Source organism: Rosa rugosa, chromosome 4 (genome assembly GCF_958449725.1).
Source record: "Rosa rugosa chromosome 4, drRosRugo1.1, whole genome shotgun sequence".
Classification (NCBI taxonomy): domain Eukaryota; kingdom Viridiplantae; phylum Streptophyta; class Magnoliopsida; order Rosales; family Rosaceae; genus Rosa; species Rosa rugosa.
This window is the reverse complement of record NC_084823.1, coordinates 15,872,286-15,943,079: the sequence shown is the minus strand read 5'-3', so window position 1 is coordinate 15,943,079 and position 70,794 is coordinate 15,872,286. Positions and strand designations below refer to the sequence as shown.

At 38.3% G+C, this 70,794-nt stretch overlaps 5 protein-coding genes, 2 long non-coding RNA genes and 1 pseudogene across 15 annotated transcripts in view; 3 read left to right on the top strand and 5 right to left on the bottom strand.

Moving 5' to 3' along the window:
- Positions 1-7,042: 7,042 nt before the first annotated feature.
- On the top strand, positions 7,043-10,471 carry LOC133744420 (sirohydrochlorin ferrochelatase, chloroplastic-like; annotated as a pseudogene).
- Positions 10,472-15,995: 5,524 nt separating this feature from the next.
- On the top strand, positions 15,996-24,445 carry LOC133707148 (disease resistance protein RUN1-like). 5 transcript variants are annotated; one of them, XM_062132694.1, is made up of 7 exons: positions 15,996-16,801; positions 17,048-18,161; positions 18,333-18,620; positions 20,727-21,476; positions 21,575-22,633; positions 23,054-23,124; positions 24,159-24,445. In XM_062132694.1, the coding sequence occupies exons 1-5, from the start codon at positions 16,299-16,301 to the stop codon at positions 22,418-22,420; spliced, it is 3,501 nt and encodes a 1,166-aa protein (XP_061988678.1). In that variant the 5' UTR covers positions 15,996-16,298; the 3' UTR covers positions 22,421-22,633; positions 23,054-23,124; positions 24,159-24,445. The 5 variants fall into 5 exon arrangements, with proteins under 5 accessions (XP_061988678.1, XP_061988679.1, XP_061988680.1 ...); XM_062132695.1 differs by lacking the exon at positions 24,159-24,445 and having other exon boundaries at positions 20,727-21,308; positions 21,405-21,476; positions 23,054-23,154; XM_062132696.1 differs by lacking the exon at positions 24,159-24,445 and having other exon boundaries at positions 21,575-21,593; positions 21,996-22,633; positions 23,054-23,154.
- A 955-nt stretch (positions 24,446-25,400) lies between these two features.
- On the bottom strand, positions 25,401-27,073 carry LOC133744419 (pentatricopeptide repeat-containing protein At1g26900, mitochondrial-like). Its single transcript, XM_062172530.1, has 2 exons — positions 26,572-27,073; positions 25,401-25,528 (listed from the first exon to the last, which is right to left on the bottom strand). Exons 1-2 carry the CDS (start codon positions 27,071-27,073, stop codon positions 25,401-25,403), a joined length of 630 nt encoding a protein of 209 aa, XP_062028514.1.
- Positions 27,074-31,015: 3,942 nt separating this feature from the next.
- On the bottom strand, positions 31,016-41,713 carry LOC133742755 (phosphatidylinositol-3-phosphatase SAC1). Of its 3 annotated transcripts, none has more exons than XM_062170429.1 (16): positions 41,404-41,713; positions 41,114-41,318; positions 40,871-41,036; positions 39,824-40,046; positions 39,495-39,571; positions 39,151-39,338; positions 38,951-39,048; positions 37,629-37,720; positions 37,228-37,362; positions 35,903-36,287; positions 34,643-34,764; positions 33,737-33,844; positions 33,330-33,542; positions 32,705-32,896; positions 31,922-32,033; positions 31,016-31,445 (listed from the first exon to the last, which is right to left on the bottom strand). In XM_062170429.1, the coding sequence occupies exons 1-16, from the start codon at positions 41,536-41,538 to the stop codon at positions 31,197-31,199; spliced, it is 2,700 nt and encodes an 899-aa protein (XP_062026413.1). In that variant the 5' UTR covers positions 41,539-41,713; the 3' UTR covers positions 31,016-31,196. The 3 variants fall into 3 exon arrangements, with proteins under 3 accessions (XP_062026413.1, XP_062026412.1, XP_062026414.1); XM_062170428.1 differs by having other exon boundaries at positions 37,629-37,762; positions 41,404-41,711; XM_062170430.1 differs by lacking the exon at positions 41,404-41,713 and having other exon boundaries at positions 37,629-37,762; positions 41,130-41,269.
- A 4,309-nt stretch (positions 41,714-46,022) lies between these two features.
- LOC133743214 (uncharacterized) lies at positions 46,023-46,474 on the bottom strand. Its single transcript, XR_009863000.1, has 2 exons — positions 46,352-46,474; positions 46,023-46,247 (listed from the first exon to the last, which is right to left on the bottom strand). It is a non-coding gene; the product is annotated as an uncharacterized LOC133743214 (long non-coding RNA).
- Positions 46,475-48,050: 1,576 nt separating this feature from the next.
- LOC133742283 (uncharacterized) lies at positions 48,051-49,576 on the bottom strand. The gene is made up of 5 exons (XR_009862466.1): positions 49,332-49,576; positions 49,174-49,245; positions 48,679-48,821; positions 48,226-48,346; positions 48,051-48,127 (listed from the first exon to the last, which is right to left on the bottom strand). It is a non-coding gene; the product is annotated as an uncharacterized LOC133742283 (long non-coding RNA).
- Positions 49,577-51,637: 2,061 nt separating this feature from the next.
- LOC133744418 (uncharacterized) lies at positions 51,638-53,225 on the bottom strand. The gene is made up of 4 exons (XM_062172529.1): positions 52,661-53,225; positions 52,443-52,561; positions 51,931-52,342; positions 51,638-51,819 (listed from the first exon to the last, which is right to left on the bottom strand). Exons 1-4 carry the CDS (start codon positions 53,184-53,186, stop codon positions 51,638-51,640), a joined length of 1,239 nt encoding a protein of 412 aa, XP_062028513.1. The 5' UTR covers positions 53,187-53,225.
- A 17,554-nt stretch (positions 53,226-70,779) lies between these two features.
- The window catches only part of LOC133743110 (transcription factor IIIB 70 kDa subunit-like), a 12,301-nt gene continuing 12,286 nt past the window's right edge, over positions 70,780-70,794 (top strand). For 2 of the 3 annotated variants that reach the window (XM_062170896.1, XM_062170897.1), the window contains exon 1: positions 70,780-70,794. This exon is cut by the window's right edge and continues 299 nt beyond it. The gene's annotated coding sequence lies outside the window, so the exon portion shown is untranslated. The other variant, XM_062170898.1, reaches the window with a different exon arrangement.

Below are 70,794 nucleotides of genomic sequence, written 5' to 3'. Positions count from 1 at the left end.
ATTGTTGATCGATGAAAGGGACTTTGGATGGTTTGGTGATGATTGCAGCAGAGGATTGTAGTTGCTGCTGAAAATTGCAGAAAACTGGGCCGAAAATATGGCAGCTACAAGTCCAGTTTCGGTGGCCGATTTTGGTGGCTGTCGGACGATTGGAAGGGCTGCAGGAGCAGCAGCGGTGTGCGGTGGTCCGAGGGGGGGCTGCAGGGGCAGCGGAGATGCAGGAGGAGGCAGGGCCGAGAGGGCTGCAGGCTTCGGCTAGCAAGGGCTAGGTGCTGCGGTAGATTTTGGAGTTGTTTTTGGTTTTCTGTTTTTGTGGCTAAAGCTCGTGCTGATAACGTGTTTAAGTAAAAAAGATTTGAGAGAAATGTAGAGAGAATTGTCATCATATTATTGAGAATAGGAGCCCTATATATAGGGATTACAAATTACAAGTTCTAATGTTACAAGGAATACCAATCCGTGTAGGATTGGGAAATCTATAACCTTCTCTCCTATTGCTACTCCTAGTTTGATAAGGCACACTAAATCGATATTCCTTCAACAGTTTTTTAATAAAGGTGAAATGATGTGAAGCAAATCTGGATTTCTTCCTTGCATGATGCATGTAGATGTTGTGACCAATTAGATTACAAATTGACAATACTAGCCAAAACTGCCCAGGAAAGGGGACATAATGGAAAGTTAACAAGTGGCATTCACCTTATAAAAAAATGCACAATAGAGGTTAAACTATATTTGAACAATTGTATTTACATGTATATCTACATACTACAACAGCTAAACAATGCTTGATGCTATAATATGTACAATTATGATTCGCTGAGAAAGTTCAATTCTTGTAGTCCATCTATCTTTACAGGAGAGGGAGATCAGAAAGAGAATCTTCAAATCCTTTGCACCTTCTCTTCCCCAATAATCCATCTCGTCAACCAACTCGGATCTTCAGCAAATGATTTACAAGATGGAGGGATGCTCACAAGATCACTTCCAATTTGATCGTACTCCTTGAGAGCTGCTTCCATCTCTGCCTCAACAGCAGCATCATCTAGAATATTTATTGTTGCCATGTGAAGAGCATCGGCATAGTGCTTCTCTCTCTCCCGATCATTTTGGAGTAGCTTTACATAATGATATCTCTACTTAACAAGTGTCATATAAAAATAGGTTGGGAGAATAAAAATAATCACTAATGACAAATTTGCTAATGGGTAATTAGCTTTTGCCCAAACTACATTTGACCGAAAGCCTCTCCCTTTATAAGCAACAGGCATTTGAAATCTCTCTACTCTCTCTCTCTCTCACAGCGACAGTCACTGCCGTCAGCCATGACAATCTCCGCCACCACCAGCCTCTCTCGCGCTCTCTCTCAATTAGACCCAGTCCGACAGCTGCTCTGCCCTCAAAAGGTCCTTCTTTACAAAGCCTTAATGCTTCTGTTTGGGTTGGATTCGGGTCTTACTTGAATCCTCTGTTTTGTTAAAACTTGTTTGAATATCTCAAGAATTTAGTTGGGTTGTTGTTTGTTCTGATTTGGGTTTGAGGGTGTTAGTACATGTTAGTACAACATGTGTTGTTGGCATTCCATTAACCACAAAAGTATTCATAAGCCATGTGATGATCTTAATTATATATTTCTATGTGCTCTGCTTTGAGATGGTGACTTTTGCTTTTTAGGCATGCACATCGAAGTCTACACATGTTTGCTGTCCATGCAGGTTGTGCGCTGTGATCTTCTGGTGATTTGTTAGTATTAACATATTGGCAAGGAGAGGCAATATCCCATTGAGATGGATCCGGGTGAGGAAGAAAATCTTGGAGAGGTAATTAATATCCCCTTGAGATGGATCCGGGTGAGGAAGAAAATCTTGGAGAGGTAATTAATATCCCCTTGAGATGGATCCGAGTGAAGAAGAAAGGTGAAAGCAACCATATCTTTTCCTTGCTGTCCACTTAATTCAATCATGGAGACCTTGCTGTCGTAAATGAAAAGGGAAGGACATGGCAGCTAGGTTCTCCATCTTTCTATCATGGAAATCTTGCTGTTAAAGAAAAGGTTTCGATCTAGCCTTGCTGTTAATCTTAATATCCACTCAGTGCAATCATGAAGACCTTGCTGTCAAAGATAGAAGTAGGGAGCAAGTGCATCTGGACCTCGTGGTCTTACTCCAACCAAGCTGAAGAAACTTGGTTATTGTTCCTCCTATATATATAGGAGTTCTGTGGTTTTTGACGTGGTGTGTCTGAGTTCAAAGTTCAAGAGATTAAGTTAGTCATGAGTATATTTCATTCTTGATATTCTCTTGTATTAAACACCGATGAGTTCAGTTGAGAAAATCAACTATGTTTGAGTTTTCAAGACCGATGTTTTCAAGACAAGTGGAGCACATTTAGAAGCTGTAGTGTGATGCCCCGGAAATTCGTATTTATTTTCCGAGGATTTTCCGGAATTTAGATTGTGGTTATTGGACGGTTTCGTGGCTCGTGGATGGAGCGGAAGTGTTTCGGGCGAATAATTATTCGAAAAGTATGACTTTAGGGGGGTTGCTAAGGTTGACTTTTGATACGTTGGGATTCTCCGAAAACTTCCTTCACGAAAGTTGTAGAGCGCGTCGATACGAGTTCGCGGACATGCGGAACGCGAGAATCGGAGTTCGTATGAAGAAGTTATGGGCTTCGGAAAAACTTTCCATTTTGGTATAAAAGGACAAAAATTTCCGGAAATTGCAAAGAAGGCCAGGTTTCCATTTTGGGAAACCCAGCTCTCCCGAGCCCGGTTTCGCCCCTCCAATTCGCCGGCGTCGTTCTCCCTCCTCCGGCCACCAATCGGCGCGATTCCAAAGGGAATCCTGCTCGCCTCAATCCCCTCTACACGTCTGTGGTGGTAGTTCGTCGTGGGAATCACCGTAGGCGGCGCTGCAAGGCCGAGAAGAAGCCGCTTCGGGGATGAAATCGCCTTGATCGGAGTCGGAGATTCCGGCCACCTTTGCCGGTGGTTCTTGAGGGCTTTTGGAGCTTGGAGGACGTTGATGCTTCCCACAAGGTGGCTTGCATCGATTCAACTCGTGGAGGCCGAATTTTGGAATTGAAATTCTAGGGTTTCAATCGGTCCGGTTTGTTCTAAGGTAAAATTCGATCGATTGGTTTATAATTGGACTTTGTTGTAGTTATGAAAGTTGAAATTGGGGTTGAGATGAAGAACTTTGGTGTTGGAAGTTTTGTCAAATTTCGAGTTTGGTTTGGCGGCGGTGCCGCCACTGTGGTGGTGTTTTCCGGCGGTTTCCGGCCACCTCAGGGATAGTTTCTGTTCCTGAGTTCGATCTACTCGTCGATACGAGCATTTCGATATATTGTTTGTAATTTTTGGAGATCGTATGAGCATGTTGTGATTTTTACGGTTTCGGACCGTTCGATGTTTCGATCCGTGAGGATTTAAGCATCGGATCGACTTGTGGCTTGGACACATCGATCGTGGAAGTGTTCCGGAGACTTTGGGAGGTCTCGGATGTGGTTTCGCCTTGATTGGCGTTACCTTGGGAATTTTGGTTCGATTTAGGGTTTTGAACGTTATTCCTTGTGATTCGTTAACTGAATCAGAGTTGTGTTCCCTTAGGTACTTGACGAAGTATTCTTTGGACAGCTATTGTGATTGGCTGCTTTGTTCTGTATTGAAGACGCAGCGGGAGTTTCGAGGTGAGTAATCTCACAAGGTTCATTTTGGAACGGAACACCTTATCGTTTTGTGAGTTATTGATTTAACTGCAAATTATATGTTTTAGTGGGTTGTGGATTTATGAAAACAATAGGCATGAATGATGCGTTTTATTGTTTTGGGTTGTGGCTTTTGGAAAACAAATGACTTGGAATTGTTGATTCGATTTGTTTTGAAAAGCGTTGAGATTTGTGTATGAAAACAATATGCATGAAATGATGCTTTTTATTGTTTTGTGGCTGTTCGGAAAACAATGATTATGGAAATGTCGATTTCGATTGTTTTGAAAAACGTGAGATTTGTGTAATGTTTTTGAGTCCTGTGCGACTGTTTTAATGATTTGCTCCAAGGGACTGTGCGGCCCGAGGAACGAAGGTCTATGACCTTGGGCAGAATATCAGGTAATCACGTCTTTGGCCGGACGAGTGGTTACGTTCAGTTAGAGCTCTAGTCTGTCTGCCATCTAGGTAATTCATGGGGTAACGGGAATTGGTTATTGATAACTCATGACATTACGTGTTTTTAGGGAATAAAGTGTGAGTTGCTTCCTTATTAACGGTTTTTAAGGGGACAAGGTGTAAGTTGTTTTCCTTACTAACGACTTGGTACGAATTGGTACGTTTTGGTACGTTATGGTACGATTGATAGAAATCAAAGTGTGAGTTGCTTTCTATGTTATTTTGATAGAATTCAAGTGTGAGTTGTTTTCTATGGTACGTTTTGGTACGATTGATAGAAATCAAGGTGTGAGTTGCTTTCTATGTTATTTTGATAGAATTCAAGTGTGAGTTGTTTTCTATGGTATGTTATGGTACGATTGATAGAAATCAAGGTGTGAGTTGCTTTCTATGTTATTTTGATAGAATTCAAGTGTGAGTTGTTTTGAGAATAATGTTTAAACTGAGATTGTTTGTTTTGGTTATTGATAACTTATGACATTACGTGTTTTTATGGAATAAAGTGTGAGTTGCTTCCTTATTAACGGTTTTTAAGGGGACAAGGTGTAAGTTGTTTTCCTTACTAACGACTTGGTACGAATTGGTACGTTTTGGTACGTTATGGTACGATTGATAGAAATCAAAGTGTGAGTTGCTTTCTATGTTATTTTGATAGAATTCAAGTGTGAGTTGTTTTCTATGGTACGTTATGGTACGATTGATAGAAATCAAGGTGTGAGTTGCTTTCTATGTTATTTTGATAGAATTCAAGTGTGAGTTGTTTTGAGAATAATGTTTAAACTGAGATTGTTTGTTTTAATGTAATCTCCTGAACTAAATTTCTATGCAGGGATTACTATGATTTTATCGATTGTTTTAATGTAATCTCCTGAACTAAGTTATATGCAGGGATTACTGTTTTTTTGGATTGTTGTTCTGATGTGATCTCCTGAACTAAGTTATATGCAGGGATTACTGCTTTTTGGATTGTTGTTCGGATGTGATCTCCTGAACTAAGTTTCAATGCAGGGATTATTGATTTTACTTAATTTGATTTTTTTAAGTGTGGTTGTGGTTGTGATTTGGTGTGAGTTGTTTCGAGTTACTCATACGGGCTTGCAAAAGCTTACCGGGTTTGTTGTGTGACAACCCGGTGCACCATTCCAACGGTGTAGGGGTTAATCCTGCAGGGTAGGATAATCGGGGCTGAAGCTGAAGTAGCTTGTTGGCAGCAGAACTGGTAGGAGGCAAACTTGTTTGGTTTTGCCATTGTTATGACTTCCGCTATGTAGTAAACTCTAAGAAGCTTTTGCGTTTTATCTTGTTGTTGACAATTTAATTCGTAAGCTTATGTAATATATGACTCTGTGGGCGGGTCAATATTGACATAGTGGGTTCAGGGCATCAATATGTATGTTGTATAAAGGGAAAAAGTTTTCCAGGTATTTGGTATTGATGGCTGAACGTTCACGCATGTATAATTATGGGGTTATATATCGATTTTTAATTGAGTGAAAAATCAGGGGCGTGACATGTAGACAAATTACTGAGAGGTAGTTCAACTGGCTAAAAGAGTTTTGCTAGAGATAACCGAGTCCAGAGTTATCCGAGAGGTTGTAAGTGTACCTTGTATTAGGGCTGGGCACGGTCCCAGACCGGCACCATATTTACAGGGACCGGGACCGAGCCCGAAGTTTCCGGGTCGGTCTCAAATCAAGTTTTCCGGTGGTCGGGACCTGGGAGAGCCCGGACCGAAGTTTCCGGGCCGGGTTTCTTGGGTTTTCGGGCCTTTTGCATCATCTTGAGATTTGGTTTATGATCTGGTTTTACTTCTCACAAATTGAAGATCAACACAAGATATTGAAGAAAATAGAAGATCAACACAAGATATTGAAGAAAATTGCAATCGAAATCAAAATATACAAGCCTTCAAGCTCATGATTCTCTTGGCCCTCTCCCCAACATGGCATGGATCTGGTTCAGATCTGGAAACTGAAACGAAACTGACCCCTCTCTGCAACTCTGTTTACATCAACACAGCTAGAAGAAAGGGAAGAGAAAAGAATAAGAGAGGAGAAGAAGAAGAAGAAGAAGTAGAAGAAGAGGAGGAGAATGTGCGGCAGTGAAAAGAAGACAAGAGGAGGAGAAAAGAAATGAGAGAATAAGAGAGGAGATGAGAGAAGAAGAACTGAAGAAGAAAAAGAAGTAGAAGAAGAGGAGGAGAATGTGCGGCAGTGAAAAGAAGACAAGAGGAGGAGAAAAGAAATGAGAGAATAAGAGAGGAGATGAGAGAAGAAGAACTGAAGAAGAAAAAGAAAAGCAGGAGAAAAGAAGAGAGGGAACGTGCGGCAGTGAAAAGAGGAAGATAAAGTAGGGTAAATATTATATAGTTAATAGAAAAGGTCAATAAACGGGCCTTCGGGCCTTCGGGCTTTTTTTTTTTTTTTGATTTCTTGGGCCCCGGCCCGGACCGTTTATATTGCTTTCGGGCCGGACCTTGCAAAACTATGAAATTATTTTTTAGAGCCCGGACCGTTTGGGTCGGTCCCGGGCCAGTTCCGGGCCAATATTCGGGTTTTCGGGCTAAATGCCCAGCCCTACCTTGTATTTTGTTTACTATTTTATAGTGTGTGCTTAAACACTTGGCCCGAGGCCCGCAGTTGTTTACCTCACTTTTGAGGGTTTTACTGCGTAAACATTTTCTTGTGTTCTTTACTTTTCTGTTATTTATTCTTATGCTTGCATATGGTAAATGCTTTGTACTGTTGGTTAGGGATAGATAGGTTTTTCCAATCCCTCAACAACGTCCAGGAAAATTGATTGCAAATAATTGTTAATTGCCTATTCACCCCCCCTCTAGGCCATTCTAGTACTTTCACAGGGTAAGGTATTCCTTTTGGCTTTTAATGGATTCATTTCTTCTTTAATCAAATGTGGTCTAATATAGATAGTGGAAATGGGTGCTTCCTCGATAATCTGAAATGTTTTGCAGATTCAAGCAATTGCCTTTGTTTTTATTGCTAGTTTGAACAGAAATGCTCCTCGAATTCTGTCATATCTTTACATATGTTAACTGATTGAATTGGAAACCAAGGTGATTGTTAGTCTCTTCATATAAGATTAGGCCAATCTTATATTCAGTGGATCAATGACAAGGTTATTTTTGCTTTTATGACTCTGTAACAGGTGTTGCCTTATTTCATTATAACTTAATTAGCTTGACAAGGGCTTCTATGTAAAACTTTTCATTTATAATGATCCTAGAGAAATAGAGAATAGGTGAGGGGATAACAATATTCAGTGCGGACTCAGGAGTTATGCCTGAACAAGGAAGTTTTCAGTAGAAATTATCCCAAAATCCCAATGATTGCTATTCCCATGCAGTTGGCCATTATCATATCTAGGAGAAGAATGATACACAGGAAGCATCTGTTTAATCGTTTGGTATGGTGCGAGTGCATCAGTTAATGGAGTTGTGAAGCTGCATTTTTCTTTTTGTTTGTTATCCAAAGTACCTTGCACCACCTATATGCATGTAACTCTACCTTCCATCTGACCAGCGACCATTTGCCATTTTTAGATCTTAGAACCACTCCACTCCTCTGCTGTTAATTGGACTGCTCGAGGTTGGAGCTCGCAGCCTCGAACATGTCAATTGGATCGTTATTCATCAGCCGGGCGTTTACCATTTAAAGCTCCCAAACAAGCAACACTAGAACCATCAATTCAAGATGCATTCAATTGATGTGTTCAACAAGCGGCCAATCATGTTATTGTAAGCCCATTTTTCCTTTTACCTAGAAGACATTGGGACATGGTACGTGGATGTAGTTGAATGTTGCTTTCAATAATGTGGTTAGATAGATTAAGGCAAAATGGTTACATGAATCAGCTGTGTGCCGTTTTACAGGATATTCCATCCCTAACAACTGAAGCTGCAAAGGAGCATCCTGGTATGTGCTATATAATAACTGCACCTCTTGGCCTCCATCCACCACTAGTGGTACATATGTGGAGTTTCCCGATTTTTCTTTTCCTAAACATAAGACATTGTTCTGTAGCTGTTTCTAAAGCTTTGCATAAAGCTCTATTTGTGCTTAGCTTGATGGAGTTTAGAAACATATAGACATAACCCGTGGGACCTTGCATGTAGCATACTTCAATGCCAAACCAGTTGATGAGGACTGTGGCGGTGCTTTCAGTCTAAGTTGATGAGGGCTTTGGCTGCAGGATGTAGTAAACGACAGGATCAATTGCTGCCTTAGTCGTGTTGCTGAGATGCGGATGAGTATGCTGTTTGTTTTGGAACAAGAAAATGCCTGCTCCATTGATGTATTCATGTTCGCGTCACCATTGTTTTCCAAAATACTTTTGCCCCACCTATATGTATGTAATCCTGCCTTCCTTCTGACAAGCTACCATTTGCTATCTTTAGGTGTCTGAACCAGTCCTCTGCTGTTAGTTGACTGCTCAAGGGTTGGAGCTCACAGCCTCAGACATGTCAATTGGGCCGTCATCATCTGCCCAGCATCTACCACTAAAAGCTCCCAAACAAGCGACAGCGGAACAAATGTTAGGTTCGCAGTCCTCAGCTACTCAAAATTGCATGGAGAGCCCTCAAGATGTAGAGATTTAAATATAGGGTTGTCCATGAGAAGCAGTAATGGAGGATTTAAACAAAATCCTCATGGGGTTGGGGATAGAGACGGTGTCATCAACATAGACCATGGTTCGCACCACATGAGGAATCAAATCTGATGCTAATTAAGATATCAAAAATTTATGAAATCACTTTTTGGCGGGGTTTGGAAGATCTTGTGATATTGAATTAATTGAATTTCAGATGAGTTTGTGGCTATATTTAGGGAGAGAAGCAGGTACACTTCATAGTGGAGCCTGCTCATATGGTAAATCACCAATAGTACATCTTTCTCACTATTGGATTTAATTACATAGTTAGTCGACTGCAATTGTATTTACGTTGACGTTGTACATGATGAATATCTTGATGCTCTTCTGCTTGTGAAATCATTTTATTTCTGAAATTTGATAGAAGTTGGGAGAGCCATTAATTCAGTATGCATTTATTTCTTGCGTTCAACAAGGGGATGGCCGTGTCATTGTAAGCCCATTTCTCCTCTTGCTGGGAAGACATTAACAAGGTACATGGGTACAAATACAATTGAAATTTTTCTAGATATCATCTTTTGAGGGATTAAGAGAAAATAGTAAAATAAGTGGGACTGTGTGCTATTCCACAGGATATTCCATCCCTAATAGCTGAAGGACTGAAGATGCAAAAGAGCATCCCAGTGTGTCCTATATAGTAACTGAACCTCTCGGCCTCCATCCTGTACTTGTGGTATGACTGGTGAATTCTCTTCTTTTTCCTTTCCTATACATCAGTCATTACAGTCCAGATGTTTCTGAAGCTTCCCCAAATGTTATAGTTGTGCTTAACTTTGAATGTGCTTTCCTTGATTTTAGAAACATATAAATATAAGTATAGGATCTACACCTAAGGACCTTCTGCTTGATATTTTTGTTTTCATGCTCAACTTCATTGACGAACAAATTATTAGTGAACTACAATGATACTGTGTTTCTAAGTTTACAAGATATTTGGCTGCAGGATGTTTCGAATGATAAGATCAGTCACTGCTCAGTGTTGCTGGAGATGCTGATAAGTTTTGTGTTTGTGTTGGAAAAAGCAAATGGCAGCTCCATCGTGTAACTTTGGTAGCAATTTTGAGCACTCCTGTAATACTATTGTGGTGATTTTGAGAGCAATACTATGGTTGTTTGGGTGCTGCTTGAAGCGTGCCAAGTGGTTAGAATTTTTGGTGGCTGATGGTTTTGGCCAATTTCACGGTGGATAGTTGGATACACCAATTGAAGCCATGGTCTCTCTCTATTCTCTAATCTAATACAGAGCTCTGAAGGATTTGTTGATAGATAAAGCAAGTAAACAATTTACAGAAATTTCAGGATACTTTTATTTATATTATTTTCATCAACATTGATTTTGGTCATATGGCATTGAGCTTTGCAGTAGTTAACTAACATACTTGCAGACACCAAACAACTAATAACTCTGTGCCATGAAATTGTGGTCGTTTTTCACTTGAGTGTTTCTAGAGGAAAAAGAAGTATTATAAATGAAAGCTTGAGAGAGGTTCAGGAAGACCAACTCGTTAATTTTCAAAATGAAAATCTACCAATCTAATCTGCCTTAATTTTGCATATTTCGTTAACTTGCTATATGGAACTTCAGGACTTGTTCCCCATTAGATATGGGCTGGTTTCTGAATTGTTGAGATGCTGATAACAAAGGGTCTGTAACTCAAGTAAAAAATTGTCCGAATTGAAGTTTAACTTCAGTGTTTAACTAACCATCGGAAGAAGTGACTTTGCAAAGGAAGTTTGGAGACTAGCAGGTATTCCTCCTACTCTAAAATGGAATGAAAGGGTATTTAAAAATCTTTCATGATTTACTGCTCTCTGGGTCTTTTGATAACGAACTCTTTGAAAAGCTAATCACCTTATGCTGGCAAATTTGGAAAGCGAAAAATGATATAATCTTCAGAAATGCTCAAACAAATCCACGTTCTGTGGTAGCAGCCTCAGCTGCTGTGCTAGCTAACATTGGGGCTTCAAATAGGCAAGCAGGGAGAGAATCTATCCAAAACCAGCCTTCCACTATAAAGTGGAACTCTCCTCTCGCTTGTTCTGTTAAAGTAAAGTTTGGTGGCTCTGTAAATAGGTCCTCTGCTGTAGGTGGTTTTGTCATCCGAGATTCTCATGGCAACCCCCTTGTAGCGGCCACGAGGAATGCTTGATCCACCATAGTACCTCTGGCAGAAGCTTTAGTGCTAAGGGATAGTCTCTTATGCGCACGAGAGCCCCCTTGGAGACTGATAAAGATCATCCGAGACATCCATGTCATTTCTACGTACTTTACATCTATTAGTTTCAAACACATTAAGGGAAGCTAATTTTGTTACAGATGTCATTGCCAATCTTGGTCATAACTTTGTAACAGGTTCAACTTGGACCAATATGGTCCCCAGCGAGGCCTCAAGAGCCTTACTTTTCGACAATGTAAATTTGTGGCTGCTCAGGCTTCTAACTTTAATTTATAGTATTTTCCGTATCAAAAAAAAACTAACCATCGGAAGAATCATCTAATGGTCTTGTTACCAATCTGGTTCTGAGTTTATGTAAATGGTATGATTTTGTCTAGTTTTCAGTTTTCACTTGATCCTTTTTTTTTTGGGTTCTTGACCAAAAGCACCAAAATGAACAAAAATTATCTCACTTACCCCAGCAACAGATTTTTATTCCCACATACACAATTTGACGGCAAATTATCATTATACCCTTAACTCAATTAATGAATTACAAGAACTGCCACTCATTCTCTCTCTCCCCAGACGTCGACTCTCTCTCTCTCTCTCTACTTCCGGCGCCGACTGACTGGAGCGATGTCGCCGATTTCCTCCATCGATTTTCTCCGATTCAACTCCCAATCTCCAAGCAGATCCAGCAGATGTTGATCGAGGTTCATTCACCGACGAGCTCGCCGACTTCCTCCATCAATCTTCTCCGATTCAACTTCCTATCTCAACCACCATGAACGAATTCCGGCAACCTCACCAGCTCAATGTCGGCTTTTTCGCTGCAACCATAAGCTCGAATCGAATCTAATTCAGGCTGCTTCGTTCTTCAGACCATTCCAACGTCACCAGCTCCATGCCGGCGTGTTCCCCAGATTCGGCGCCGCTCGCCCGCTCCCTTGCTTCACCTGCAGCGCGGCTCTTCGCAACTCCGACGAGGACTGGAGATTCGGAGAGGTGAGAGAAGTCAGCGGCGAGCTCCAGAGGTGCTTCGATCCGGTGGTCTTGGTCGCGCTCTTGACTTGGGTGCCCAAAGCAGTTGTTTTTTTTTTTTTTTTTTTTTAAAGTAATGGGGCAGACAGAAAGTGAAATTTTTTTTTTTGAATGTCTATTGGGGGCAGTAGACGTCTATTGGGGGGCAATAGGCGCTTTTCAATTAATATAATCTCTTCGTTTTTTTCTTTAATCAAAGTTTTATTTGTCTAATTTTAGGAATATAAATTCTCATTTCAGCTACCGAAAGTTCTATTGGAGGGCAATAGACGTCTATTGGGGGGCAATACATGGCTAATAGTCGTCTATTGGGGGGCAATAGACGTTTTGAATTGATGTAATCTCCTCATTTTTTTTCTTTAATCAAAGTTTTATTTGTGTAGTTTTAGGAAGATTAATTACCATTTTGGTAATCTAAACGTCTATTGAGGGGCAATAGACGTCTTGTCACACCCCCAAACCCGAGACCAATATTATATTGAAATATGGTACCCGAATTCGTGATGTGAGTTATTACAAATAAAACTTCCTCAAAGAATAAATTTAAAGTAAAACAATTTGTAATTAAGTCTGAATAGTACTTTTATTAGGAATTGAAAATATTATTTTTTACAATACTGAAGTTGAACAAAAAAAAATATTACATTATTTCTTTTGAGAAAGCAGTAGAAAATAAAACATTCATTTATTTAGAGAATCGCCCCATTTTCCCCAAGCGTCTAATCGCTACCTGAAAACAAGAAGGTGTAGCATCATGAGCAACACAAGCCCAGTAAGTACACAACATACATTCTTATATTAATGTGTCTTAAAAGAAATCAAAGGGAATAACCAAGTAAAAATGTACCGGGAACAATTTATATGTTCATACGAATTCTTAAATATGTATATGTATACACACAATACACACACACATATATACAAATATATTCATCCGTGTGAATGGTTTATAATAAATCATATAGTCACATCTCCTTATTGAACCAACAATATATTGCAGCATTAATATGTGAAATAACCTCAAAGAAATGCATGCTCAATTCTCTTTTTCACTTATCATCGTAACATATTAATAATATATCGCAGACAGATATTTGATCAAATTAATATAAGTACACTTCTCTTCTTAGTGAATTTTCGGATTAACTGGTATCAATTCATAAATCCACATGCTAGGGTCCACTATACCAAAGCACGGGTAAGCCGCAGCATACTCAAGGTCCACTATACCAAAGTATGTATACTCAAGGTCCACTATACCTATGAGTATAATAGTGCACTATCTGTAGGGACTAGGGCCCAAGGCTAACTTCCACATAACACCAAAACACGTTTACCAGTAATTCACTTAAGCACGGGGTAGTACTAATCACCCGGCTTCACAACTGTACTTCTCAAACATAATCAAATTCACAACATACAATCTTTATGAATTATATATCATAATATATGTATATGTACTCACACATATAGATACATATACTTAGGAATAATCTCATATGAAAACATGTGTAACATAATTGTATATCACAAACAAGTAAATTCACTAGCAAACAACATAATTAAAAAGAAGCTTATACATAATTGAAATAAAGTAAAATTGGTAATAATAAAGCACAAGTATTAAATAAGTAACTATAAACAATTTAACAAAATTATGTTATAGTTAGTATTTCAGTCCTTATGTCCAAATCCATTGAAGTTCATCAACCATGTTCATGTTTCTCCGATTAGAGTCATCAAACTTCAAGATGTGTTATGTTGTCCATCACAAGTCCGAATTAGTCAAATGAGTACACCATTTCTAAGGGTTTTTCACAAGGAATGCAATGGTATAAGTCATGTAATTCAGTTCGAAGTTACATAGTCCAGAAATGGTGAAGAACCATAACAGTGCAGAAACCAATATTTTTGATACTGCCCTTTGATGTTTAAGTCTTTACGTACGGTGTATTTTACCATTAATTCTCAAACTTTCCAGATCACAAGTAGAGGTCCTAAGCTTCAAATTTATATAAAGTTTGTAGAAAACGGATAAGAAATGAGGGAGATATGAATTTTTGAAGTTGTGATGGCTGTATGAGATTTCCAGCGAGTTTAAAAGTTGAAAACTTTGATTAGCCATAACATCTTCATTTCTTAACCTTTTTGAGTGATTCAAAAGCCTAAATTGAAGAACTTTTGATGAGGAATTTAATACTGTAGTTAGTTTTGACAAAACAGAATTTGTTATATACGAAAAATACGGGTTTGCAGCAAAGCAGATCCTTTTCCATTTTATCATTGATTATGCAATTTGATAAATCTTAAAGACAAAAGAATATAAAAATGTATTCATGTACTTACTTAAGGAACTCAGAAGGTCTTGTGATCAAACTTTAGTCTTCTTCCACAAAAAGGAAACTTCTTAAGGGAAAAAGGGTGAAGGATTTGTGTGAGGAACTTCTAGTTGGGTTTTCTCTTCAACTAAGGGAGTTTTTTGATCAAATTTTGCATTTGATCTTCAAGTTGAGTATGATCAGATCATAATGATATATATAGGCTAGAATTAAGCATAAAATAAGTAAGTGACTAATTATTGTAAGGTGAGTGACTAATCACTATTTAAGTTAAATGATTAAAAGGATAAGATAAAATTAAAAAAAGTAATAAAAGAAAGAAAGCATAAATCATATCATAAAACATCAATCCACTTGCTAATTATATATATTTATACACACATATCCATATGCACATTTACCCAAATAATAAGTAAAGAACTTTAGTGCTTTCTTAAAGTAAAAATAGCAATAATTTGTACTAAAATAACATGCATCACAAAAATAACATAGATAATAGTCTTGAGTTTGAAAACAAATATCGAGTGTACACAAGTAATACGAACTAACGTATTTTAGAAAGTTTACTAGAACTCTAAAAATTTACCTATATAACTTGTAAGTATAGCATGTGGTATCATCGGTTTCTAAAAAAAAGTTTAAGGTATCTTAGAGTGCTCTACAGTGATACTAAGTTTCGGGTTATTACACGTCTACTCGGGGGCAATACATGGCTGATAGTCGTCTATTGGGGGCCAATAGACGTCTATTAGGGGGCAATAGACGTCTGTTGCCCCTCTATTAGGGGGCAATAGACGTCTATTGCCCCTCTATTAGGGGGCAATAGACGTCTGTTGCCCCTCTATTAGGGGGCAATAGATGTCTATTAGGGGCAAAAAAACTTTCCGGTGAGATTTTCAGCAATTTCCGGTGGGCGGCGAAAGTTGGCCGGAATCCGGCGACCGGTGACCGGATTCCGGCGAAAGTTGGCCGGAATCCGGCGACCGGTGACCGGATTCCGGCGAAAGTCGGCCGGAATCCGGCGGCCGGTGACCGGAATCCGGCGGCCGGTGACCGGATTCCGACTGCCGGTGACGGGCTCCGGCGAAGTCTCATATAGTTTCTCTCTCTTCCATTTTCTCTCTCTCTCTCTCTAAGTAACAAAGGGGTGAGGGGTAAAATGGTATTAGAAAAAAATTAAAAACAAAAAAAAAAATCTTAATGGGGTATTAGGGAAGACTCCCTTAGAGTGTATTGGGTAAGAGGGAATTAAAAAAACTTAATGGGGTGAGGGAGAAAAAAATCCCTAGAAATGGGGTAAATGGACAAAACCCTTTTTTTTTTTTTGGTAAGCAGTTTTTAATTGATCCCTTGCTTTCACTGTTATCCTTTTCAACTTTGGTAGTTGAATTGAAATGGTGGAATGAAAAGCCATATGTTAGCAATACTTTATGTTTAATCAATAAACAAATCGAATACGAAAGAACAGAGAAGATTCTTTATTTTTTATCGGAAACTCGTTTCTTTCTTATATATTCTTTGTAATAAGGGTCTGTAAAAAGACCCACCAACGACCAATTAGATGACTAAATTAGTAAATTATTTAAATCTCATCTGCTTCTTCTGTGATATTCTACCCCACACTCCCACAGGGTAGTGGAGCGTGTCGAACCTTTCCCAGCGTGCCCATTAAGTTCAAAGCATCTAGCTAGATATATACACCCAAAAGAATTTAGCTTTATTGGTGTGAATTCAGTAAGGTGTGATACAACTTGGACCTGAAGCTCCTACCTACTCTTGTCGTTTGAACCAAACCAATTCTAGAGTATAATTGTATATAAAGGGCAGATGCGTAGCCAAATCACTTCATACGTACTCAAATTCAAAGAAATTTGTGGTTGCAATCTACGTTCAGAGGTTGTGTCCGCTCAGTTTCATACTACCAATGGCTGCCATGACAACTCATGAAGCCTTCTCATCGCCATCCTCAAGACGCTGGAGGTACGATGTGTTCTTGAGCTTTAGAGGTATAGACACTCGCAACAACTTCACTGGCCACCTCTACGAAAGATTGAAAGAGGCCGGAATCAAGGCCTTCATCGATGATAGCGAGCTAGGGAGGGGGAAAGCTATAACAGAGGAACTGATAAAAGCAATTGAAGCCTCTAAGATCTCGGTGGTCGTATTTTCAAGAAGATATGGAGATTCTAGATGGTGTCTCGAGGAGCTGGTGGAGATCATGGGGTGCAGAAAAAGACTGGGGCAAACGGTCTTGCCAATATTTTACGATGTTGATCCTACGGATGTCAGGAAACAGACAGGTACTTTTGGAGAGGCATTTGATCAGAAGCATCAAGATAAAGATCCAACAAAGGTAAAGAGTTGGAGACATGCCCTTACAGAAGCTGCAAATTTATCAGGATGGGATCTTAGAAACACTGCTGATGGGTAATTACTATAATTTTTTATATATAGTGCCAAGTGCCAGCTGTATCCTTTCTTTTGTTGCTGTTCCGTTTATTTTCTCATTTCTTTGTTAAACTTTATTGCATATAGTCATGCATTAATTCGTACATTCAGTTCCTACTGATTACTGAACTTTACTTGCTCGAACATAGAATATCAGCATGTTTAACCTCTTTAATTAGCTCTATAAGATGTCTAATTAATTTTCATCCCGAGTTTTGTTTTCAGGAATGAACCGAAGTTTATCAAAATGATTGTTGAAAATATTATTGGAGAGCTTCCTAGCACATGTCTGTTATCCGTAGCCCGTCATCCAGTTGGATTGAATGCTCGTTTGAAATATTTGACTCATCATTTACGTGTTGAATCAAGAGATGATATCTGCATGATAGGAATACTGGGGATGGGTGGAGTAGGCAAAACAACACTTGCCAAGGCCATTTATAACAAATTTTATAATGACTTTCAAGGTAAAGTTAGCTTCCTTGAAAATGTGAGAGAAACAGCAAAGCAACAGAAGGGTCTGGTTGGTTTGCAGAATCAACTTCTTGCTGATACCTTGAAACCAACCAAGCCAGAGGTAGGCAGTGTTGCTAGAGGGAAGGAAATTATAAAACAAAGCCTTCAATGCATAAGAGTTCTTATTGTACTAGATGATATTGATGAAGAGAATCAACTGGATGCATTAGCCGGAAACTGTGATTGGTTTGGTCCTGGAAGTAGAATTGTCATAATATCAAGAGATGCACACATGCTAAAGCGAGTGACAAAAGATTCATTATATCTTATTCAGCCAATGCACAAAGAAGAAGCTCTTGAGCTCTTCAGTTGGCATGCCTTTGGAAGTAGTTATCCTAAGAAAGGATATCATGAACTCTCAGAAAGTGTAGTTACTTGCTGTGGATGTTTGCCCCTGGCTCTTGAAGTTATAGGTTCTTTTCTATTTGGTAAAGATGAAACAGAGTGGAAATGCGAATTGGAAAAATTGAAAAGAATTCCCGATGACAAAATTATGCAAAAGCTCAGAGTAAGCTATGACGGACTCAGTTATAGTCATAGAGAGAGGGATATATTCCTTGATATAGCCTGTTTCTTTGTCGGAATGGACCTCAACTACGTCACACAAATATTAGATGGTTGTGACTTCATTGCAGCAAGAGGAATCAGAGTCCTCCTTGATCGGTGCCTTATAACTCGTAGTGATGAGAACAAGCTGATGATGCATGATTGCCTTCGGGACATGGGAAGAGAAATCGTCCGTGAAAATTTCCTTGATGAGCCTGAAAAGCGCAGTAGATTGTGGCATCCCAAAGATGTAGAAGAAGTATTGACAGAAACCTCAGTAAGATATTTCCTAATCAAATTCTTTGTTAATGTACACATATAATTAAATACATCGATCTTGTAGAAATCAACTATATATTCTTTGTTATTAACTTATTGGGCATTAGTTAAGTCATATATATGGGTATAAATGAGACTAATTTCTGATGTGGCATTTTATTCTTATCAGGCTACTGAAAAAATTGAAGGACTGAGTACTCTAAATTTGGTAAATTCTGAAGTACAGAAGAGTTTCAGTACAGAGGCATTTACAAACATGAAAAGATTGAGATTACTTCAACTTGACTATGTCAATCTCACAGGAGACTACAAAAATCTTACTAAGAAAAAGCTAAGATGGCTTTGCTGGCATGGATTCCCTCTAGTGGTCATACCAAGAGAATTTGATCTACAAAGCCTAGTTATTTTGGACCTACGCTATAGCAAGCTGACGCAAGTTTGGAATGACCACCCTCAGGTATAAAATATAGGGGAATTTGATTCTACACCCAAATTCACACACCCCTTTTAGAATAAACCCATCCATAAGAGTGTTTTAATATACACCCAAACCAATTAATTAGGTTTATTTAAAATAAAAAAACCTATTAAATAGGATAAATATTAAAACTCAATGTTGTTAAGAATTACTAAAGCTGCCACTATCAAATTCCCCATTCACCTATTAAATAGGATTAATAGTCAAAATCATCTAGCAAATATTATGGAGTTTGATTGACGTTATTGTTGATATTACCTTCACTTTAGGTTTTTATCAGTACTTAATTTTAGGTGTTTACATTAATCTCATTATTATCATATAATGATGAATTTTTGGTATGTTTCTTCCTATATATAGAAGCTAGTGAATTCATTCGTCATTTTTTCTTTGGGTGGAGACCTTTCACAAAGTTGCATATGATTTCAAATGATGATTTCAAACGACCTATTCATGAGGTTTATTTCATCATTTTCTTATGGGTTAGAGAGTTTCTTTCAAATAGGTACATATATCATATTCGTAATTCAAATTACCTATTCATCAGATTTATTTAGTATAATATCTTTGTTAATCTCTTGATTTTGTGTAAAGCTTGAATTGGATGGATGTTTAGTAATTAGAAATTTCAATTTATGAATCTGGTACAAAACTTAGTTTCATTCCTTCAAAGTAAAATCGTTGTTTCTAATTACCAGATACTTAGATTGCTTTAATATGTAATACCTATGATTTAGATGTTTGTTTTTGTAGTTTTAAATTATTTGTGTGACTCTATATCATAGGTTGTTTATTCCATAACCTATAGTATTGACAATTAATATACCTATAATTTAGATAATATATTTTGGATATATGTATGTAAATCCTAATAGAGTTTTACCTTTGAAATAGATCTATGAAGGTAATTTGCAATTGTATAAGGAATCACTACATGCAGGGCACTAGTAGTTGGGATATTTTTGAAGACTACATTGCAAAGTGTTAGTCGAGATGACGGATGAAGTGTTATAATGTTCTTTATATTAGGTTCGAAAATGTAAAGTTTATATTTCAATTGTAAAAACAAATTTAAAATTGTTTATTTCAATACTGGATGAAGATCATTTACGGTTGTACTCATTGTCCCTATTTCAATAAATTTTTAGGTTTATTCCTTCAAAAAGAATGTGTATTTAAATTACCTTGATATTAGAAATAAATTTTTTAATATTGTAAAGTTCATTTTCAATTGTAAAACAATGAACGATGATAATGAGTTTACTAAATTATAGTGCAAAAACTTTTGCACATTCAAAATTATTTAATGTGCCAAAATTAAGGGATAATTATATATTAAGCAAACTCTACATTTACACAACTATTATGTGGTCCTTGACCACCCCATAGAATCAGGCACCTATGTAGAGAAAAATGTAGGGGCGGAAAAAAAAAATCTTAAAGCAATCAATCTACATCAAGTACATTTTACATGGGCTAATTACATTAACTCGACCATTTTAGAAAATTAATGAATATGGAATGATTGTATAACTACACCTATTAGAACGGATAAACAAAATAACATACCTTAATGAGAGGATGTTCAATCATGTCGAGAAAGAGAAATATTTATATAATAGGAATATAACAGAATCTGATGATACGCAAACATATTTATTAAAAAATAGTAAATATATGGATCACATCGGAAAGGAAGAAATATAGGATAATTAAGGCAATTAATCGTTTTAAATAAGAAAAAAATCAAGGATTAAATTGATTGTATTAAATTCTAAATATTTAAATTCAAAAAATAGTCAACAACTATATTTGATGAATATTTTATTTATTCAATCAGAAGGGCAAAAAAGTCAAACTAAAAATCGTGAAAAATCTTAATTATAGATTTAAAACCTATAAAGAATGTTCAATTATGTGAATTGGGTGTAGATTAAAAGAAAATATAGGGGTGGGTTTTTCTTAATAGGAGCTTTGTTTTTTGGGTTTTTATCTAATTTTATATAGCAAATAACATATATACTTTCATACATTCTCTCTCTTTTATTTGAATTTGATTTTTGCTTTATTCCTTTTGCCTAACAGTACTTTCTTGAGAAGTTGAAGATTCTCAATCTCAGTCATTCACATGATCTAATGCAATCACCAGACTTTTCAAGGCTACCAAATCTTGAGCAATTGATCCTCAAAGACTGCAAGAGTTTATGTGAGGTTCATCAGTCTATTGGTGATCTTCAACGACTTTCTTTGGTAGATCTTGAAGATTGCAAAATGCTCAAGTGTCTCCCAATGAGTTTTCATAAACTGAAATCTACTCTTAAAGATCTTAATATTTCTGGAACAAACTTGGCTGGGAGCTTTTTGGAGATGGTTTCATCAAGACCTTCTGCTGCAGATGAGATTGCTATCAGACCATCATTTTATGAGTTAAGAGAATTAAATCTTGCCTACTGCAATTTAACTGATGATTCAATCTTTGTAAATTTTGGGGGCTTAAATTTAGATACCTTAAATCTTGACGGGAATGGTTTCCGTAGCCTTAAAAACCTCAGTGGCCTCAAGGTTGAAATGCTGTGTTTGAGTAACTGCAAAAACCTTCGTTCAATCACAGATTTACCGACAACTTTGATCGACTTATATCTGCATGGCTGCACTTCATTGGAGATGGTACCAGAATTTTCAGATGAATTCTCACTGGGTAGACTAAGTATTTGGGATTGCCGCAAGCTCATTAACTTTTCAGGCTTGGTTGACTGGGTACAGGTTTTGGTAGATATTGCAATGGCCGGCAACTTTAACAATATCTCTTTTCCTCTTAAGAAGGCCATCCTAGAGGTCGGTCTCTCTCTCTCTCTCTCTCTCTCTCTCTCTCTCTCTCTCTCTCTCTCTCTCTCTCTCTCTCTCATGGATTCTTCTTGCTCCACATGGCATAGGAATGGAGACCGATTTCAGGTACCGGCATTTCTTTTCCTGGAAATAAGATTCCTTCGTGGTGTTCTCCTCATAGAGGTCGCAGAGTCAACTTTGAAATGCCATTTGGAAGGGACGTAGCGTTTTGTGTGTGCTTTGTTTATTCTCACTCTCTAGGCGGGTTTGACTATGATGAGTCTAGGATTGGGTTTGTGGTTGTAAATCATACTAGGCGCACAGGTTTTTTTGTCCACCAAGAGTATTTTCAGACAACAAATTCCTCTAAAAAGTATCTTTTCATACGCAATATGTTGCTGCAGAATGGATTAAATTTGGAAGGTGGTGACTCTATAAGCCTTCGAGTAGTACTGGGACATTATTTTAAGGTTCATCAAATAGGAGTTAAACTAAAAAAGGATGATATGGGTTTGACTTGCTTCGCAGGAGAAGAAACAAAATCTATCCCATTCGGGGAGGCATTAGATCTTCTTGGTGATGATGATACTGATGACATCGTTGATGATGATACTAGTGACAGTGTTGTTGATGATACTGATGACAACGTTGACAATGATACTGATGACAGCGTTGACAATGATACTGATGACAGTGTTGATGAGGCAGGAGCAAGCTACATCCCATTTGATGCTGATAATGGAACTGTTGGTGATTATGGTGAAGATGATGAGGGAGGAGGAAGACGTGATCCATTGGATGAGGATCGACCTACCAAGAGATTGAGGAGGTTTGATCTTAGTATTGGAACAACAAGTAAGGATGAACAAGTAGCAGCGGAACATGTTCCTTCCCTGGAAAACACATGCACTTGTCTATGCTTGAATTCTCAACTCAACCATTTATGTGTTTAAAGATATAAGAGCGTAAGATTGAATTCTGCTACTTGTTGGAGATTATGGTGAAGACAGTTGCTAATCCAAGAACTGCAATCTGAGAATAGGGAGTTGCCAAGACAGTTGATACTATCACAACAGCCAAATCAGATTATTGTTAAAAGAAATTTTTTGAAACGGTTTCTTCCGGCAGAAGCTCAGATGATGAATCAAGGACCTGACGAGTTTTAGGTATGTTTAATGTTTTTAGTAATGTTATTGGCTGACTAGTAGTAATCGAGTCATTGTCCATGGCAATCACTCCAAATTTTTGTATTGTTTTCTACATGTCCTGAAATAGGATATTATTGAACAAGAAAACAAGTTTTATTTGGAGAACCTGGTTAACAAGTTGAGCAGATGAGGTGGCATTTTTTAATAGATTAGAATCATTAGGGGTGAGGGAAGTTTTAGATCTAGAGTAAACCTGAATCATCAGATGCAGATTTAGTTAAAAACAAAATTAGTTGGTACTTGAACATGGGAAGTTTTTTGGTAGAGTAACTAGGTTGTGACATTTATATCTCTATTAATAAAGCCATTGCCTTCGTTACTGTTTATTCTGGGTAACTTTCAAATTTTCAATATTGCCCATGGTTTCATTTCCACAAGGTGATGGAGAAACAGAGAGAGAGGAAGAACTTGGGGACGCTCTGATCGAAATTCCAGGTTGTGCGACAGAGGTAAGCTCTGGAGCTTTCAAGAGAAATGTGCAATTTTTACATTATATTGCACATGGATGTACAACTTTTCAGAATTGAATATCTTGATACTGTTTTAAATGATTGTTGTAGCCAATGAGTATCTTGATATGTTCATATTGATCTCGGATATGAATTTGAATATTAGGTACATTACAACAATATTGTTATAGCCAAGGTTTTAAATAATGGAAATGGGGAGCTAATCACTTCGTTTTCCGGTTGTGCTTTTGCTATAGAGCAGCTTTCAAATACTTCAGAAAATTAGTTACACTACAAAGATATAATACAAATTATTTTAGTTAATATATGGAACATCAAAAGAGGAATTGGAGCCAAGCTACCTAGCTAGGGAAAGCTAGGGAAAACTGACTAGCAGCACAATGTATGGCATACTCCGACCGGAAAAAACAAAAAGTGAAAATGATATATTCAAATTCAACGTAAATTAATTAGTAGATCCATAAAATATACTGCTTTTATATGTTGGAAATCTTTGTCATTCTCTATAATAACTCTCCGCTTCTATTTTTTTTTTCTTTTTCTATTTGGAAAATGCATGTCCTATTTAGTATTTATAGAATGAAAGTCTACACTTGCTGCATGGATGTGCTCTAATGTTTTGATTAGATTCTGATCATTGATCAATACAGTCAAAGACTAAGAAAAATATTAAACACTTTGAATCACTGTTTTTATCATATATACCTGCTAAGATAGAACAGAAGCTGTCTAGAAATTTTAAATGTAGGTCTGATACTTTTGGTTACTCTAATACTGTCAAGAAATATAATTTTATATATTTTCAGTTAAAGAATACATAAAAATAGGCCAGTGCTGAAAATACATGAAAAATACTTTCGGTTCAATCATAATCAGTTACTATAATTGAACCCATGGAAATACTATTGCTTAAAGAAACTACTTTGAGTTTCTTGAATTTTGTCTCAGAATAAATTTCTACACTTTTGCAAATTGGATGAAGTAGTTTAAATTTCTTGATTGATTATTCGCAGGTGCCAGCTCTTGTGCACAATGGAAAGATACAAGAATGTACTAGCAGCTGCTCTTTATGTGCGAAAGTGGATTGTGCTAGCAGCAGCCTTTCAATTGCTGATGAAGGTACTTTTGTATACTAGGAAGTCTGAAAATCTGAAAGATTGGAGAAAGAGGTTCCATTGAGTAACGCTTTGATTTGGGAAGATAGTGATAAGAGGAAAATGAAAAATGTAATGAGAAGCAAGGCAAGAAGCAGCTCCTTATTTGAGAAATAGTTGAGAATTCTGACTGTTGTATAAATAGTGGGGGATTGTCTACAGTACATTAATGTACCGATACATCAAGTAGACTAGGTTCAATACAGAGGTAGACTAGCTCAGTACATGGGTAGACATGCATGGGGTTAGTCTACCCTTGTACTGAGCTAGTCTACATCTGTATTGAACCTAGTCTACTTGATGTATCGGTACATTAATGTACTGAAGTATTTTCCAAATAGTGGGAGACAGAACCTTTCATTGAGATCATATTTGTTGATAACACTTCAAAAACTGTATAACTCTTTTAGCAAGAAAGTAAAAGAGTACATGGGCCTGGGCTTTGGCTTTGGCTCTAGGCCCAGTTTATTATTTAGATTATGGGTTCTTGACTAATAGTACCAAAATTAGCCAAAATAGATACTTACCCCATAAACATATTTTTGTTCCCACTAACCCAATTTAAAATCAAATGACCATTTTGCCCTTAATCTAATTAACAAACTACCATCATGCCACTCAAACATCGATCTCTCTCATCCCTCTCTCTCTCTCTCTCTCTCTTCAATGGCGTCCTCCATCCCCGATAACCTAACCAGAGACCAGCACGTCTACTTGGCCAAGCTCACCGAGCAGGCGGAGCGCTACGAGGAGATGGGTCCACCACGGCGTCGGAGCTCACCGTCGAGGAGCACATCGAGCAGAAGGAGGAGGGCCGCAAGAACGAGGAGTACATGGCGCTCGTCAAGGAGTACAGATCCAAGGTCGAGGCCGAGCTCTCTGAGGTCTGCGCGTCGGAGCTCACCGTCGAGGAGCGCATCGAGCAGAAGGAGGAGGGCCGCAAGAACGAGGAGGACGTGGCGCTCGTCAAGGAGTACAGATCCAAGGTCGAGGCCGAGCTCTCTGAGGTCTGCGCTAACATCCTGAGGATTCGTCTGATTTTCGTCCATATTTTTTCCGATTGGGATCGCTGACGACGGCGATCATTGTTTTGGAGTTTGCTTATGGTTGACTCAGCTTCGGAGGAGTAGATTCTTCGGCTGATTTGTTGAGATTAAGCGAAGATGTGGCGGGGTCGACGACGACATCACTCTCTCCCTCCCCCGGCGAAAGTTCACCAACGAGCCCACCTGAGGCAGTTTTCCGGTGAGATCAAGTACGGCTTCACAACTTCACAGCTTCACAGAAGGCAGAAGGGTGCCCAAATCAATTTCGTCACCTGCCCCGGCGACTAGTAGCTCTAAACAGCTCAGCCGGTCCTTCTGTTTTTTCTTTTCTTTTTTCTTCTCTTTTTTCTCTTTTCTTCTTTTTGGCCTTTTAATGAGAAAGTTTGGTAATATAAAATGTAAATTATTGGAGTAACAAGATACAAAATGTGTTATGTCAAGGGCAATACAGGTCTATTGGGGGGCAATAGACGTTTTGAATTAATGTAATCTCCTTTTTTTTTGGGGGTTTTGTCCATTTACCCCATTTCTAGGGATTTTTTTCCCACTTACTCCATTAAGTTTTTTTAATTCTCTCTTACCCAATACACTCTAAGGGAGTCTTTCCTAATACCCCATTAAGATTTTTTTTTTGTTTTTAATTTTTTTTTAATACCATTTTACCCCTCACCCCTTTGTTACTTAGAGAGAAAGATAGAGAAAATGGAAGAGAGAGAAACCATAGGAGACTTCGCCGGAGCCCGTCACCGGCCGCCGGAATCCGGTCACCGGCCGCCGGAATCCGGTCACCGGTCACCTGCTGCCGCCCACCGGAATTTGCTGAAAATCTCACCGGAAAGTTTTTTTGCCCCCAATAGACATCTATTGCCCCCTAATAGAGGGGCAATAGACGTCTATTGCCCCCCAATAGACGTCTATTGCCCCAATAGTCTATTGCCCCCTAATAGACATCTATTGGCCCCCAATAAACGACTATCAGCCATGTATTGCCCCCCAATAGACGACTATCAGCCATGTATTGCCCCCCAATAGACTACTATCAGCCATGTATTGCCCCCCAATAGACGTTTAGATTACCGAAATGGTAACTAATCTTCCTAAAACTACATAAATAAAACTTTGATTAAAGAAAAAAAAACGAGGAGATTACATCAATTCAAAACGTCTATTGCCCCCCAATAGATGTCTATTACCCCCTAATAGACGCTTTAACAGATGTCTATTACCCCCCAATAGCAAAGCTACTGCTTCTTCTACCATGCCACATTTTGCATACTTTCCTACCAAACAATTCCACAAAACAACATCCTTCACAGCAACTCCATCGAAAATCCAACGTGCCAAGTCAATTTCCCCATTCTTTGCATACACATAAATCAAAGCAGTGACCACATGTAAATTATAGGAAAATCCCATCTTAATGCAGTAGCCATGAACACTCTCTCCTCCAAGGTAACTTCCCAACTCACCAATGGCTGATAAAAGATACAGAACAGTGGTTACACTAGCTTCAAAACCACCAATGCACATTTCCTTAAATAAGTCCACAATCACACGAGGCTGCGAAACATGAAGGTAATCACCCATCAAAGTATTCCATGAAATCAAATCATTTCTCTGAGGAAATTCATCGAACAAGTGGTGGGCATCCTCAATTTTCCCACAAACACAGTAACAATGCAGAAGGGTATTCTTTACAGTGATAAATCCGCCATGCCCAGGCCTCATAACAACCCCATGAATCCCCTGGCCTTCCTCCTCGACCTCGGCGAAACTTCGGTCGTCGCAATCGTTGCAGACCCGGACCCGGCACCGGAGTCGACTTCAAGCCGCCACACCGGAGCTGCACGACTCTGAGTTGCATGAAGTCGCCGCTGGCTGCACGATCTGTGGCGCCGCCTCATGACGATCGCCGGCTTCTGGGCTGCAAAAGATCGCCGACAGCACCTTCACGGAGATAGAGAGAGAGGATCGCCGGCTTCTGGGCTGCAAACAAATTACCATCGACTGCCGGCGCCGACGACGTGCAGGCCATGGCGGTTGGAGGCGTGGTCCTGGACAAGCCAGCATGGAGAGAGAGAATTCACATCGGAGGAGAGAGAGAAGGAGGGAGGAGAGAGAGTGCGTGTTACAGATCGGGGAGAGAGGAGTGGCATACAATGTAAATTATTCATTAGTCTTTGGGCAAAATCGAAATTTTATTTTAAATTGGGTTAGTGGAATTAAAATCTGTTGCTGGGGTAAGTGGGATAACTTTTGCTCATTTTGGGGCTTTGGGTCAAGGACCCTTTTTTTTTCTTTAATCAAAGTTATATTTGTGTAATTTTAGAAAAATTAGTTCTCATTTCGGTAATCGAAACGTCTATTACCCCCCAATAGACGTTTTAAAATTGATATAATTTCTTCGTTTTTTTCTTTAATAAAAGTTTTATCTGTCTAATTTTAAGAAGATTAGTTCTTATTCCGGCTACCGAAAGTTTTATTGGGGGGCAATAGACGTCTGTTCGGCTCCAATTTTGTTGCAGCTGGTCAACAGTCTCTTTTCTTGCGCGGGCGTGCCAGCACCGTTCGGGTGCGGTCGTCGGGGGTGTCCCTTGACCTGACTTCTATCAAGCGATTGTAGACGAGGAGAGCACCAACCTCGTCGTGGGATTCTTTGTGCCTCGTGGTGAGGACTTTGCTGAAGTTTCTTCTTGTTAACACAATCGATACTCGATGTTGTAGATCGAGCAGAGCGACATCACCGGGAAATGTTGAGATCTTGCTAAAGCGTGACTTTAGCTTGGCTGGGTTGCTAGGGCGTTACCCTTGCTTGGCTGGTTCTGTAACCGTTGTGGTCGCGGCACTACCGTCGGCTCCCGAGGAGACTAGGACCGAAGCACATTGACAGAGGGTTTGGTGGCACTGAAAGTCGGCTTCTGAGAAGACTAGGACTAGGAGTGTGATCACCGGTAAGAGAAAGAGAAAGAGAGGGAGAGGAGTTGCTCTTAGAGAGGTTTGCTCTAGAGAGAACTTAGATCATCTTAGAGATGTTGTTGTTGTATGTGAATGGGTGTTGGTGTTTGGTCGTGGTACTACAATCGGCTCTCTAGGAGACTAGGACCGAAGTACGTTGACAGAGGGTTTAGTGGCACTGAAAGTCGGCTTCTGAGAAGACTAGGACTAGGAGTGTGATCACCGGTAAGAGAAAGAGAAGGAGAGGAGTTGCTCTTAGAGAGGTTGCTCTAGAGAGAACTTAGATCATCTTAGAGATGTTTTGATGAATTGTGAATGTGTTTTTTTAGAATGAGAGGAGAAGGTGTTTATATAGGGAAGAAAAAGAAGAGTGAAATGATGAGTGGAAGAAAAATAATGAAAGTGGAGTATGAAAGTGATTTGTAAAATATGGAAAAGATAGAGAAATGATGAAATGAAAGCAAGGCATGAAGGTGCAAAAACATGGAAGTGATGATGATCTATTAAAGAGATTGTTGTAGAAAAATATATCCAAGGAAAAAAAAAAAAGCATCTAGCTTTCTTCATGTGGGTAGGAAACATGAACATGTGAATATTGAGCTGGTTTTAGGTCAGTTTCTTCCCCTTTATTCCTTCAATTATTTCTCCAACAAGCCTTCAGAATGAGCCTTCGACTTCTTCATAAAAAATGTTCCACTATGAGTGTAGATCATCCTGACAAATTTTCAGAGCTTTATTCCATGCGGTTGGGCTGGAAATGCTGCTGGACCTCTTACAGGTCAAGTTTTCCAGTTTTGCTTCTGTAGAAAATTGGACCGATTGTTTGAAGGCCTTCCACTCAAAAATATATCTGGCACTCTTCATAAGAAATGATCCTTGGGCTTTCTAGAATTAATCTGGAAAGTTTTAGCTCATTTAGATTTCATTTGGTTAGTCTGCCGCCCCTCCTTCCTTGTTTAGCTCGGTTTCTCCTAGCCGAAGTAGGAAAATGTGCTAAAGTTGACTTTTCATGTTTCCATGCTTCCATAGTAGGCTTTATTTAGCCTCTAAATATATATTTTGAACTTGTCGACAATATATAGCTTGAGCCACTGACATTGGCTCAATTTCTCCAAGACGTGCCTTGTCAGGCCAAAATGCTCATTTTGGGTCCAAACAACGTCTATTAGGGGGCAATAGACTATCGGGGCAATAGAGGTCTATTGGGGGGCAATAGGAGGCAATAGAGGTCTATTGGGGGGCAATAGATGTCTATTGGGAGCAAAAAAACATTTCCAGTGAGATTTTCAACAAATTCCGGTGACCGGATTCCGGCCGCCGATGACCGGAATCCGGCGAAAGTTGGCTGGAATCCGGTCACCGGATTCCGGCGACCGGTAACGGGCTTCGGCGAAGTCTCCTATGGTTTCTCTCTCATCTATTTTCTCTCTCTCTCTCTCTAAGTAATAAAGGGGTGAGGGGTAAAATGGTATTAAAAAAAATTAAAAACAAAAAAAAAATCTTAATGGGGTATTGGGGAAGACTCCCTTAGAGTGTATTGGGTAAGAGGGAATTAAAAAAACTTAATGGGGTTAGTGGGAAAAAAATCCCTAGAAATGGGGTAAATGGACAAAAACCCTTAGATTATTTCTCTGTTTTGTTCTATTATTTTGTACTTTTTGTTAAACGTGGCTTTATGCCAGAAATAAGTCCCTATCGAATATTGGTGGGGCGACGTGGGCTTTGTCCCGGATTGCATACTCAGTGTGCCTTGTCTGGCCTAGTGAGACGATGAGCTATTTGTTTGATCAAATGGACGCAACCTCCTAGTGGCAGGATGAAATTGAGTGTCGCCGGATTTATTTCCGTGTGGCAACATAGTGGGAAAGCTGTGCTATTTGCAATGATGCTTCTTCGTTATAGAGTTATCTTTCCGGTATGTCACCGCTATCTCAAAGCAAATAGAGTAGCCATTCGTGTACTCTTTGCTAATTGGTTCTTGTCAGAGTACATAGATTTTGTAGAGAGTCTTGGTATTATACTATTATTTCAGGATGTTCTCTTTATGCTTACTGTAATCTGGGGTTCAGGCTCTACGCCCCCCCCCCCCCCCTTGTATTCTGCAATTTCATTAATCAAGGCTTGAGGGCAGCCGCACCAGCCCCATTTCAAAAAAAAAAAAAAAGTAAATGTTGATTTGATTGAAAGCTTTAGTTTTTTGAAAGTCTGCTGCTTAATAGATTAAGCTGTTGAACTCGGGTCATATTTATTGAACCAGAAAATGTAGGTAAACAACTTTATAGTCCTAGCGTTGCTGCTGCTCTGATGGTTGACAGATTAGAAATTGGCTGTTCTAAATTTCTTTGCAATTTTCTTTTCCTAGAAAGAAAAAAGAAACAGTTCTAGATTATCACGATCAATAAACTTCGTATTGACATTGCATCCGTTTCACAGCTGCAAGAAACTCAAGTGTTATTGATCTTAGGACCAAAATCAGCAAGGAGGAAAAGAAATTTGTACTGTAGTCTCCAAAAGTCCAAATATGTAACGGTTAACCATGTCATACAAAATATAAATTTGTTTTTTAGTAAAGGTTAAATGATGTGAAGCAAATCTGGATCCTTCCTTGCATGAGGCATGTAGATGTTCTGACCAATTAGATTCCAAATTGACAATACTGGTTGATTCATACCAAAACTGCCCAGGAATTCCGAAAGTTAACAAGTGGCATTCACCTTATAAAAATGCACAATAGAGGTTGAACTATATTTGAACAATTGTATTTACATGTATATCTACATTACTACATACTACAGCTCAACAATGCTTGATGCTATAATATATACAATTATGATTCGCTGAGAAAGTTCAATTCTTGTAGTCCATCTATCTTTACAGGAGATCAGAAAGAGAATTTTCAAATCCTTTGCACCTTCTCCTCCCCAATAATCCATCTCGTCAACCAACTTGGATCTTCAGCAAATGATTTACAAGCTGGAGGGATGCTCACAAGATCACTTCCAATTTGATCGTACTCCTTGAGAGCTGCTTCCATCTCTGCCTCAACAGCTGCATCATCTAGAATATTTATTGTTCCCATGTGAAGAGCATCGGCATAGTGCTTCTCTCTCTCCCGATCATTTTGGAATGGCTCAATGGCAGGGCCCTGCATGTAACATTTCATAGAGATTGTTAACGAAATGGAAACACGCAACATATGAACCAAGTGAGAAAAATGAGCATTTCCACCTGGTCTAACAGAGGTACTTCAAAACCATTAACATAGTTCATTTTATATAATGGACAGAACTACTTTATCAAATCACCACAATAAGAAGAGAAATTAGTTGAACATCAACTTAATTTTAAGCTGAGAAAGACACCTACCCACTTCTGTCAATGTTATGTCATACACGACCAGTAACAAAGCTACAAACATTAAAACAAAAAAACAAAAAACAAAAAAAACAAAAGAAAAAGGTAACACACACAATAACTTAATAATAATAATGTGTTTGCAGATATTACTTTTGCCGGGAAAGAAGGGGAGAACAGAAAAAAACAACGTCATCACTTCTGCAGATATTGATATGCCAGACTCTAATATTAAAAACAAATAACAGATTTGACAAAATTAATTACCTGACATAACTCAGCATAGTGCTTATATATCTCACTGCTTTCATCTTGATCACCTAGCAGAGTCCCACCATACCACCCGTTGGCTTCATCAACTGATGTCATTGAAAGGTACCTTGGAAATTCAGCAGACAAACAAACGATCAACCACATCCTCCATAGATACACCACGGCCGGCCAATTTTAACAAGATAAAATATATTGATATTAACAGCTCCACATTTACAGGGTATCGAAAAAAAAAAATTGGAATAGAGAAACAAAATTAAATATGACAAATGATGATCAACTCATTTTTATATGTGTACTCTGTTCCTTTGGAAATATTTGATGTCAAAACCATATCAGCAGATATTTCAACTATTTGATGCCAATGTAATATATATGTATACAACTATACATGTGGATAAATATCACCACTGTGGTTCTGCAGAGAATCCAAGAAGTGAAGAACGAAAAATCAATCTACAACTACCCTAAGAAGTTAATCATGAAGAGGATTTGATATCCCAATTCACATATTTGTTAGTTTCATGACTAGAATGACAAAGATCCTCGATAAATAATTAACCAAATATTTAAGATGTTTACCCCCACTTTTTGCTGGTAATTATAACCAAGTCACATCAAAGCAGGGTCACAAGGCATACTAATTCACCGCAAAAACAAATCAAGCAGCTTAAGTTCTCAGCCATGGAAATTACAAGCTTAGAAAGTTAATGAGCAAGACAAAAGAAAGGAGGTTCTTCTCCTATGCCAACATAAAAGCATTTTCAGACAATATACCTCAAGAAGATATCCTCTTCATTATCATTGCCACCAGAAGAAAGCCAATTTAGGTCACAATAGCCATCAACTCCTGTGTCATTATGGGATCCTCCATTTATGATTTCATGTGAAGTAACTTTTGGTGCAGATCCACTTTCTTCATACTTTCTCTGGCCAAAAAGCCAATTTGGGCTTTTCAACTGTATTTCACTGAAAAAGACAAATGCCAGATTCAGAACCAATAGAATTCATCGGTTGCCAAGTGCACAGGTAAATCCCCTAAATGAACTGATCACTACAAGTTCCACAGTCCATTGTCAGTAGCAAGGTCAAAGTGTCAAACTATAGCAGATTCAGGGAAGAATAAGATGTGCACATATATAAATTTATATGTTCAGTCCTTTCAATATTAAATGATTATAGAAAAATCTTACATGCAATAAACAAAATCAAGTATATTGCTAAGATATCATAGTAAGATTTATTGGCCACCAAAACAGCATGTGTTTAAGAGCGTGCGCCTGTGTGTGCAACCCGGTGCTGATAAGCATGCAAATTAGAATTAAGGACAGAGAAACAGATAGGAATAATTAAATATCATACATAGGATACTCATTAGTGGGAATAAGAGAGAGAGAATTACGCTGCATCAGGTGCCACACTAGAATTTGCAGTAGCACCACCAGGTCTCTGGTCTGGTTCGCTGCAAAGTCTTACATTCTTTATTGAACTGCACGTTCTTTCAATCAATTTGTCAAAGGATGTCAGCTTCATCCTCAAAAAGTCTTCTTTGCAAGCTGGAATAGGAGCAAGAGTGTTTCCCAATGCTCCCGAGTGCATTTCATTGGCCTGTGAACTGCAAAGTTGAAATCAAGTATCTTATTGTAAAGAAACGAGGATTAAATTGAAACATTAACTCTACAGAAGAAGTTGAAAATTCATTCAAACAAGTAACTGTAAAGGTAGAAGTTCTGAATCTATGCATGAGGGCACAGGACATGTGCTAATGATTTAAAGTTGGATCATAGAAAGAAGCATAGATATTCTTACCACAAATCAGGAAGAAGGTCATCAAGCCCAGATACATGAAGATAATAATCAGAATCCAGCTCCCAGAGAGCAGGTTTCCCTTCCTGTGGTTTAAAGTAACCCAAAAATCTGATCAAACAACAAAAAAGACCAATGTTTTAGTAAGAGATCATAAGAAAGGCAACAGATCGTATGCCAACGCGTAATATAGTAAGTATTGTCGATTACGACACAACACAACTAATACTTTAATAATACATTTGGATAGTATGATGCCTTCACAGTTCGATATCATCTATTAAGACCACCATGCAATGTAGTTCAATGATTGGAAATATGGTAATCAAATAGCTAAACAATTTCCAATTTGGCTAATTTACGGGAGGATGAACCTAGGAGGAAGACCTCAAAGACGGTCACAATCTTGACCATTAAATTGCAGGTGGCGAGATAAGGACTTTCATACTATTCTTAAAAAGAGGATGTCCAAGTTAGAAGCTCCCTCATGGTAAAAACTGTAAAATACACTACAACATAATATAACAAGAAAATATATTACATCAAATACCCTTGCTCTCAGATTGTATTTTTATTTATATGGAATAAAATATTGTTTCTTCTTAAAAAAATGTAAAATGATATGACATAAAAATTCCTAGATATATCAATATTGAATGCAATAAAGCATTGTATAGTATAAGTTAACTTCTAGGAATTCTAGAGGGTATCAACACAGGAGTTCAGATATATTCAAAAGGTATCTGTTTGTTAATGCAGAAGTGAAGTTATTGGTGGAGATAAATATTTGAGAGAATTATCCGCTGGGTAAAAGAAAACGAGATTGTATTCTTCTTTTAAAAATAATATATATATATATATATATATATATATATATATAACTGCAGTATAAGAGAGAGGGGCAGGTACAAATTTATTGCATCTTGCTTTTCACCATCAGTGTAAGCATTGCTGTAGTATCGCTTGATAGACTTTAGAAACTCTCTTGATTGGGTTGTGGCTTTCCACTTTCCCTGTCTCTCAGGAAATACCTATCAACCATATAAAACAAATTTGTTTTAGGAAGCAAAATATGAAAAAAAAAAAAATTGGAAAATCAACTCTCTGTACACACACACAAGGAGACATGGGTATTTTATATATAGAAATATGGGTACATATATATATTTATATAGTGAGATGTAGTCACATGATCTGAACCGTAGATTTGTTTTTTCGATGGCATCTGAACCGTAGATTAGATCTATTGGGTTGCCAATCTAAGGATGATGTAGTCACATCTAACTATTTAAAAATCATCATCATTTTCAGTATTTTTTTTTTAAATGTAAAAACAAAGTTTTCATCAACACAAAGAAAAACCTAATAATTTTGAAACTGGGAAAGCCTATATGAACGAGGAAAAAAGTAAGAGAAGGCTGTTCCTCCCACCCAACTCTCTTCCAAAACCTCTCTATCATTTCCCCATTTCCCACCCGAAACCCACAAAAAGAAGGAAGAGGATGAAGTCCTTGATATTTGTCTTTCCAAAGGGCATTGGCTCGAGACCAGGGTCACCATAATTGATGACAACAGTATTTACAATTTCCTGATTTATATGTAGTGATAATTCGTAAAGAACCTAGACTCTGGATCAGATCATGGGACATTATTGCGGCTATGCCCAACAATGTGTTGTCAAGTCAAGACGTTAATCTTAGATCCTAGGTACACATGCACAGATACAATGAGGAGATATAATTCAGACTGAATTTCCGAACTTTAATTGAGTACCTGCATCCCGGTAGCTAAATCAGATATGGATTGGCTGTTATATAGCTCAACAATTTTCAATCATTGATATCTAACAATCAACTGAGGATTAAGCCTCCAATTCAAAACCTCAAAGTAGGTCCTCAAATAAAGGCTCTGTCTGCATAAATAGTCCCCATCGAATAAATAATTCGGCAACTTAATAGCATCTCTACTACCGAGTACCAAAAGCTGATTTTCGCTTTCCTTTTTCCTTCTCTTTTTATTTTTATTTTTTTTCCTTTTTTGGGCATTTGAAAGATTAATTCAAGATGTCCCGCAATTGAAAATATGAGAAAATGATTCGTATGCTATTCGGGCCCCATGAACAAAAGCATAACATGAAAAGGAACTTTAACCAGGTAGGAAAGAACATACAGTGTTGTGAGCTGCAGAACCACCATATTGCTGGGCAAGAGCATCTCCCATGCTTTGATACATATCCATGAGAGCTGCAGCAATAGTGCTATCAGGATCAACTTTTGGTATGTTCGTCAACCCCATTGCATGAAGTTGGCGACCTAAAGCTGCAAGGCCATAAGCATACTGGGCAACATTTGTACGATCCAAGCAATCGATGCAGTTTGTGCGCAAAACCCCACTTTGAAAGTGTGGTGGTTCACCACCAAAATTATCATTTTTTTTCGGTTGACCAGGATCAGTATCTCTATCTCGAGTAACAGCAGAATTTAGAGTTTCATTACTGCTCCCAAACCTTGGGAGGTCCCCAGAACTGGCTCTCAGATCTCTAAGAGATGCTTCCCTGAAAGAGATGGAAAAGCAGATTTCAAGCATTAACAGTCATAGTGCAGGGTATTATAGTATAAATTAAATTAGTCAGCTCATTACAAAATAAATAATCTTTTGCTATTTAAAAATAATAATAAATAATAAAATAAAAATAAAAAATTGTAGGGTGCCGGGTCCGTGGTGCCTTAAAATGCTTTCAGTTTCACTCGTAAAATTTACAGGACAATAACCTTCTTTTGTTAAAAAAGAAACAGAACCTACTGAAACAAACCAGAAAAGATACAGCCAGGGAAGGTGGACAAGAGGACCACAACAGCTAGGAGCTGAATTGCAAACAAAGGCTCCAGAAACAATCAAAGTATAACATAACTGGGAGAGCACACAAAACCCCTACATAGCCCAAGGCCCTAGATTACAACAGCCTTCCAATCTAGCAAATTGGAAGAAAGACTGTAATCTCTGAAAACCTTTAAACGGATGCCCAAAGAGCTGCCTTATATCTTTACTCTCTCCCAAAGCACTTCCACTCCTACTCCTAAATAATCTTCAAAGGTCCTTCTGTTTCTACCAGCAGAACAGTACAACTTAAGGAATTTGTATTGGTGATTTAAAGTTTTTGGTGCTATCTCAAATTTGAAGATCAAAAGAGCTAAGTGCTCAATTGCAGGATGCAAAGAAGAAATGAATCAATAGGTGAAGTTTGAACTCAAAACTATGCATTTCTTCATACATTAATTTGAATATTCTTTGCATCCCCTATGCAACAACATAAAACCCAGAAACCATAAAAGAGAACAAGCTCTTAACTTTCAATAATCAATTAGTTATATATCATCAGATCCTAAACAAAACCAAAATTATTTTGTTTTCAAAATGAAATGTGTTGCATATCTATGATCACTCCAATAACATTTGCAAAAACCAAGAGAGAAGCTGAGATAAAAATTACATGCCTTCCGGTACTTGTTCGACTTATTTGTTTGAGCCTCCGTTTAACAACGCTAGGTTTTCCACTGTAGTAAAATCCGGTCAAATCGAGTGCTTCACTTGCTACAGCACCCAGAACTGCTAAAACGTTGGCAGACTTGCTTTGAAAAAAGAAAAGATAAAAAAATATTTAGATAAACTGTACACAATCGTCCACATGTGAACATATAACATAATATAGCTATTGTTTCACAAGTTTTGTGATATTCAAGATAACAAAGTGGGAGCAAAATGTCGTATACATTATATCCGAGACAAAAACATAGCCACAAATAGACACACACACACATCGGTGTGCCTGCATCTATCCACTTCACCACCAGAAAAAAATTAAAATTAAAATTAAAAAACAATCTCACATGGTTACCTTTTTGCAAACTTGTGAAAGTCCCAGTGGATGAATTTAAGATGGTTTTCTTCAGAAAGAATTTGGTTCAAATACCCAACCGCGTGTGTGAACTCACGCCTCAGCATCATTTCTCGAGGCCTCTTTTCAACAGTCTGATTTAGAATTGTATGAGATACATGGATGAAAAGAATCAAGAAAAAAGAATACAAAATTACAGGTTGCGCAATTGAATGAACATAGCTTAGCCAAAATTTTTAGGAGAACAAGGTTCTATTACATACAAGAGGTGGATAAGAATTCGACAGCCAGAAGACAACAAAAAGAGAAGAACAATCCCTAAATCCAACAGAACAACAACAATTCAAGGGCTAAGACAAACAGCACTTTACAGCAGCTTAACTAAACATGTCTAACAATAAACAAGTCTGCAAGGATATGTATCATAACCAGGTTATAAAATATAACTCAAATGATGCTTAGTAAACTAATATTACCCTGAAAACCTTTCAGTAATTAACAGATCTTCCTGAAACACAGAGAGGGGAGAGATAGAGTGACAAAGTTCACACATGCAGTGCATCAAAAGCACAGAAGAACTTTTGAATTTATATTCAGCATCAGACGCACGCCATTAGCAAAGAAGAAGCATTTGATTTGGTGTGATACCAGAAAGCCAATAGTGGAAAAAAAAAATAAAAAATAAAACAATATCTGTGCATGTCCACCTTATAAGTGCATCATTGACAACATTATTGCTGTCACTTGGTGACGACTGACAAGTATTGCTAGTTAACATGACAGATGTGAAAATGATGTATTTAGCCCATGTTGCATGTGGAAAACTAGCAGACTAATACTGACAGATACTAGTCCAAAAGATATAAAAATACAAAATCAAAAAAATAAAAAAATCTAAAAGAATACCAATGGTTTTTTTTCTCTTTCTGATAAAGAATAATGACACCCTTGTGGTCTAGGATATAAGTCCAAATTAACCATAGCAACATCACATATTTATTATAATGAGAATGCAAATAACTTTTGAGTATCACCTTGATGGCTATAGAAGAGTGATATCTGCCCTCAACTTTGTACAAAAAGTGAGCAATTGAGGTACAATGGACCAAGATTGACTAACATCCAAACCCTCTAAGGGAGGTATTAAACCATTTTAAAACACAGGAAAAGATTGAATATCACCCCAAACCACAGGGGACCATGTTGTTTCTTTGGACCCAAAAGGAAAACAAAAATAAAAATTGCACCGTCACATGCTCTAACAATAGTCACCAGTATGTTTTATTTGTCAGCATCTATTAAGAAGGCGTTCAAAAATAAACCTTGATTAAATTAAGCACAATAATTGGGTTGCCATATCTCCTTGCCAGGTCTTCAAAATGTAATTTGGTAGCCTGATATGTAGGATCATATCTCTGTACTAGAACCAAAAAGAAAACATGTTAACAAAACATTGATTTAGCAAAGAACGACTTAAACCAGTAATTAAAGTTCAAGTTAACAGATCCGATAGTGTTCTTACAGATTATATCAGGTTTAGGACTAAATCTTGAAGCTTCTTGTGACCAAAAGAGGGGAATTGAGCCACGCATCTGGACAACAGAACTCATTTTTCCCTTGCATGAACCAGCTTCTTCATCAAGGATGATCTGCTCTGTTTCGACATCATTTGCAACCCTTCCCCTATCATTCACCCCCCTTTTCAAGTAACTGCAATGCAATCAACATTAAAATATAAACCCTGTTCAAAACAGTACAGAATGTATAAGAGATGACAAAGCTTCGCTTGTATTTTTGGTTGCCTAACGTACAGCTTTGTAAATAATTAAAAGAAACGAAGAGTGTAATATTCAAACAAGAACATACCGTGTCCCTGCAAAATGCCGAGAGCGCCTAGACACCAGAGAAACACTGAAGTCCCTCCCAAAGATTGATAGCCTAGTCTGCCACCATCATGGGTACAATACACTTATAATCAATACTGAAGTACTGAACACATTATTCTTTATTTTTAGAACAAAAGAACATTTTATGCACAATCATCAAAAGGTGCAACAACAGTGGATAGCAAGTCCACTTCAGAACTACAATAAAAGATGCAAGCCACTACAGAACAAAACCATGTCCACACACACTGCATAGAATAAGTGACAGCGAGAAGAGGAAGGGGGGAGAGAGAGAGAGAGAGATTATACCTGCTTAAAATGCCCATGTACTAATGCTATTGTCCAGATTGTGTTATTACACCTTGAGCGAATTGCTTGTGTTAGATAGGCATTCCATACAAATATATTTTCATACTGCATCCCTTCTTCACCCATTGATACCACATTTTTTTGCAGACTTTGCATTATAGGATATGTATAGCTATAGAAAAAATCTTTGGTCAAATCAACACTCGACAAAAGCTTCTTGTACCTGAAGTTTGAGGGATAAAAACATAAGCAGCATTAAAAAGTTATACAAGAGGAATTAGCAATGATATTAGCTGGTAGGTAAGCAATTAAAGATGTAGTAATATTGTTAGTTGTCTTAGTGCAGCAGCTTAGGCAGCCCCGTGAATTTTCAAGGAAAACTTTATACTGTTGGGACCATTTAGGGTGAACTCACCTTTGAATCCCTCAGCCAAAAAGACTACCCATCTCTTACAAAATATGTTTTAGTCTGAAGCTTTATTTACAAAATATCTTATTCTTTTCATTTTATTTTCGTTTGTGACCTTTTATTTGCAAGATATTCTTACACTGATGAGAGATTTGTCTACTTTTTCTTACCATATATCAATACCCACCATAATCATACATCCATCTAGATGCTTGACAATTTATCCCTTATTCTACTAAATAGGTTCAGTGCTCTCCGAACTCAGGGAGTCCATAAAGAACCTCTACAGCTCTTGTACAAAGTCCAAAAGTCAAGTTCACAACAATTGCCTCCGAAAACGCTATACCAAAGTTTATCACCAAATGCTAATATTCATGGCCTACAGTAATGCTAAACACCAAATTTGCTCATTTGATGCAGTATTCTATAATCAACAGCAGTTCAGAGTGGGACAGATTTGAATAATGAAACTGGTCAACAGTCTAGATACCATGGTCAAAGTATCAGATAAACAGGTGACAATAGATTGAATTAACAAAGAAACTACAACACCTATGACCCATCAATGCTACCATTTAGAAATTCACAGAACAAAACAGCACGAAAATTATACGAATGTGCATGAAAGAAGAACTTACCGCAGCTCTGTCTTAGAATGTGCAATATCAGTTTGAATCGTGACATGCGGAATAGTTATCAGCTGGCTCTCATCTATACTATAAATTGCATGACCGCATATACTTCCAATCTGCCTACGCTTCGTAACCAAAATCAAGTAATACGATTCCATAAACTTAATGCATCCTACAAAATCCCCACAATTCCATATAAACGTCAAATACAACTACATGAGCACATAAATGAAGTCTAAAAACACTGACCGGCGATCCCAAACACCTTGGCGACGAAAGTAAGGCCTCCGGTGGCTCGATTTCCCTCGGCGATTCGCTGAAGCAGATTCTTGATCTCTTGCGGCGAGTAAACCACCGGATCTTCGCTTATATTCAAATCATCCGGCTCCGACCGGTCTATCTTCAGCACTCTGTAGAATCTCTTGTTCCGATCGCTCCCGATCAAATAAAACCGCTGCAATTGAAACCGTTCAATGTGAGAAAAAAAAATGAAGGAGAATTGGGGAGCCCTAGAAATTGCGGAGGGGGGGAGTACCTACCTGTCTGGTTTCGTAGAGGCGGAATTTTTCGAGGGAGTAGGTGCTGGGGTCGGCGTCGAGGTCGACGGAGGGGTGGACTTTTGCGGCGGAGGACCGGACGTACGGGCGCTTCGAATTCTCGGCTTGTTTCGCCATTCAAATGGGGGAGCTTCTTTTTTCCGACTGCTGACACTATACAAAATGGAAGTCAGCGGAAATGGAAAATGTCGAGAGTAATATATAGTGTTCGATTGGAAACCGAACCCCGTTTGGTATTTCTATTTTTTTAACATGAGTTTCCATTTTTGCGGTTTAGTTTGTTAAACCACAACGACAGCTCTCATTGTGTTTGTCCATATTGGTGCCGCGACGCTTCTAGTGTGGGAGGACAACTGTCCGATTGATAAGAGTGGCCTCTGCAAGGGGCAGTTGGTACTTGTGGATTTGATCAAATTAAGATAAAGTTTGGCTGATTTTGAAGAAGAGATTGGCGATTAGCGATGTAGGCTGATCTCGAAGTGTGTAAATAGCCTAATCCGGGTTTCCGGGGTGCTAAAATGGTAGAGTTGGCATTTATATCCATTGGGTAATACTCGATAGGTAATAGTAATACCCATCCAACCATAGTTCGTGGGTAATATCCAATGGATAATACACATCAAATAATTCGCGGGTATGGGTATTTACCAAACCCATTTTTAAACGGGTAAACCCATACCCACCCATTTACCCGTTTTCAATATGGCCAGGGTTTTTTTTTTTAAATACTCACTATTTAAGCGCCCCCATTCCCCATCTGGGGATATTTTCAAATGGGGGATTCCCCGCCCCTGCATTAGTCATTTAACTCATTTTCTCTATATGAATTTTTTTATTTTTCGATTTTCTATTTTCTATCTTTTCAGTTTTTTTTCCTTTCCTTTTTTGACAAAAAAATAATTTTTTTTATTCTTTTTATTTTCATCATTGTTTTGGTCGATTGAGTATTTCAAATACTTGAGAGTTGAGACAGTGTTTAAGAAAGAAATTGTTGGTTTAGTCACGAGGAAGCAATACGTTTAAAACAAATATTTATTTCTGAAAAACAATTTTCACAACTTGGCGATTAAATGTAAAATAATAAAATTCGGTTCGTAAATTAACCATCCTCACGGATCGCCTTTTGAATCATCTTTTCACAATTATGCGATGATCCAACGGTCGGATCCCCACGGATCGCCTTTTGAATCGTCTTTTCACAATTATACCTTGATCCAACGGTCAGATCCTCACGGATCGCCCTTAAGATCATCCTCTCAAAATTATATGAAGATCCAACGGTCGGATCCTCATGGATCGCCTTTTGAATCATCTTTTCACAATTATACGATGATCCAACGGTCTGATCCTCATGGATCGCCCTTATGATCATCCTCTCAAAATTATACGAAGATCCAACAGTCAGATCCTCATGGATCTCCTTTTGAATCATCTTTTCACAATTATACGATGATCCAACTGTCGGATCCTCATCCGAGACCACACAAAGTCATCGGAACACTTCTACGATCAATATGTCAAATCTACAAGTCGATCAGACGGCCTGATCGTCACGGATCAAAACCCATTTACGCCAATATATCGAAACTACGACTTTATTAAATTTAAGCCAAACAAGAATTAATACCAAAAATCTCGGTCATTACATTTTGGGTCTCAGAGTTTTGGCTGCACAACACCTCCAGTCATGGCGGCTCGTCTCGTTGAAGACTTGAAGGTGTATTCTTGGTGGGAAAGAGAAATACCCCGTATAGGTTTTCTGTTTTTTTTTTTAGAATAAGAAAATTATAAAAATGCCCCATATGCTGGTTGAAAAATAATAGTTCTCAATTAAAAAAAAAAGAAAAAAAAAAAAAACGGGGAACCTGCATGGGTAATGAGAAACCCTGCCCCCGCCCCCGTTTGCCCATTCCTAGGTGGAATTGGATTTGGGTATTTGGGTGTGGTTTACAATTTTATATGGGTATTTAGGTAAAATTTGGGTACCCACGGGTGTACCCATACCCAACCCATTTTTATACGAGTATTTTGTAATTACGCATACCCATACCCATAAACTAATACCCATACCCGTTAACAGATACTCAAAAGGAAAAATTACCCGTGGGTTTTAATGCCATCCCTATAAAATGGGCTACTAGAAGGGTCAGTCGCCATAGTTGGATTGTCAGCCAATGCTGATGGGTGTCATGCTTGGGCTTTCTGGGTGCATGGTTTACTTTTTCTTCAGCTAGGGTTGGAACTTTTGGGCCTAACTCTTGGTCTGAGAAGAAGTGGATTATCCACTGGGTTTGGGTTTAATGATTAGGGTAGTCTTTAGCCTACATTCTATGAAGTGTTTTTACACTTGGTTAAAAAGGATCTTGAAGCACCGCAATTGCGTGCATTAACGAAAGAACTCATGGCTAATTTTAGTTTTTTTGTAAGACTAATCATGGTCTTGTAGGCTCATTGAATAAGTAAGCGTCATTGTACTCGTAGATGGTACTAATATTCCCTTAACTATTTGGCCACTAACTTTAGGGTGTAGTTTTAACTTTGGGATTAATTAAATCTCTTCTACTTGTCAAAAATATATAAAATTGATAGGAAATAATTTGAGTGCATGATCAATGGTTGAACAAATTTTAAGAGAATTATCTAAAATGACACTTTAACAAAAATTTGAACATACTACTGGTATTTAAAAAAATAAAATAAAGCAGAAATAATTTACATTCACAAGAGGACATAAAACATTATTTATAATTGTCTGCAAATCTAAACCACAAAATAATAATATGTATATGATTTAATAGAAAAGTTTTGCAGTATGAGATTTTTAGTCATTGATGAGTGCACACAAGTCTCACTATTAAAAATCAGAAGTCTCTGATAGGCTATTTCTATCCACCTAAATAGATGCACAAAAATGCCTATAACTTAACCCTACAAGAATGTCGAAAATAGTATAGGTAAGTAGGGATCGTTCCCGCAAGAGATTGTGGTCTAATCACTAATCTGAAGACTCAAAACAAAATAAACCTAAACTGTCCAGTTATAAAGAACTGACTGGCAGACGACTCTAAACTATTCTAAATGTCACGCAAATTTACAGACAAACTACTGAAAAAGTTTGATAATTTTTTAAGGTGTTTTGGTTGACGAACTAATTAAATAAAAACGAAACACTAAATGACTCCGAAAATAAAAAGACTTGATTCAGGGTTTTGAAAATCAAAGATAAAACAAGTTAGAGGAATTGCATCCACCACCAATCAATCAAGTAAACTAATCATGTTCAACCTAATTTCATTTATTTATGAATGAAGATGCTCAAGTTAACCCAACGCCTGAATTAACCTATTGTTTTTCCTTACTTGTATGCTAGGTGAGAGACGCTCTACACCTAACCTATTTTCTAAAATGCAACCTAGGTTGACGCAACTCTAGATTTAACACAAAGAAATCATTGCGCGATAGAAAAACGAGACATCACAAGGCATCTTGAGTACGACGCGTCTCAATTAACCTAGGAACCTAATCACTTGCCTTATAGACAATTTACTATTCTAGAACTCTCAACGGAACCCTCGAAGCAAGGCACAGGCAATGATCATTCTTAGCAATAGAAACCTAAACATGCAATCTAAGTTGCGCACCAAAGAAAACATGCAAAGGAATCATCAATGTGAAGATAGAAATTAGGTTCTCATCCAATAGATAAACAAAACTAATTGAAAGTCATAACAAGTTTACAATCATGATTTGGGGCTTCAACAACCCCTAACTAAAGAGTTAGTTTCTCATAGAAAGAAAAACAAAAACAAGCTAAAGAGAAAAATAAGAAGTTGCAGGAGAGAGGAAAGAGAGGAAGAGAGAAGAAAGGAGAGAAGAGAAGAGAGCTTTTTCAGATTTGCACAGCCCTTTTATATTGCTCCTTGAGTCCTCTTTCATTCCTTTTTGGTTTGAGACTCCTTGAATTGTAGAGAAAGACAACTTCTTGATTCTCTATTTGATTTAGGATTCTCCACTAGGCCAAAAAACGAAACAGACAACAGACATTTTTCGTTGTGAGATATGGACAATGTCCGTTGTGTATCGGGGCGTTGTGTGATGAAAAATGGCACAACGGTTCTGCACCGTTGTATGACTTACAAACACTCAACATTTTTTTGTTATCAGCGTTGTGCCTTCTTTCGGAAGATGTCAGGCACAGCTGCAGTGCAACCATGCTGCGCATGGCAGGTACATCCTTCATACAACAGAACTTTTTTACAAACTGTTGTTGGAAAGCTTAGTCAGACAACATTTTTTTGAAATTCACTGTCGTCTGATTTCTACTCACACTTCAGTTGTAGAGTATGGTTGTTGTGTGACTTAGTTTTGGACAACATAGTTCAATTTTTACAGTTGTGTGATTGTAAATGAGAAGACATAATTTTTGTAAAACCATTGTGTGATATATAAAAATGCGTTCTATAGATACCCAAATTGATTGCCATTTATTAAAATCGGTTGTATGATCATTTTCATTTCCTGAATTTTGTGCATTATTAATGCTCAGTTTTACCTAATGAACATTGATCAATTGGACAAAACTGATTGCAAACATCAAATGATTAATCGAACTCATACTATAAACTTCAAATGTAAAAAAGGAGCATTTCCCAATCATCCAAACCAACATTAAAAGAACAAAAACATTCTAACCTAAGCATTCTAACCAAAGGGGTCTTCACAATTGATTTTACATTCAACTTTTTGAGGTGTGTGTAGCACTGCCCACACCCAACAAACATGACCGGAGCTCCAAATATGTATACCATGGAAAACGCAGCTCCAACCTACACAATACATTGATCCAGTTATTCATCATTTCAATTATATATAATCCAAGCAATGAAAGAAGGCATAAACTCATATCCAAAACTATTTACAGTTTACTTACCTCATCGTCTATAGTATCAAACAGTAACTAAGAAAAGTAAATCTTGTTATTTTCTTCAATGCTATATTTAATCTGCCACCAAACCTGCACTTAAGATAAAATCTGTAATTAAGCCTGAGTGTGCTTTCAATTGACAAGAAAATTAGTAATGATGCCTCAGCTTGAGTGTGCTTTCAAATTGACAAGAAAATTAGTAATTATGCCTCAGCCTGAGTGTGCTTTCAAATTGACAAGAAAATTAGTAATTATGCCTCAGAAAATTAGTAATTATGCCTCAAATTTACAAAGCAGTATCAATGATCAGAAACAAGTCTCACTTTGCTGCTCATATACATTATCTAGTTCATACATCAGATTAACTTGGGCACATAACACAAGAAAACTAAAGCATTTGATGTTGATGCACGAGACCAAATCTATCTACCTGTGCATTAAAAAAAAAAGTCATATATTAACTTAGAAAGCAGGACAAGGTCTGTGCTGCACAATGTGGCTCCATGCAACATGAATCATCACAGGAAGCATTAAGCATATGAAAAATGCTTAAGAAAATGAGAAAGACAGAAACCTGATATCAACTCTGGAGCCTACAAGGGACTGCCAAAATAATAACCCTGAATCTTATAAACTTATCTTTATCTATTGACCTGCAGGCATAAAGAAATTACGTTACTTTGGCTACAATTGAAAATCAACAAAATCATCTCTTATGAACTAATGAGTTTGTAACACTACAATGAATAGTTATAACAGATGACTTCATGCCTCTAAAACCAAGATTCCATTATTAATTAGAAAGCACAACATTTTAAAGCATATTGTCAAAACAAACGTCTAAAACATAAAGCCACTTGTCAATAAGTTCTAGCCTTCATTAAGCTTCACAATGACACAAACCTAACTTTTCCATTTCAAATTTGAAAACGGAGCATAGAACAATTTAATGGCAAGCTAACAGCAGAAGTAATCAAATAGATTCCTAAAGAAAATAACCTGGAAGGTCCTTTTGCCGTCATCAACCAAGGCCTTGAGTTGATGAAGCAGCTGCTGCACCATCTAACATCAATTAAAATTATTTCTATCAAAATTCCTACACAGACAAAAGAACTCAATCAGATGAAATTGATGCATCTTCTTAGGCAGTTAGGAATTGGAATTGGAATTATACAAACCTAGGCATGCATAACAAAAGATTCTGTATATAATTACTATTTTTTATACAACACTTACATGTCTTATAAGTAAAAACCTTCAATTGCCTGAAGAAAAAATCAGGTAGATATATATAAGCGCATGCACAGCTTTGATTTAACACTACACATTATCGAAAAGATAAGCTTTTCCATTCTTGCAGCGAAAAGACTGGAACAAAAGAAAATCATGGTGGTAGAATGTTTCCGTCATTGCTTATATCAAGCATAGAACATTCAGACCAGCAAAAAGAGCATAGAATAATGTCTATCAGCAAGAAGTAGAAATATGTAAAATGAAAATAAAATTATTAGAAAACCAAAGAGATAAGACCTGTACCTCTCTTATGGGGTGGATAATTAGAACATGTGCAACTTGGACCAAATTTTAGCATCAATTACAGATAATGCACTATTTTTAGCAAGTTATTCCTTCATGTGTAATTTTGTAATTAAACAATCTCATAGTAGTAGTTTTCCTACCTTACTGCACAATTTCTTTTTTACTTGCTGCACAAGACCTGTGATACAACAAAGTCCAATGAACATTTCAACCGTCCAATATCGACATTGAGCCGATTAAAATCTGCAAATACAAAAACAAAATTTATAAGAAACAAAAACATTATCATTATGTGTCATTTATAATATAATTAATGACAGGAAATCCAATTCGTTTCATACATTGTATGAGCCCTCTTTGGCTTATGTTTGTATTGAGTTGAAGAGTCATCAATAGATTGTATGTATATATACCTTGAAGTCCTGGTCAATTTCACGAATAAGCCTCTAGAATGGCAACTTCCTGATCAGGACAATTATTTTGTTCTTTTATTTTGGATGATTATAGAAAAAGGATTAGATGTTCTTCTATGTTCAGAAGAATATAATACTAAATCAAGAAGAAAGCAAAAGGAATATTGATAGATAATAAGCATTGCATTTAGATCAACACTGTCAAACTCAACTTATATATCCTTCTCCTTCTTCTCCACCTATAATTGAGCAAGTTAATTATATGCATGTTTGAAGATTAAGGGAAGCAAATGCCCATGCTGTTGATACCATATATTTGTTGTGAGAAAACATGTTTTTGTCCTTGGACAAAAGCATAAATTAAAATCAAAGAAATTTAACCTGATTGTTTTGGTCTATCAATAGAAACAATTTATGACTCCCAAGGCCTACATGTCTTTCCCTACTTCCATAGTTCCATATTTAATCCCGTTTGTTCGCTGCTGCATTATAATATCAATGTGCAGCTACTTGGCTCTGACTCTCTGACCAAGAAAAACATGAACATGTTAAAAAATTAAACAAATCGATGCAATCTTGAATTTTCGTTGGTGTATATATATACTCCTAAATATCTCTTTTTTCACCAAACTTCTATTTGTGGTAGTTATGGATTTCACTGCACAAACACAATTCATTGCCAAATAAGCAATTACACCAACAAAGAAACCCACAATTGAAACCAAGACACTGGAAACTTAAACTACTTAAAAAGAAACAATCAATCAACTCCCTATTACAAAACAATAATCATATTACCAATCAACATAAACAAAAGAATCGCAACCCATATAACAAACACAACCCAGAATTGCAAATTCACATGCAGCTACAAACCTTGGTGGCGAGCTGCTTCCTTGAAGCCTTTCCTCAAGTTGACTTACAAGTAGTTTGCTTAGTACAGGTCATCTGAAACACATAATCAAATTCGCTTTAACATAGATCATCAACAAATTACAAGTCCAAGCCATATCAAGAACAGATCTGAACCATACCACAATAAACAATTACCGAAACGCTCAATAACCCAGTATTCTCCCTCGTCCTCACCTCACACCCCTCTATCACAACATCGTCCTCCTCACACCTCCTTCTCTTTAGCCGTAACCAGCTTCCGCTTCTCTCTCTCCTCCGTGTTCGCGAACGGCGGCCTCCGCTGGTTGCTGCGATAGTCGCTGAGATCGGCCTCAAAGCCTCTCTTCTTCCCAATACCCTGAACTAGCAAATCGAAGAACCTCTTCTTCTTTTTTCAGTATGAAGAACCCTAATCCCAAGTCGAGATACTGGAGAAAGGAGAATCACACACCTCTTAAAGTTTGAAAATCGGAAATCGAAGAAAAGAGAGGGTTAGGGTTGTAACTCAGAGAATAGCAGAGAGGGAAGTACTGAAATGAGAGAGAGGGGAAGTGTGGAAGTTTTTTAGCTGAAAACTCTCTAAGGCCAAAGTGGGAGTGAGAGATGGAAGGCTCGGGATTTTGCTCGAAGTGAAGAAAGGGCTCAGGGTTTTGCTCTTAGACTTGAAAAACGAAAGTGTGTGTAATGGTGCCCTCGAGTTGTATAAGGCACCACGCATTAATTTTTTTTTTTTTTTAATTACTCAGACAACATATAGAGTTATATATGTTGTTGAAGTGTAGCAAAGCTGAGGGAACAAAGATGGAAATTTCCCGCCTGTGCAATCAAAATTTCAGTTTTGGCGCTGAGGTTAGACATTTCTCAATCACATAACAGAAATAGTTCATTGTGTTGTAGGAACTTGTAAGCATAACAAACCATTGAAGCCAAATTTACTCGTTTTGGGGAGAGAATGAATGCCATTTTGGAGACTTCTCCAAATTTTGCCACTTACTTGCACAACAGCACATTAAAAACCATTGTATGATAATTTGCAAGTACACTCCTACAACACAAGTAACTAAACTGTTGTACAATTTAGTGGCATCTAGGGTACAATTTGGAGCCAAATTTGAGTCCATCTATGAGGGAAATCCGCCGCATTTTTTTTTTGATTCACACAACAGATTATTCTTGTAACCGTTGTGCAATGACCTTCTAAAAAAAATTTCAGAATTTTAACCACCTTATACAACGTAAGTTTAGTAAACATGTTGTGTGATTCACTTTCCCACATCACACAACGAAATTTTTTTTTTCGTTGTGTAAAAAGTGTTGTATGTTAAGGTTATTGGCCTAGTGCTCCACTCTTTGTCCAATGAGAATTTGCCATGTCATCATCAATATTTATGCGAATATCTCCATAATTTGCTGCAATATCTCCATGGATTGGGCTCCTCGATCGAGACCTTGATGTTGCTAGGGCCAGGACTTCAAGCTTTTCTTTATTTGCACATCTTTCCTCCATATTATCTCCTTTTTTGTATATTTGCTCCAAAATACCTAATAAATACAAAAGTAAATAAATAAAGGGAAAATAGAATAAACTAAAAAAGATTAATATAGGGATTAACATTATAAACGTTGCATATAATGCTCCTATCAGTCTCCTCAGAGGTGATTGTCCTGGAAGAGTAAAGAGATCAAGGAACCAAAACATTGCCGCTAAAAAGGTAGTTGGCGGTGATGGAGATGAAGAAGATGAATGAGCAACAGAGTGTCATGTCACTTGAATCTTATTTTAAGTTTGTCTCTTTTGGTTTCCTGCAATCTACCTTCCAGACTTGAGTTTATTATTGTAGTTAATGTTTGTCGAACTATCTTATTATGGTTTTGATTAGCACTAGTCTCATATCTGTGCGTTGCATGTGTGATTGGTGAAAGCCATTAATTTGCCATCACTTCTTTATTTTTTTATTTTTTTTAGTAATGTTTTTATGGTTTTTTATTGTACTAAAATTAACTATTTAGATGACTACATTGTGAGTTTTTATTTTCTAGATTAAAGGGTATTTTGAGGAATCCATATTTTGGTGAAGCCTGAGGCTTCGCTCTATAATATGACTAAATAAATAATAAATAATAGACAGATAGATAGATACACATACTTGTCTCAAACTCTTTACCCGTGCGATCAATGTTTTAAAAGGCCGAGGCGTAGCCGGGAGAGCCTCACCAAGGCGTTCGCCTTGATTTACGCCTTACGAATAAATTTGCTGTATTTACGTATAGAACTAGTCTTATATATAGAACATGTATTGTAACCAAAAAAACATTATAAATTGTCATCCATTCATAATAAGCAAGTACTAAAACCATATGATTCAACAAAATCACCAAACCTATAATAAATCCAAATATATAAAGTTGAAAGACCAAAGAAGAACAACAATTATTGAAATCAACTTCATCCTTGGAAATCATCATCCTCATCAATAAGAAGATCACCATCCAAACTATCATCATCCAAACTATCACTACCATCACTATCATCACCATGGTGCTCGAAGAGAGAATTGGTCTCATCATATGGATTAATTCTAATACCATCATCCGCAATGTCATCAAGACGCATTGATTTCCTGGAGCCTTTCTTTTACCTATACAAAAAGGTGATGGACAATTAAAGATAAGAGTTGAGAAATTATTTGAACACTATGTTATACAATTATTTGAACATATATTTTTCCAAGAACTTACTTGAACATGCTCTTTCACTAGATTTCCTTTTGTATAAAACAATAGGCTCATCAAGAGAAGGAGTAGGCTCACGGAGAGGTGTAGGCTCACGAGGAGGAGAATGCACACGAGGAGGAGGCTCTCTATCAATTAGGGTACTTTGATATGTACCAATTGGCACATTTCTTACCGCCTCATCATTCAATGTTAGATCTTCTACATTGTCCTCAAGCCAATGTGGATCGGCGGGAAGAACCGGATCGTCTATCTCTATTATCCATTCATCATCAGATTCAATTTCTTCCACTACAATAGGATCGGTCATTGTAGCATTCCTTTTCAAAGTCCTATCTTTTAGAGCAATATTATATTTCACATAGACTAAAGCATGCATCCTCTTGTGTTCAAGTCTATTCCTCTTTTTAGTATGAATCTACAATCAACATTCAACACACAAATGCGACAATTAATTCAATAGACTAGCAATTATTAACTATTAACAATTCAACTTAAAAGTGATAAAAAGAACTTACCATTTCAAAAGTACTCCAATTCCTCTCACACCCCGATGCACTACAAGTAAGGGAAAGGACCCGAGTAGCAAAATCCATCAACTCCGGTGTTTGTGTCCCATATTTTTCCCACCAAAACACTAAGAACATAAAATGAATATAAATTAATAAATCAAAATCATATAGACATTTGGTAAAATTGCATTTAAAAGTAGCAAGTTAAGCAAATAATAACTAACCGGGTGATCGGATTTTTCTAGTAGATTCGGCCATCGCACTTCCAAACTTACCATGCTTTCGCTCATAGAAGTCTAATTGTATTTCCGCTGCGACACGGGCCTCACCAACTAGCATCCTATCCATGCACTCTTCCAAACCCTTCTTCACATGCTCGGTATTTTTAAAGTTGTCTTCATATCGGAATTGAGGGTTCAAGTAATAACCCGCCGCATGCAATGGTTGATGAAGTTGTGGACTCCACCTATTATCTATTCTCCTCCAAATTGATCCATACTTTGCTTCCACATTTCCAAGATTATTTGCAATCTTATCTTTTGCGGCATCCATCAACTCATAGATAAATCCCATGGCGGGTCTCACTTCCGAATCAACCTCTCTTAAGACACAAACAAGGGGCAAGACACTCTTTATGCAATAAGCAACATGGTTCCAAAAATTTGTGTCACGAAGGATCCACTTCCTCACCTCATAAGCATCATTATGTTTTGTACATCCACATTCATACCAATCTTTTGATGAAAACATACTAATAAGAGCCTCCTTTTGCTTATATAAACTTTGAAGAGAGAGAAAAGGTGCCTTGTAACCGCCGGCCGAATAATCTCCTTGTTGACGGTGAATTTCCTCATAATGGAAAGAACTTGTGTGTGCCCATAAATGAATTTCACAATTTGCTTAGCTTTTTGAATGGTAGTTTCAAAGACTTTCATCTTGCTAATATCTTCTAACATCAATTCAATGCAATGAGCCGCACACGGAGTCCACCACAATTTGCTCCTATGCTTCATTAGTTCCTTTCCCGCCCACTTATAATTGGAAGCATTGTCCGTAACTATTTGGACAACATTCTCCTCCCCTACCTCCTCCACAATATTATCCAAGTAATTTAGCATCAACTCTCCATTTTTGATTGTATCCGATGCATCAACCGATTTCAAGAACCATGTACCTTTAGGGCTATTTACTAAAAAATTTAGTATAACCCTACTCTTGCCATCCGTCCAACCATCCGACATAATAGTACATCTATAGTGGCTCCAATCTTTTTTGTGTGCTACCATCAACTTTTGAACATCTTCAACTTCTTCCTTCAAAATCCAAGTCCTTAACTCATGACTTGTTGGAGGTTGAAAACCAGGACCGTATTTAGCAACCATCTCCAATGCCGCAAAATAATAAGGATTATTTGCCACATTGAAAGGCAATGCACTAGTACGTATAAAATAAGCGCCCAATTACCCTACACACATTATGTCTTTCTTCTTTCTTGTATGAGGTATTCAATGTAACTTGACGAGCTTTTGAGGATACAAACTTGTCAATCGGTCCTCTAACCTTCGGTTGACCCATAGAACCACCACCAAGTGGAGTTTGAGCACTACCACTCTCACTTGCAGCCACATTTGTCACCTCTTGATCATGTGCATCTTCTTCTTCTTGACTTTCCAATCCCCCTATCTCCCGACGCACCGCAATCCTTGCTCGTTTCTCTTCATCATTTCCTTTAAGCGCTATAGTGCACCAATCTTTCACATTTGGTGGAACTTTGTTACAAGGTTTGATTCCCTTATGAGTGCCAACTAAATGCTGCTTGAACCTGAATATGCCACCAGTATTTCTTTGATCACAAAATGCACACAAAAAGTACTTCAACTCTCCGGGAATTGGTTTAGTCCATCGCCAAGCATGATCTTTCTTTGTTGTCCCACTGGTACTAGAACTCATTGTGCCTACACAATTTCAAGGTATGTACAATTATAAAGTTAACAACACTCGGAAGTCATAAGAGAATGAATATGTTAAACGGAGAGAAGATTACAAAGGAATCAAAGGTAATGTTCATTCATATTCACAACATTCCATGACTTGATTATTTGCCACATTAACTTATTTCTCTCTATTATCTCTACTAGGTAAGACTAAAACCAAAGCAACAGAGCACGTGTGATTGACAAATGAACTTAAAGTAATAACTAAATGAGAAGAAAAGATGAAGAATGGTCCAAAAGCCAAAAACTTTGGCCATAAGTGTTTCAATAGTCTATTGATAAAATGAGGTAACTTAAATTAATAGACAGTGATTTCAATATATCTGTTTTATATATTAATTTCAGTTATATGTCATCCCCAAGGAACAAGCAAATAGTTGAGATTCACCACACTATCCCATGGAGACCAATCTTTTCGCTGATTATGATTAGTTTCAGTTGCCTAACAGGACTCGGGTTTTCTTCAGAGGATATTCAGTCACCCATTTCAGTGGAGGGCAATGGAACTCAGGTGTACTTAAAGAAATGAAAACTCCAGTGACATATCTTAACATTAGTGAAACAGAGCTGAACAATACAAAGGAATGATATACAAGACGGACACCCTTCCATTTACAGAACGATATACAAGACAAAGGAAGAACAAATTACAGCTGAACAATCTCAGGAATCAGGATTGCAGTCATATAGGTGAAACACCACTCCTTCCCTAGGCTTTCCCTCGATGATTACCATAAACACAATTCCAATTCCAATTGCACATAACAAAGAAACACAAAACCATCCAAAGAAAGCAAGGAAAGTAGAGAGAAAAGCAAGATCATACCTTAAACTCCTTTTCTTCAAAATTCAAATCGAACTACAAGTCTACAACTCTCCAACTCTCTTCAAATCGAACTTATTTCTTGCTCCAATTCTGCAAATAGCCTCCTTTAGAACCAAATTCTTGAAAAAACTTACGGGCTCTTCATGATTTTATCAACTTTTCGAGTAGGGGATTGGGATTAGCTGCTCTTGAGATTGAAGAGTTGGGGAGGAGGCTGTGTTGAGTGATTTGGGGCTTGGCTCGGGTATACACGACCTAAATGAATCAAAACCCTCTCAAAACACCAAAATGACACCATTTTGGTCTGTTAAAAAAAAAAAAAAAAAAACTCCCAGGCATACGCTCAGGACGCCTTAAGGCGCGTTTTCTCCGCCTGCGACGCATCTGCGCCTCATCTGCAAAACAGAGGCATTTTTCTTCACGCCTCACGCCTTTTAAGCTTGAAGGCGCGCCTGACACGCGCTTTTTAAAATATTGCGTGCGATACACATATTATTGGTAAAAAGAAAAGGCAAGGTAATTAAATTACCCATAAATATCATTTTCCTCATAAATTTTGCCGATAAGTTGATCCTTATTACCAATTTTCCCCATAAGTCTAATATAGCTCATTTGTCTCCCCACAAGGATTAAATTATTGTCCCATGTCTTCTTTAATTTTTTTTAGACCATTTTACCCTTTAATTAGGTAAGAGATTTTTTTTTGGTCGCCTCTCAAATGAGTCTCTCGATTTTTCAAGCTTTTACTAAAATCATTTAAAAATCCCTTCTTTCTTTTCCCAAATCCTCGCACTGGTAATCCAAGACCCTATGTTGAACAACCATCTAGGCTCTTTTGCAATCCTAATCCTAGTTTTATGTTTGAGAGATAAGATGCATTAGAGCTGATGCACCAAAGGACCAATTGGGTGACCAATTGGAGAAGAGGGCCAGTCTTGGCCATGCAGCGGGAAAAGATTGCCCAGGCAATCACTGGGGGCCACTTGGGATCACTTGCCCATGCAATTGGTTTGCTAATCCTTAGAGCAGATGGACCAAATGACCAATTGGAGAAGAGGGCCAGTCTTGGCCATGCAGTGGGAAAAGATTGCCCAGGCAATCACTGGGGACCACTTGCCCAGGTAATTGGTTTGCTAATCCTCAGTCACCAAATTACCCAATCTTTGGTGGTGGGCTCCACAAGCACGTGAGCCTGCTGCCAACAACTCTCTTTTTTTTTTCCAACCCGTACTTTTTGTGTAAAGTTATTTAATCGTAGCCGTTGGATCTTTCGATCCAATGGCTACGATTAAATGATAATGGTAATTTTGATTTTCACCCTAAAAAATAATCCGGAAGGCAAAAAAAAATCTTAAAATTATTTTTTTCAAAAATTTTATAAATACATATTCCCTCACCTTGATTACTAATTAATTAAATTATAAGTTTAACATTATTTTGAATTAATGAATTATTCAAATTTGAAGTGTGAATAGTGGATTGGTAGACACATTGCCTTTCATTGGTGCATTGTGTAAGCTAAAGGCAATTGCCAATTTGGGATGAATAGTGGATTGGTAGTACCAATTTAGTTGGCAAATCAGCAATTGCCCTTGGCTCATGGGTGGATTTGCCCTTAGGCCTCGTTTGGTTTACGGAAAGGAAAGTAATTCCTTCATCTTTCCAATGGGAAGGGAAATGAAATTTCCGAAGAACTTTCCATTCCGATGTTTGGTAACATAAGGAAAGTTAAGTTCGTAATTAATGTAATAAAATAATGTGTTGTGAGCAATAAATGCAAATAAAGAAGGGGGGAAAGTGATTTATTTGAAGTATGAAAGGAACCATTCTCCCCTATATTTTCGTTTGCTTCAGGAAAGAATTTCCTTTCATTTTCCATCCCAAACGCAGGAAAGGAACAAATTTCCTTTCCTGATGCTTACTTTCCGCGAACCAAAAGAGGCCTTAGTGTTGAGCAATGTTCTAAAACTCGGCCGCCTAGGCGCTGGGCGGCGGCCTTCCGACTAGATTAATGCCAAATCGGCGGGATTGGGGGGGATGCACTTGGGCGGCCTGGGCAGCCGATTAAGCGCCTGGGCGGAGACGAGTAGGCGCTTGGCGGAGACGGGTAGGCGCTGGGCGGTCGAGGTGTGTATTGAAAATTGTGGAGTGGAGTTGTTTGAATCGGGCGATCTGGGAGGGGGTTCGGGAGAAGATGACTTCGGTGGCGCTGCGGAGATCGGCGGTGGTGAGGGCTTGACGGAGGATGGTGGCGTTGCGCATGGCCGGGTCGGGATCCAGAAGAGGAAGGCTTTCTTATTATTTCCACTCAGCTCGGAGAGAGGCGCTTGGTGACTGGTGAGGTTCTCAGAGTATGTTGATGATGGTAGAGGTGTTGCAATTGAAGCCCTTGAATGCTTTGCAGACATGGATGGCATCGCTGTTGGATAAGGTCTGGACTCTGAAGAGACTAGAGAGTCGCCATTGTTTGGCTTGTTTGCAGATCATAAATAAAAAATCAAAGAAAAGATTTGAGTGGGTGGTCCAAACGTAAAGAAAGTTTATCTCATGATGCCATGATGGAGGCACGTGGGACGAAAGGTCAACATACATCCAGAAGGTGCAGGGCCATCTTCTCTTTTTTTTGTTTTTGGATAGATGGAGATTATGTACATTCTTTTAAGTCTTTTATTTTTAATTTTTTAATTTTTATAACACTTTAAGTTTTGATATATTCTTAATTGTGTATATAAATGCTATAAAAATAGAATAAAAATTAAAAAAAAATACAAATCCGCCTAGGCGCCGCCTAGTCGCCCGCCTAGGTGCCTAGGCGCTAGTCCCCTAGCACTACACCAAAAACGGTCTTTTACGGCCCACAATGTGTGCCGTAAAAGGGTATTTACGGCGCACAAAGGCATGCTGTAAATGCCGGAGCCATAAAAGACGTACCTCATTTACGGTACACTAAAATGCGCCGTTAAAGTGCATCTAAGAACGCCGTGAAAGTGATATCGGAAATGTCACTCATGTTATTTACGTCACATGTTGCACGCCGTAAAAGACTTGATTGCGTTCCCATTTAAGGCGTATAATGTGTGCCGTAAAAGTGTGATTGAGTTCCCATTTAAGGCGCAACTTGCACGCCGTGAAAACGGTTTTTTTTAATAAAAAAAAATTATATTTCTACCAATTTCACATTTGTATCACCATATCCATATGACAAATTAGATGTAAGAGAAACATTTCAATCAGATTATCATTATAAGTAATTTCATTTACAAAATGACAATTAAAAATGTACAAGTAGCAGTACTCATTACGTCAATCAATCAAACTCTAACTCTACAAGTTCAATTCACATATCAGTTTCATTTCAGCAAACAGATCAAGGACTACCACCCTCCCTGCAGGAACAAAATGTAAAAGTGTCTGGAAAGAAGTATTTTCCATTGTTAATGACAACAGATAAATAAAAGGGAACAATATACCCAAAACAAAAATTGTAAATATAACCTTCATTTGTGCAGGCCTCCAGAATGGATCATGTGAAAATAACCACCCCTGCAGAATTAGTCATTAGCATACCAAAACATAGTAAAGTCCAGTAACTTTCCAGCAACTCTACAAGTAACTAAGAAGAGTCCCCTGCAAATAGATGATGCTTCAGTATCTTGCTAGTTTCCCACTTTCCGAGTTGGTATGTAATATTAAGAAGAGTTATATTAACAAAATGTCTTTTCTTACCTGGTCATGTAGCACTTTGCACACTTGAAAATTGAAAACTTCCAACTGGTGGAATTAGTATTGATTTGCAGATGTCCAAGTAAGAATATTTATTTAACTGCATACGTTGACAAGTTTAAGAAATCAGTAACATAGTCTGTTCATGTTTCCATTATCTTTATGGTCAAATATTAGCCAGAAAACACACCTCTTCTATAGTTGTATCTTTCTTTACACCACGGAAATGCTTTGCAGCAGAGCACAACTATAATCTGTGGTAAAGCAAATGAGGAAATATATCAACACTTGTTAAATGAAAGTACAAGGACTAAATTTAGAAAACTAAACTTATAAAGCTTGACATAGAGCCAAGGAATATTAGCTGACAATTAATTTAACGGGACCTTGCAGACTGAGCTAAAGCAATGACCAATAATTTATAGCTTGCCAATATGTTCAATTGATGGCTTGAAACTAGTGAAACTATCAAAGAGGAGTTAAAATATGCCAGCTATACAATAGTACTACTGAATATAATACTTGCATGAGAGTTACCTGTTGATGTTGAGGAAGACATTGTATGGTATCCACTACTGGTGACTTGAATGTCTTTGACAAAGCAACAGCCATGTGATCAATTCTCACCTGCATCCAGTGGCAAAACTTGTAAGCAAAAATATAATATGAACAATGACATGGGTGTATGCATTATCAGACTTCTGGCGCTTTTGAGTCTCTTAGTACTAATAATACCCTGGAGTTAGAGTGAAGCAAATCTAGGTCTGAAATTTTCAAACTAATCATAAAACTTGAAATTTATACCAGGTGTTTGAATGCGCCAGCCCCTTGAAATGTATAACAGTATAAATAAGCAAATAGTATGAAACTATGAATAAACTTACACACTGTACGTGAATAAATTCAGTTTTATAAGAGGTAATCCGAAAACAAAAACTTAATTTCAATTTATTACCAATACACTCTTCTGCTGCCACATCATACTCAGAGCGAAACTTGGAGTAGGTTCTCTACATCCAAAGTACCAAAAATCAAAATAAGTACAGAAAACAACAACAAAATTATGTAAATAGCAACTAAATGATTTTAATACTTTCTTACCTTATCAACATTAGACACCTGGTAGGTCTGGATAGTGACTCCAGTGTCACTTCCTCTAGAGCCAAACCAATCGTTAGATATTTTTTTCTTTGTTTTTCAAGTTGAATCGCTAATCTCAAATGTTGCATTTCATGAAAAACCTCCAAATGTAACACACAAGTATCCAAAAGCACAGCGAATTCACTAGATCTCAAGCAAACAAAATTCAAATTAGCATTAAACCACACTGCATAGTTTTCAGCTCAATTAGGATCCAAATCACAGAGAAACTCAGGAATCCTCAAAATCGAACTAAAGGAAAGCAATATCAGATCATTTTATCAAATTCTCAAAGCATTTTGAAGCAGAATTTGATCGTAGGAATCGATTTACAAGGAGCAACAACAAGTAAAGCAAGCAAACGAGAAATTGAGATCGGTGAACATACATGGAATTGGAATAGGATTCGCGACTTCCATTGTGGCTTGCTCCGATTCTTCCACTGAGCTCCTGAGGAAAACTAGAACTAAATTAAAGAAATCACAACATGTCACTGAACAAATTGAAAGTTTGAAACTATTACCCACAAAACTAAAATTGCTCATCTGCCAATCGCACAATCATATTGTTTCATATCTAAATGGTATAGAATTGGAAGGAGATCGTGATTTACCCTCAACTGATGGAAACCCGATGATCGAATGAATGTAATCTAGTTTGGGTTTGCTCCGCTCTTGATCTCAGAAGCGAACAAGATAAGAACCCGGCCAGCCAAGAGATTCAAGGTTGGATTAAAGTCGATCATTTGTAATATGGGGTGAAAATGATCAAGAACAATCGAGTATGAGACTGACCGGCGAGTTCATCCCTAGATCTGAGACAACCCTAAAAAAAAGATCCCAATTTGGTGTACCCATTAGGCCATTACCAACAATAGCAGAGAAGATGAGAAGGATTACCAATATGTGCTGAGCGAATTTGTTTCTTGAGCTCCTCTGATATGCAGGACGTGAGGGGGGGGGGGGGGGGAGAGAGAGAAGAAAACGAAATGAAAATTAGATGGGTTCGGTGGGAAGTTTAAGTTTTGGCAAAAAAAATGGGCGGGGATCCGTAAAAGTGAGAGACCTTCTTACGGAAGAGACGTAGAGGGAAGAGATGGAAAATTGAGGTCTGTCGGGGAGAGAGAAAAGTTTTGTTTTATGAAATGAAAAAAAAAATAGAATTAGAAAGTGTAGAGGGAAGAGATGGGGGGAAATAAAAACTTTGGTGAAAATTTCGCGCCTTATATTTTTACGGCACACATTAATGTATTTTTTTTTTTTTTTAATAAAAAGATGATCAAAGGATTTCACTCCTTCCCCCATGGTGACTCGAACCCATGACTTCGTACATAGGTAGGTAGTGGCACACATTAATGTATGCTGTAAAAGGCTATATTAAAAACCACATTAACGGCGCACATTCTTGCAGGCTGTAAAAGATAACACTATTACGGCGTGTATCTAATGCATGCCATAAAAGACCAAATAAAATTGACATTAACGGCGTGCATCAATGCATGCCATAAAAGACCAAATAAAAATTGACATTCACGGCGTGCATCAATGCATGCCATAAAAGACCAAATAAAAATGGACATTAACGGCGTGCATCAATGCATGCCATAAAAGATCAAATGAAAATTGACATTAACGGCGTGAAATGCACGCCGTAAAAGACTATACCAGAAAGGGTATTCACGGCATGCCGTAAATGTATGTCTATTACGGCACTCATTGATGCACGCCGTAAAATGTGCGCGGTAAAAGAGTCATTTTCTTGTAGTGTAGCCACCGCCCGACTAGCGCCTAGCGATGTTTAGAACCTTGGTGTTGAGTAGAGATAAACTTGTAATTCAAATGAATTTTGAGTTCAGTGTCATTATGGGAAATATTTTTTGGACCCTCAACTTGTGGGGAAAATTTTAAGGACCTTTGTCCTTATTGGTCAAGGACCCAAAAAAGAACGTAAAAGACAAGGACTTCTACCATTTTTTTCATATTTATGTATTTATTCTTTTCTCATTTTTTCATTAATTATTATTATGAAGGGTATTTTGGGTCAATATATATATATATTGATGAAGTCTAAACGCTTCACATTATAGTATAAATAGATAGATAGATTAGAACTTCAAAACAAGGTAAAAAGGGATTAAAATAACATTATAAACATTTACGAAGTACAATATTTCCTAATCTTAGTTACTTATTATGATCTCTATCTTTTTTTTTCACCAAAGTTTCATATTTTATTAGAGACAAGCATGTCTTTACACAGAAGCAAATCAAAATCGAGTCACTGAGTTTCAATTCTCTTCTTTCCCACAAAGATGAAGAAAAAAGACATTGTCAAATTGATCAGCGTTGAGGGCTTTGAATTCGTCGTCCACAAAGACACCGCCATGGCCTCTCAGACCATCCGCAACAAGCTCACATCTCTACGTGATTTTGCTAAAATGGATGAACACGGCCGTGTTAGTACAAGTTGGAAGCCTCTGTGTTTATCAACGCTCTTTCACACTCATCTCATCATTCTTATTGGTCTCTAGCTCCTATCATCTTTGATATCCGAATTTTGACTGCTTCTTTTAGCAATCTTAACGGGTCCTGGACTAGCAAAAAAGCAAATGCTGCTGCGGATCACATTGCTGCTTTGACATATAGGAGGGTGTGCCGACCCACGTGGGTTTCGCAACCGTACCACCTCCCTCCTAGCAACATATTTTGTTTTCTAATGTAGCTTCAGCTGTACCTTAGCTAGTTTCCCTTTTCCTAGTTAGTTTTGTCTTCGCTTGCTCTTCTCTCTTGTATCCTTTAGTTTACATGAATGAACTTAAGTTGACAAAAAAACAAAGGTAAGTGATTGATCACAGTCCAGTTCAGAACAAACTAACTGAACATTTCATCTTTTAAATGAATAAATTGCAATGCTTGACATACAAAAGTACAACGATAATTAAGAGAAATGCAACAAATTCAACTAAGTAAACCCACTTTTGCATCCATAACCAGAAAAACTGGTTCCAGCAACAAAGGTAACAGGAAAATGAGAGCATACGACTAGCTAGACTCTTAAACCTAAATGTTCCAAAGATTGAGCTTAATCTACAACAATAAATCTATGACACTGACTTAAATGAGCTGATATAGCTCATCAGAACAAAGTTCAATTAACAAAAGGCAGCAAACTACATGACTCAGTAATTCTATTCCTCTTGCTTTACTTCAACGGCCCTTGAACCTCGATTCCAATTCATCCTCATCATCAGCACCTTCGTCTTCATCCTCCTCATCAAGATCTTCTCCTTCGGGACAAGGTTCTCAAAAATGCTAGGCGCTAGTCGGGTGGTGACACGACAACTAGCGCCAAGGGGCCTAGACGGGAGCATATATGGAAACTAAGCTGTTTTTAATTTTTTAAATTATTTTAATGACATATAATTATATAAATAAAAATACTTAAAATCCAATAATTAATTGAAAATGGTCAAAATAATCCAAATAGAGAAAAACATGTTTTTTTTTTTTTTGAATCAAAATAATCAATTCCATTAATCTCAAGCCAGAATGGCACGGATACATACATTCCCTTGCCAACTCTAGGGCAAGTTTAGGACGTGGTATGCTAGCACCACCCATTAGACAACCAGTGCTCACTTAATTATTATACGCAAGCCTATAACTATGACAAAACTATGACACAGTAAATAGGCATAGTTCAATACAAAACTAAATTCTCTCCTTGCCATCCAAACTAGGGCTAGAGGTTTGGTCGGGTCCACCCTCCTAGATCCCAAATACGAAACCCCATAGAATTAGATCCCAATAGTTCGGTCCACACAAAGGCCCAAGTCCAAAAGGTATTCTTATTTGTTTTGGGCACCCAAAGCCTAATCAACTTGGGCCATACAAGTGATCTGGGCACCCAACCACAATTGAGTCCACCTTTTCCTGCACCGATCACCGCCGCCACCACCGCACGCTTAGGACGTTCATCAAATCTTCGACTCTTCAAGCGGAGGGGCTCTCTTGCAGGTTGGAGTATTCGGAAAGCTCCGGCCATCCCTTCGTGGAGCACAAAACTTCGTATAAGAGTCGCAAATTCCTTCACCATCGCCCACTGAGAACGAAACTCTTTCCCCTGCCGTGATCGGACCACTGGTAGATCATTCACTGTTGCCCAATTAATTATACTTCATCCACGCCAGCAATTCCAGATCTTCACCAGCCTTGAGTCGTGCTCTGCTTGGTCGGATTCGACCTAGATCCTGGACGGATGTTTCCCCGGTTACCAACCTCCATCGCAAAACTCTGTCACCTACAAATCCATCCTTCTTTCCAAAGATTGTAGAGAGAGAGAGATTGATTGAGAACCCATCGAATGAAGTCGAGGTTGGAATACCCCGAGAAGACAGTGAAAAGCAGAGATAGAGACTCTGGTTGTTGTTTGCACCGACTGGCGTTGCTTAGATCCCCAGCCATGGCGGCCAGGGTTTGATAAAAACTGGAAGAGGACGTGCCTCATTTTTTTTCCTAGAGAAAAACATGTTTAAGAATTTAACAATCATACTTATTATTTTTCCAAAACAAATTTCTCAAAATTTGCAACAGCTCGAATGAGGAAATCTCTTCATTTTCTATTGGTTTAAAAAAAAAAAAGAGTAAAATTTTATCAGAACAATTGAGCCTTATGTTTTAATCCAAAAAAATTAATAATAATTGAGCCTTATCCTAATAGTTCATGTGCAATTAAAGACTTCAAATCAAGTCTCTCTCTCTAATGATGAATGTGTTTCTGGGCTTCAAGAGGAATAGATACAGATGCAGTCGATATAGGCTTCTAGATTTGAAATTTTCAGTTTTTGATGGAAAAGAGAAAAAAAAAAAAAAACCAGTGCTCAGTGCTATGCCCAATCTGCTAGACCACCTAGCGTCCGTCCAACCCACCTAGGCACCCGCTGAAGCTCGGAACAATTTTTCAGGTCACCTAGCTCATAATCGAGGCGGTGAACACTTAACCAGTTTGGGAATGACCTTTGTATGGGTCAGAGAGATACCCAATATCAGCAAAACCTTCCAAAACACATGTCGTTTTGGGATAGGGATAATGGACGCAGGCCAGTGTTGGCGGCGTTCCTGGTGTGTGATGGGTCCGAATCCATCATCTCTCTGTAGGGATAGAATAAGCCCGTATCAATCGTACATCTCAAGTACCGAAGGATATCTTTTACACCAATCCAATGGCGTCGAGTTGGCGCAGAGCTATAACTAGCTAACAAGTTCACAACATATGAGATGTTCGGTCTTGTGCATTGGGGTAAGTACAATAATGCGCTTATTGTACTTAAGTAAGGCACTTCTGCCTCTAGCACATCTTCATCATCATCCTTCGGACGAAGAGGATCATTTTCAGGATCAAGACTACAGACGATCATGGGGGTGCTTGAAGGCTTTACCTTGTCAAAATGCCTAAGCATCTATCAACACGGTGCTCAAGTTCCAAACCGAGGCATAATGGTGTTCTCCCAAAAACCTTCATCTTAAACTCGGATTTCAAGTGTTCAGCGGTTTTCCTTAACTCTTTAAGGGCTTCCAATGAAGATTATGTCCAACATGAACCGCAAAAGAATCCGAAACTTGTTATGGAAACGCGCGGGCATATCCCTTCCTAATCAAGTAGTCACTTTAGTGAGCGTTTCAAACTCATTGTAAACGCGATCCATGGTCTAGAGCCACTTGAATTGGGTAAATGAAGTTCACCATGAACCTTAATGTATATTCCATATCTAGATCCCCATAGAGGTAGTGACCACATTTGTAAGCTGCATGTTCAGTTATTCGGAAACTATCAAACTGACAGGGTAGTGGAGTGCAATGACATCCATTACGAGAGATATGTCTCATCATAGTCGATTCTAGGGCATTTTGTGAGAAGCCTTGTACCATAAGGCGAGATTGCCATCTCTTTTTCTCATCACGCTTTCTAACGAAGACCCATTAGTCAATAGGTTTTATGTTAGGAGGTGTTGGCATCACTGGCTCGAAAACCTTCCTCTTCGTTAGAGAATCCAACTTCACCTGGATTGCATCTTTCCATTTAGGCCAAATTTCTCTACGTTGCCATTCATTCATCAACGGAGCGTGGTTCGATATCATCAGACTCAACAAACTCATGCGCAACGAAATGCGCGATTACATCATCAATTATGATGGAGTTTCTATCTCACGTCTCATGTACACTAGTGTAATTTTCATAGAGCTCTATATTCTCAGGAATAGGTTCTGACATTGAGGTGTCCCCCAACGGTAACCATAATCCGAAAGATTCTCATGAGTCAGATTTTGAGTATCGATGATCCAAGGATTGAGTTGTGTCAAAGTATCATTCGAACCCACGGGCCTCCCACGCATCCTAGCTTGGGCCATGGCTTATAATGCCAGAGTGCCACTCTCTTTGGCGTTGGCACCATGCCTACCTCCGTGTAGGGTGGCGCTACGTCCTCTCGTAGGGGCGTCCCTCCTTGCAGGCATATTTGCAACATATTTGTGTGATCTCGTCACTTTAACGGGGATCGAGATGAGACATAGTGGGGACAAGCCACGACAATTCCTATCGTTCCTGCTGAACATCCGTGTTCTTATCTCCTCCTAACGACCAAAAGACTGTCTCATCAAAGTGACAACCCGCAAATCTAGCGATAAGGAGATCGCCTTGCAAGGGCATTAAGTGGCGGACGATTGTTGGAGTCTCAAATCCAACGTAGTTGCCCATTCGTCTGTAAGGATCCATCATAGAGCGCTGTGGCGGCGCAATTGGCACATAAATGGCACACTCAAATATGCGTAAGTACGATACTTGTACCCAGTCACTAGCTGCAACGCAGAGGTAGATTGAGTGGCGGTGGGTCATAGACGAATTAGTATAGCTGCATGCGATATTGCATCACCCCAAGTGGATATAAGGAGATTGGTGCGCATTACCAATGTCCTGACTACCATCGTAGTCGTTTCCGCGAGACCATTTGGGTGTGTACATGGGAATATGATGTCCAACATCAGTCTCATTGCAATAACCATCGAAAGTCTTCAATGTAAACTCTCTAGCATAGTCAAATCCAATTGACTGAATATGATGATTCAGGGAGTGAGCCCGTTGTCATATGATATGTGCTAGGAGTGTAGCATAAGCAGCATTACAAGTGGACAATGACACAACACGTGACCAGCGTGTTTGCGTGTCAACCAACATCATGAGATATTTAAACGTTCGCAAGTTGGTTGAATCAGTCCATAGAATCCCCATGGATTCCATGTCAAAACAGAATGAGTATGTTCATTTCCTTTGCATAGGATGATCTCAGTCCTAATTTCCCTAAGGAACGGGCTTTGTAAATTGAGCGATAGGCCTTAGAAGCAACCAATGAGGATTGTGGTTGGGCCTGAGCGTCTAAAACGTCATTTGAAGCAAAGTTGGTGACTGCAGCATCACCTGGGGGGCCATCACCATGATGGATACCATCCATGGCGTCATGGATAGGGACTGTGCCAGCTCTAGGCTGGTGGTGGACGGCGGCACTGCCAGGGGCAGCGGCGGCGGTCACACTTTGTCCAGGAATCAACTTTTGATTCATGCTTCGTTTCACTCTAGAGAAAGGATGTCCATGTGAAGTATTTAGTAGACGGATCATCATATCATGACTAGGATGACCTATCCTGTCGTGACAAAGCCAATATGTGTCTAAATCCAAGAGATCTTCTCGCATAACTTTATTGGATTTAATAGCTCGAATAGTGACATAGAGTCCACTAGAGAGACACATAAGCTTCTCTAAGATGTGCCTTTGTTCGCAATCGTTAGAGGCATTGCAAAGGAACTCATTTCCGTTCTCTACATGAGTTTTCGCATGGAATCCGTTGGCTATTCATAGGTGCGATTTGCCCTAGTAGCGTAGAGATTTTTTGTGACAGAAATCAAGGTGCCATTTGGCAAGGGGAACTTGGGCTATTCCATGTCCTTGAATTAATATTGATGGCCCAGCCATCGTAGTCACAAAGTAATATGCTCAGAATCAAAATGGAGTCATAATGAAAAGAACTCGAAATTTTATTCATAAGCCAAAGGAGTTACATCATTGTCTCTTTGACTAAAGAAAATCTAATCCAAAATGCTAGCTAATGCAAAACAATGGTAGTTGTCTAACTTCTTTCGGTAACTCCAAAATAAATGTGACCAGGTGAGTAGAGAGATGTCGGTGGAGCAAGGCTCGCTTAAATACCACTAATCTCAGAACCTTCCTAGACATCACACTTACTTTGGGTGAGCTTACTTTGAAGCAAGACTAAACCATTGGCATCTACTACAAAAATATATGGCAATTGCCTATTACATCTCTTGGAAAATAAAAAGACTTAATCAAAATCGCCAGTCTCTGGATCTTGGCCTTTGAAGTCTTCAACCCTTAGAGCGAGATCGTCATCTTGATTTCTTACTCCATGTAATTTGCTGCCCTTGCTTCATGATACGTCTTGTACGCGTTCGCAACATTCTGGGGTGCATTACATGCTTTAGCCCAATGTCCGGACGCTTCACACCGAAGACAAGCATCATCATGGTTAGACTCCCTTGATCGAGGCGTGCCTAGAGCGCGTTGGGGACGGCTATGATCCTTGGTGGCGCCACTACCATAGCCGGAGGCTCTGCCTTTCTCTCTCTTCACACTTTGACCTCTACGGTTCCGTGCACGCCTATCTTGGCGGTTTCCTTCCTCTTTGGGGCAAGAATATGGACCAAAACGTCCAGAATAATCCATTTCCTTAGGGTTTCGCTCCTGGCGCCCTCCCTTAGGGGCGCGACTATAATTAGACTCCGGAATTGGCTTTTCTCCCACGGGTCTAGAGTTATAGTTCTTCACAAGTATGTTGTCGTGCTTTTCAGCTACGTTCATGGCACCAATAAGCTCACGAAATCTTGTGATGCGTCCAGCATTGACATCAATCCGATAGTTCTTGGCTATCATCAATGCAGAGACGGGGAAGGTAGAGAGAGTCTTCTCGATCAATATCGTATCAGTGATTTTCTGCCCACAGAATTCCATCAAAGACTTGATACGAAGTACTTCCGAATTGTAGTCAAGTACAGACTTGAAATCACAGAAGCGGAGGCTATGCCATCTCACTTCTAAATCAGGAAGCAGGGAGTCACGAACATTGCCAAAACGCTGCTCGAGTTCTACCCATAGTTTTCTGGGGTCTTCCTCATTGAGGTACTCATTTTGGAGCGCGTCATTCAGGTACCTTGTCATGAGAATTATGGCTTTAGCTTCATTGGCCTCTCTCATAGCTCTATTCGCTTCAAAAGCGGCAGCTTGTTGAGGAGTAAGCACATTCTGACTTGGCTCTTGGATCGTACTTAGGATCCCATCAACCTTAAGATGCTGGCGCACATCACAGACCCACTTGTGGTATCCTGGGCCTATTGTTTCTAGTGGAGCAAAGCTCAACTTGTTCAGGTTACTCATCCTGAAAAATAACAAAAGATTAGGGTTAGTTTCGGAGTGAAAAGGCTACCACGAAAACAATAAAAATTTCTGAGCGTAGTCGCTTCCAAGATATTAGGAATTTCTGAGCGTAGTCGCTTCCAAGAAATTCGATTCCAAGAGGGGTTGGATTAGATCGAAACAATGATGTTTGTGGCTGATCGTTTTATCTTAACAAACTCTAAGTTTGGAGGACTCTACAAGCTCCAAGCTTGGAGTGAGCACGAACTCCCACAGTTCGGCTTAATTTGGTCTCCCCTATGATGTAGAAAGGGGGGTAGAAGAAGGGAGGTTGCAAGTCCCCGAAAAAGAAGACAAATTAAATTAAAAAACTCTAAAAAAATGGGAACTTTTAGAAAAAAATACCTTGACATAGGTCATCGGAAAATTTGACAGGAAAAAGTGGCCGGAAAAATCGCTGGAAAGTGGCCGGAAAAGTCACCGAAAAGTTGACAGGTGCTGACGTGGCAGTGGGTCCCTGTGCTGACGTGGCAGTGGGCCGAGTCAACTGTGGGCTTCTGGAGTTGGGCTTGAAGGCTTCTGCTTGTGCTGCCTCCTCCCTTTTTTTTTTTTTTTTTTTTTTTTTTTCTTTCTGCCAGTTTTTCTGCAGTATGTTCTGGCTGCCGGTTCAGTATCTTCTAGACCGGTTCTTGGGCTATTTCTTCCGGTTCCTGAATCGTTGGTTTGGGTAGCTTCGGTTGGCAAAATTTGGTAGAAATTGGAGGTCCGGAAAGTGGTGAACCGGTGGAGTATTTGCTGTAGGTGATTTAGAGATTCCGGTGGCCGGTTCGATAAGTTTCCGGCCGGTTCTGGATTCCTGGGGTCAAGGGCTTCAAGTTGTGTGGCGGAGGCAGAAAAGTTATCAAGCTTTTGTATTCGGATTTGAGGTTTTGGCTATTAGGTTTTAGGGTTAGGACGTCGTGCTGATAACGTGTTTAAGGAAAACTGAATTGGGAGAGAATTGAGTCATGGTTTTATTGATAATAGGGGATTACAAGACATAGAATCAGGGGGTTGTACAAGGAAAGATAATCGTACAATTAATCGGATAGCTATGAATATCTCTAATTCAAAACTCTATTACAAATTTACAACTAATCTAGAGTTTGGGCCAGACACATATTCTGAATTTACTTGAACAAAAGTTTAGTTTTCGAC

Bases quoted from the DNA above. Each gene is read 5' to 3' on its own strand.
- LOC133744419 (XM_062172530.1), bottom strand. From the start codon at position 27,073: ATGAGGCCTGGGCATGGCGGATTTATCACTGTAAAGAATACCCTTCTG. The intron at 25,529-26,571 runs GTAATAGACATC...AAACTGCCTCAG, and splicing joins AGTAGCTTTGCTATTGGGGG to GTGGGCTCGTTGGTGAACTT.
- LOC133707148 (XM_062132694.1), top strand. From the start codon at position 16,299: ATGGCTGCCATGACAACTCATGAAGCCTTCTCATCGCCATCCTCAAGA. The intron at 16,802-17,047 runs GTAATTACTATA...TTTTGTTTTCAG, and splicing joins CTTAGAAACACTGCTGATGG to GAATGAACCGAAGTTTATCA. The intron at 18,162-18,332 runs GTAAGATATTTC...TATTCTTATCAG, and splicing joins AAGTATTGACAGAAACCTCA to GCTACTGAAAAAATTGAAGG.
- LOC133742755 (XM_062170428.1), bottom strand. From the start codon at position 41,538: ATGGCGAAACAAGCCGAGAATTCGAAGCGCCCGTACGTCCGGTCCTCC. The intron at 40,047-40,870 runs GTAAGTTCTTCT...CTCAAACTTCAG, and splicing joins CATTCTAAGACAGAGCTGCG to GTACAAGAAGCTTTTGTCGA. The intron at 36,288-37,227 runs GCATGTAATTTT...CATCTCTTTCAG, and splicing joins AGTCGAACAAGTACCGGAAG to GGAAGCATCTCTTAGAGATC.
- LOC133744418 (XM_062172529.1), bottom strand. From the start codon at position 53,186: ATGTTTTCATCAAAAGATTGGTATGAATGTGGATGTACAAAACATAAT. The intron at 52,562-52,660 runs GTTAGTTATTAT...TTATGTTCTTAG, and splicing joins TAGAAAAATCCGATCACCCG to TGTTTTGGTGGGAAAAATAT. The intron at 52,343-52,442 runs GTAAGTTCTTTT...TGTTGATTGTAG, and splicing joins ATTGGAGTACTTTTGAAATG to ATTCATACTAAAAAGAGGAA.